Source organism: Schistocerca gregaria, chromosome 3 (assembly GCF_023897955.1).
Source record: "Schistocerca gregaria isolate iqSchGreg1 chromosome 3, iqSchGreg1.2, whole genome shotgun sequence".
In the NCBI taxonomy this organism is placed as follows: Eukaryota; Metazoa; Arthropoda; class Insecta; order Orthoptera; family Acrididae; genus Schistocerca; species Schistocerca gregaria.
Window position 1 is genome coordinate 759587904 of NC_064922.1, and position 72089 is coordinate 759659992.

Genomic DNA, 72089 nt, shown 5'->3' on the forward strand with positions numbered 1-72089 from the left:
TCAGAATCCTCTTTTTCAGAAATGTTTTCCTCGCTATTGGCAGTCTGTATTTTGTATCCTCTCTACTTCGGCTATTTTAAGATGTTTTGCTACCAAATAACAAAACTCATCTGCTATGGCATTTTTAGTGTCTCGTGTTGTAATCAGATCACTTCGACATCGCTTGATATTTTTATTCGACTATATTCTTTTGTTCTTGTTTCGCTTTTGTTGATGATATTCATCTTATAATCTCTGTTCAAGACATTTTACATCATGTTTAGTTGCTCTTCCAAGTCCTTTGCTGTCTCTGAGAGAATTAAAGAGTCATCGGCAAACTTCAAATATATTATTTCTTCTCCTTGAACTTTAATTACACTTCCAAATTTCACCTTGGTATCCATCACAACTTGCTCAATGTACATTTTGAATAACATCAGTTATAGGCTACAACCCTCTCGCATTTCCTTCTGAACTACTGCTCCCCTTTTATGTTTCATCACTTAAACTACAGTCTGGTTTCTGTACAAATTCTTAATCACATTTCGCTTCCAGTATATTATTTCTAACATATTCCGTTATGTGGACGACATGTTCGTTATCTGGCCACATGGTATGGATAAACTCCTTGACTTCCTTACACATCTAAACTCCATACATTCCAACATCAAATTCACTAGGGAAACTGAAACGGAGGGTAAATTACCTTTCCTTGACGTCTTGGTCAATAGAAGGGCTGACAGCACCCTAGGTCATGGGGTGTATCGGAAGACAACGCACGCTGATCTGTATTTGCACGCAGACAACTGCCACTACCCTTCACAGAGGAATGGGGTACTTAAAACTCAAGTAAATAGGGCGCACACTATCTCAGTCGCAGATAGTCTATCCCAGGAATTGGAACATCTGAGAACTGTATTTCGAAAAAATGGGTACTCAGAGTGGCAGATTCAACGTGCGCTCCACCCAACCACTACAGAACAACCTGTGGAGGTGGATGAAATCACGAGGGAGGAGGTAGGCACTGCGTTTATTCCATACATAGGCGCACTCTCGGGGAAAATCGCCCGCATTCCGAAGAAACACCGGGTCGGAACTGTGTTTTGTCCTCCGAATAAAACTCGTGCACCAAAGATGACCTCGGTTTGAGGAAGGCCGGCGTGTACCAGATTCCGTGTCAATGTGGCAAGTCGTATATTGGTCAGATGATGCGTACCGTCGAGGATCGATGCCTTGAACACCAGAGGCACACTCGACTGATGTATCCGAGCTAGTCGGCGGTCGCTGAACATTGTTTGCCGGAAAATCACGCTATGGAGTATGACCGCACGAGGATTCTGGTACAGACTTCGAGATACTGGGACAGCGTTGTTAGAGAGGCCATCGAAAGTCGCACCAATGACGACCTCATGACTGTTGCAAGGCTTGGGAACCAACGATTGGGTTAATCAAGAGTAAATCGAGCAAACTTATAGTTGTGACGACCACGGCGGACAGAGCCATCACACCGACGTCATCTCAGACGCCGTCGCAATCTGTTCCACCGTGCGACCGTGGCGCGGAGGGTATTTAAATCTGCCGCCGCCGGGACCGAACCCAGTTCCCTCTGAGCAGCCTTAGCGTACGGATCTCCGTGCAGGCACGTTCACAGGAGCTCAGTCCTTCAGTTCACCTGATGATGGCGACATGTATGATCGCCGAAATATCGTGCCCGTAGGACACTGTACACCGGCAGTACACCCGTGGATATTATGATTATAGTACAAAACGTTTATTTACACTTAACCATCGATGTAACTTTAAGTCATTGTGGCTTCTGACTTTATTCAGGCTATAACCCTTGAATGTACATTTCTCAAAATGTCTGTTTTCGCCACGGCAGCGTAATATTTAAATGCACTATAATCTGCCGTACGCGTGTTTTGTAATTAAACCCGCTATTGTAAGTTTCTTTCAATAAAAGCCTTTGTGGCACCCGCATTTGCTGCGACTTGTCTTATCTGGTCTTTCAACATTAAACTGCCGCTAACATACACCTTCAAGTATATTTCGGTTGTAGCCATTTTCACTGTGGGAATGTCAATCGATCATAGCTGTTGTTTAAATTTGTCCTCTTAGTTAATAAGTTTGCCTTGTAGCTCCAGCTTCAGAGTACAATCATTTTAGTCCATAAACGTCAGCATTGGTTTTTTCCACTTGTCAAAACATTTTTGCACGTCGTTTTGCAGGAGGCGCAATAAGCTGTCTGCAGTAGTGAGCTCATGCGTGGCAAGTGAGAAGAACAACAGCCGTGTAAGTGGACAGGTTTTCTCTACCCTCTGCAGAGTATGAGAGCTGTGTGCTCAAGATGTATCTGTCAACTGTAGGTGAATTTAAAGTGTGTGTGTGTTTGTGTGTGTGTGTGTGTGTGTGTGTTTGTGTGTGTAGTGTGGTGTCGTGTTGGAGACGATGAGAGAAGAGAGAGGGTGAAACCCGGTGCACGTACATAGCCTATTACTCTTAAAGAGCGTCAAGAGGGCCGGCGAACTTAAAATACCCATTCTACGGATGTATCACCATCAACAGTGTCGCAGTGCCTCCCCTCCCTACTTCAATTGGCACTGTGGAGAGGTTTGCAGTCCAGTACCACTCCTGTCGCCTCTGCCGTAAGGGGAAAACAGCGCATGGCATACTCGGAACGTCACTCACTCAAGTACTGGCCACTCCGAATGGTGCTTAGCGTCGGTGATCTGATGAGAACCGGTGAATCTACCTCTGCACAGTAGTTGACAGCAGTCATACATTTACACGTCAGTACAAATATTTGATGAGTAGTGTAACCAGTCTAGCTTCTCTCAGTTCTTTGTTGATGTATATGTTTTATATGGAAGGGTAAGATTCTATAGGCTTCTAAGAGCGCGAAGAGTAACTTCAGACGGTTGGCAACATTGCTCATGGTGCGTCTACAGCAGTAGCTGAAGAGGCCATATTGTTAACGATCTATCCAACTTCATTTATAATTCAGAAGGTTTTATGTATTTTGATTGTATGTAACTTATAGAACTTAAAACTTCAGATTCCTGAGTGAGTTGTTGGACAATTAGGTGGTTTGCTTCATGTCAAAGTAGGTTTATTTGCAACAAAGTAATACAAGTTTCCTCAGCTGGGGTCAGTCTGCGAGTCTCTGAAATGTTACTCAGGAGGACAAGATTAAACAGCTACAAAACATGCTAAGGAGCCCCCAGCTGAATCTGCTAAACAATCGAAGGAAGCTGTATCTGGATCAGCAGACCGAAGAGCTGAAACTGACAATTCGTTAGAACGAATACAAGTTACTCCTTTGGAAACTTAGAATTAGAACACCACTAGACGGTTTATAGGTATTCTCATAACTGTTCCACTTCCTCACATCATCGTAAAGAAGTCAAGGTAAGCCGGCCGGGGTGGGCGAGCGGTTCTAGGCGCTACAGTCTGGAACCGCGCAACCGCTACGGTCGCAGATTCGAATCCTGCCTCGGGCGTGGATGTGTGTAATGTCCTTAGGTTAGTTAGGTTTAAGTAGTTCTAAGTTCTAGGAGCCTGATGACCTCAGAAGTTAAGTCCCATAGTGCTCAGAGACGTTTGAACCATTTTGAAGGCAAGGTACAAATGAGAATGGGGGCTACAGACAAGTCACAAATGATCACCTCTTCCTCAAGGAGAATAAATAAAATCGTGTAAGAAACCCGAATTACAGCAGACGAAATTTTAAAGTACCACTCCTCCACCTTTCTCCTCCCCTTTCTTCCCCCTCCCCCTTTCCTTGGTGTATTTGAATAAATTAATTACCTTTGTAACTGACACTCTGCTCTTGTTTCACTATGCAGATACGTATTTAATAAAAAATGCACTTTTAGGAAAATTCAGTATTCAATGTATGCCGTTAGGATTTAATCTTTGAAGTATTTTTGTAACACCCTTTGTATGAATACCTGATCTTTTTTATGTGTGCTGGGAGTAATACTCCATGTAAATAATCGACAACGTACTGCAATAAATATGCAGAAAAATCCAGTTGGCATTTGAAACTTATGTAACACTTGTAACCTACCCAAAATGTCTGCCTGCAGGATGTATAATGCGCGCTTACATACACACAACTATTTTACGAGTGTCCGAACGTTTATGTGTTCAGCAACAGCTATAAAGATATACACTCCTGGAAATTGAAATAAGAACACCGTGAATTCATTGTCCCACGAAGGGGAAACTTTATTGACACATTCCTGGGGTCAGATACATCACATGATCACACTGACAGAACCACAGGCACATAGACACAGGCAACAAAGCATGCACAATGTCGGCACTAGTACAGTGTATATCCACCTTTCGCAGCAATGCAGGCTGCTATTCTCCCATGAAGACGATCGTAGAGATGCTGGATGTAGTCCTGTGGAACGGCTTGCCATGCCATTTCCACCTGGCGCCTCAGTAGGACCAGCGTTCGTGCTGGACGTGCAGACCGCGTGAGACGACGCTTCATCCAGTCCCAAACATGCTCAATGGGGACAGATCCGGAGATCTTGCTGTCCAGGGTAGTTGACTTACACCTTTCTAGATCACGTTGGGTGGCACGGGATACATGCGGACGTGCATTGTCCTGTTGGAACAGCAAGTTCCCTTGCCGGTCTAGGAATGGTAGAACGATGGGTTCGATGACGGTTTGGATGTACCGTGCACTATTCAGTGTCCCCTCGACGATCACCAGAGGTGTACGGCCAGTGTAGGAGATCGCTCCCCACACCATGATGCCGGGTGTTGGCCCTGTGTGCCTCGGTCGTATGCAGTCCTGATTGTGGCGCTCACCTGCACGGCGCCAAACACGCATACGACAATCATTGGCACCAAGGCAGAAGCGACTCTCATCGCTGAAGACGACACGTCTCCATTCGTCCCTCCATTCACGCCAGTCGCGACACCACTGGAGGCGGGCTGCACGATGTTGGGGCGTGAGCGGAAGACGGCCTAACGGTGTGCGGGGCCGTAGCCCAGCTTCATGGAGACGGTTGCGAATGGTCCTCGCCGATACCCCAGGAGCAACAGTGTCCCTAATTTGCTGGTAAGTGGCGGTGCGGTCCCCTAGGGCACTGCGTAGGATCCTACGGTCTTGGCGTGCATCCGTGCGTCGCTGCGGTCCGGTCCCAGGTCGACGGGCACGTGCACCTTCCGCCGACCACTGGCGACAACATCGATGTATTGTGGAGACCTCACGCCCCACGTGTTGAGCAATTCCACCCGGCCTCCCGCATGCCCACTATACACCCTCGCTCAAAGTCCGTCAACAGCACATACGGTTCACGTCCACGCTGTCGCGGCATGCTACCAGTGTTAAAGACTGCGATGGAGCTCCGTATGCCACGGCAAACTGGCTGACACTGACGGCGGCGGTGCACAAATGCTGCGCAGCTAGCGCCATTCGACGGCCAACACCGCGGTTCCTGGTGTGTCCGCTGTGCCGTGCGTGTGATCATTGCTTGTACAGCCCTCTCGCAGTGTCCGGAGCAAGTATGGTGGGTCTGACACACCGGTGTCAATGTGTTCTTTTTTCCATTTCGAGGAGTGTATTTTAAGTATTACAGTTATTTCTGTTGTAATTTAGATAAGTGCGATTTGGTCATTAAGAGGGTAAAGGTATGAAAGACTGACGATATGTTTTAGCCAGAATGTTACAGAATCTTCATTTTTCTGTATGATAAGTATACCATAATGCAGTTCATTTGTCTGGTTACAGACGTTTGTATATCTCAGCTGAGTAATTTGTTTTCCTGTTTTGGAACGTAAAGTATATTGACTTTTGTGACACACCAGCGAAGATGTCCATGCACTCTGACTTGCCATAGTCGAGAGTCGGCCATGTTATGTTTAAAGTATGTCTTTGACACTATCGAGGTGACTGTAACTGTCAGTATACATAGTGATCGGCTACATCTTACACGTACTGTAATGTGGTAATGTAAATGTAAAAGACGTAATTAGAGGTAAAGGCTTTTGCCCTGTCTGTAACAAGATTGTCATTATGTCTTGCAGGTTTTTACAAAGTATGTACTGACAGTATGTGTTGACATTAGAACGTGTTCCACATTGGTACGTTTTAATTTAGATGCTCCATAATGACCTAAAAAGTTGAAAAAAGCCGATAGCACAATTAATAAATGATATTACAGTCTGCTACGGAGAATGATATTCTTCACAAAATTTCTAAAGACTGTGGCCCCATACAGAACCGGAATGAAAATTTACAACATTGGCATAAAGAGCCCCAAAGGAAAAAGTGTAAACATGCTGTAAAAAATTAGAGAGGGAAAGAATACAACGTGAAGAAACTAACACAGTCTGAACATTATGACCAAGAAAGTCTTAGAAGTGCTGCACGAAGGAGTACAGACGAAGATGAAGAGGACGCATCCCCCATTTGTTCGCAATGTGGGGGCATACTTTTTGAAGACACGATGCGATGTAGAGTTTAAGGAAGGAGTGGTGGCATAGGTAGAACTTCACTTGTGTTGCTAGATGGTTAGAATACACATATCGTGTAAACAGAAATCCGTGAGATCAGTAAATATACGTGGTACCTGTCCTAATGCGCTTAGGTTTGGATATCATCATTTTGTTTGCATATTGGCCTGAAGATTACGCTAATGTAGTGTCGAAACTGGCCGCTTAATTAATAGATTTTACTGAAAGTACAGCTGTTGGCGCTCTTTATATCTGCGAACGTCTGAAGGATGTGCTTGCTCTTAATCTGTTAGTAGCCAAATAGTATACAATTGACATGTTTTACTTTTGTTTTATTTACTCGAAGATGATGTCTTACAAATTAACATTCTTTCGTGGTACTGTTAACTGATAACCAAAGACAGAGCTGTGCAAGTATGAATATATCTATTATAATGGGTCATTGAACACTTCCTTAGAGTCAGCGTGACTCTGTTTTCGCCTTTCACATTGTTATACGGCCGTCGCACTTTAATGAGTTTTATTTGCTCTACGGTCTTTCGACTGTGGTTATGTGTGATTTCACATTAGCACTGTGGGTCGCTTCACCACTACCTTGTATAATTAACGAGGTTCATCGCGTGAAACGGATGGACGTCGTCAAAGTCGTCGCAGTTACCATCGACCGTTCCTGTCATTAACGTGCCAGTGAGTTTGAAATTTACACTGTAGTTACGAATTCTCAGATACCCGTAAAGCGTGAATTACGTCTGTAGAGGAGGAAGATCAGTCGATTGCGTCATTAAAGGGGCGAAGTTGATTTCTGGCACGTCTGCTGTGGGGAAGGGGACAAGAAAGCGAGACGGGGAGAGGAAGCACTTTGTGTGGGCGAATCTGACGGCTTAGAACAGAAAGAGGGGTTTGGGTCGGGGTGGGCAGTTAGGGGTGGGGGGAATCGACCGCCTCGCTATCAAAACGCCACACGATGGGGCAATTAGTCAGCGGCTACGGTGGACGAGGGGAATTATATTGTCGACTCTGGGACTGCTACCATCCATCCCCGTTCTGGAATGGCGTCAGTGGATGAAAGGGACATTTCTCCTAAACATGGAAGCCGTCACCGGCGTGGCGGATGAATACAGCGTCTCTGATCAGCTCAGCGGGCGAGCGGCGGGGATGGAGAGGCAAGAAGAGGGCTATTGGTGGCCAGGTTTAGAAGGAACTGCAAAGGTGGAGGAGGTGGAGGAGCGGTGATACAGAAGGGCAGGGGAGGGGAAGGGTGGTTGCCGGCAGAAGCTGAATGCGACGCCGATGTGAAAAGACCGGCTCGCAACTTTTCCCCTAAAAGGGAGCGACGTGACGGGGATGGCAACAGTTTACGGGGAGTGGGTCATGAATACCCTAGCGGCCTCAGTCTGGCTCTCTAAGTGCCCTGTCATCCGAGCTGGGTCTCGGCCGCGAAATGGCCAGGCGTTCGACAGTCCCACGAGACGGAGGTTTGACAAAGGAGCAAACAGACGTGTGTCCGGCTCTCTTCGACAGGAAATGCCGGGGCAAAACGTACCTTGAAGAAACTGAAAACGGCAATTGCTACTGTTTTACACTCCTGCAAACGCAGCGATAACATTTTTTGTTTGTGAGACTCTGCCTGATGAGCACATTGTTTTCTTGATTTGGCAGATTTGTTTATATTTCAAATGTGTAGATGGATGGTCTTCCGGACGCCAAAATCGTCAGTCATCCTAAGAGAGAGAACTACTCTGTCTACAAGTCTGCAAGTCGAGTTAAATTTGTTCTCTGTATCATCATATGTGAAATGTTTGTGCGTAGTTTTTTAGGCAATTTCACTATTTCGTCGCCAGAAGGAGCTTTAAGTGTTGCGCCTTTCTGTCTGCTCGTAACTCTGTGATGTAAACTAACCTGTGTATAGGTTGGCTCAGTTTCCCCTATCTACGGGCTTAATGCAACCCACAGTGCCTTAAAAAACTATGCACAATATTTTAAAATTCTCTCACTCGCTACACGCGACTTTCGAGTGGCACAGTAGGATACCTTTCCTTTGGTGGCCATGGTTTTGGAGTTAGTCAAGAGAAAAACGTTTGAAGGCCACATTTGTAAGTTTTTCTTGAATAATTCGAGAATGCGGCCTCTTCCGAGAACGTATCTCAATAAAAAGGTTAACTACATTAAATTTTCTACAAAAAGTTCTTGTTAATTATTTTCTTTACAGGTAATAGTTGGCGTGTATCAAGCAAAATCACATCATATTTGAAAGCATTGTGGACTGCATAAAACGCATAGGCAGGGCAGCTGAATAAAAAAAAAAGGTGATTGAAATGGCTCTGAGCACTATGGGACTTAACATCTGTGGTCATCAGTCCCCTAGAACTTAGAACTACTTAAACCTAACTAACCTAAGGACATCACAAACATCCATGCCCGAGGCAGGATGCGAACCTGCGACCGTAGCGGTCACGCGGTTCCAGACTGAAGCGCCTATAACCGCACGGCCACAACGGCCGGCGCAGCTGAATCCTTACTTCCCTGTTTTGCAAGTCTACCTGCTGTGCATTAAACTACTGCAGCGTTTAAGTAATGCAGGAAATCCTTGATCCAGCAGCTCTGGAGCTAGACAGCGGACTGTACAGCTTCTCACCAAGAGCCCTGGGCACAGTGATGAACGTAACGTCTCATCTGGAGTAGCAACTGCTGCAGCAACAATAGGACGAGCAGCTGTGATGTGACATCTTGCGTACCACTTTTACTTCTTAATTGTAGAAGGAGACTAAATAAATAGTCTTTCAGAAATATTTTAAGGAAGTTACGCTGCCCTTCTCTCAATAGTAAGTTTGAACACCACAGTATTTCACTAAGATTGGTGATGGATTAATAGGAGTCATTCTGAAGCATCGAGGGATCACCAGTTTAGTACTGGAGGGCAATGTGGGTGGTAAAAATCATAAATGGAAATCGAGAGATGAATACAGTAAGCAGATTCAGAAGGATGAAGTTGCAGTAGCTGTTTGGAGATGAAGAGCCTTGCACAGTGTCGAGAAACATAGAGGGCTGCGTCCAACCACTCTTCGGATTGAAGACCACAACAACAATGGTGCATGATGTTATTGCAGATGGTGTTATCAGTAACTTCTGCCGATCTGAGAACGATCTCACCCAGTCAAGGGATTGACAAAGAGATTATTTCCACGATCTCTTTGCTTCAAGTTCCCCTAATTCTTTGCATCGAAACCACGATTTCAAATATTATGTTCTGCAGCAATAAACACCAATGAGTTCCAATGCATTTCCCTGGGACACACCTGTATGTATGATGGTGAGTCTCCGAAGTTTTCGTTCTGTTCTGATTGCGGGTTAGGGCATTGCACGTCGTGAATATTTCTCGTTCGTCTTTTTTCCCGCTTCGCTGACGTAAGTTGCAACCGCCTGCCGCTAGAGGGCCCCGAATCGTAGCGTGCAACGTGAATGTGTGTAACGGAATTAAGTTAGTGCCTGAGAGACATTCAAGAAATTGAAAGCACTAACTGAAAGGCTACGCTCACAATTGGAGCACCCCTGCCTTCAGTATTACAATGTCAGACCACACATGAGTGCTGCGGCCTCCGTAACAATCCGATGCCTTGTGTTCACTGTCATCGTTCATCCTACATGCAGTCCCGGCTTGGCAGTGTTCCGTCTGTTTTCAAAACTTAAGTAACTCCTTCAAGGGTTTCACTTTGATAGTAATGAAGCAGTGCAAGTAGAGATGAGGTTGTGGCAACATTCTTATAGCGACGGTATACTGAAAATGGTCTCCCGTTTGGAGAAACGTGTTCGTTGCCCAGGTGACTATATTGAGAAATAAACATATAGACTCGAAGAATAAATATGTAGAATGTTAATAAAGTTCGTTTTATTTGAAATTTTTTAAGTTTTCACATAAAAACAGTTCAGAGGCAGCACTTTTCAGCACATCCTCGTACTTTCGTCGATGACTCTCCATCCGGGACCATTTACTGTATCCTCCCTACATAATTTTCAGAAGTCGAGAAATATTGTACACACTATACTACATTGTTCCACTGCTTTCAGGATATTACGTGAGCGCTTGGTGTTAGATGACTGCAACCCTACGAGTCTGAAATTTATAAAAGTAACAGTTCAAAATGGAACCGGAAGTATGAACTAGCATGTGTGACATAACTTTTCAGCAACCAAGATTTTGATATTAACTTACGCATACAACAACCATGTGCAGTTACGTACTAATCTTGACGTGTATAGTAATCTGTAAATGTTTGTTATTCTTCGACTAGTCAAAATAAAATGTTGTCATGGCCCTAATGTTATTTCTCACCTGCGCAACAAACATAACGAAGCTTAACTCTGCTCTGTCATTCGGCTAGTGACGTAGAATTTTGCTGCAAGATCCATGACAGAAGCCACACGGTTTTAACTAAAAGCACTTACGTAAGACTAGCGATGTTCAGTGCGGGTGAAGATGTTAGAGAACGATGAAACAGTGCACTGAGTGTGAGCACCTTAGTACTCAGCAGGTTTTGAGTGGTCAACCATAAATATAATGACCCGACACTAAGTAAGACACTAAGTAAAGCAAAAACCTATTTTTTAGCCGCAGTGTAAATGAATTAGGCTCTGCGACTCTGCGATTCTATTAGTAAGAACGGACCATACACACAATGAGACAGCTACACTGCGTGCCAAAATCTCCTCTAGATGTGCAGTCGGCTGACGGGAGAACGGCAAGAGATCGGAAGCCCTTAAGTTGTCTTGATAAAGTGCACTGGGTTGTGCCCGACGTCCTTCGGTATACCCGGTGGTTTTGTTAGCTCTGGAAAGTCCTTCAATAGCGCGGCGTACACATCGTCAGTGGTGGTAATTAGCGGCACCGGAAACGGGCAGCCGTCAGAGCAGTCGTCTGGTCTAAAAGGCGGGTGTTAGTCATATCTGTCAAAAGGTTACAGTACGCCAAGAAATCCGCTCCTTTCATTGGTTCTGCCACATCCGACACTTTGAAACTCCAAAGGAACACGCGGCAGAGTCCAAGATGACGTATGTTGCAATAGGCGACTTATTCGCGGCTGGCTCTGATGTAGCATCGTACGTGGGTAAACACGTAAGTCGGAGCCAGTATTTTTCGTTGGCTTTCTTTGCTTTGTTTTATTATTGCTCGCGTAACAACTAATATAAGAGATAAAATATGTTGCTACGAAAAGAGCCCCGAAATACCTTTTAGTGATACTGTGCTGTGACTTTCTTTGGATCATTAATTTTCAACAAAACAAAATATATTATGTTCTTATTATTCTGGATCTGGCTATCTATTAGAGGAACATTTTTTCGTCACTGTGACTCACCATAAAGTTCAACAAAAAAATGGTTCAAATTCCTCTGAGCACTATGAGACTCAACGTCTGAGGTCATTAGTCCCGTAGAACTTAGAACTAGTTAAACCTAACTAACCTAAGGACATCACGCACATCCATGCCCAAGGTAGGATACGAACCTGCTACCGTAGCGGCCTCGTGGCTCCAGACTGCAGCGCCTAGAGCCGCACGGCCACTTCGGCCTGCTAAACTTCAACATATCTTCCTTACTTTACAGTTATTGAAAAGGTTAATGAAAATTATTGCGTTACCAATATTGATGTTACAGTACACAATGATTGTGCAACATCAAAATTTTGCAGTGGATTTTTGTTAACAGTAAAACACCAATAAGTATCACGACTAACAAGAGAACTTGAGACTATTATCATAGAAAAATATGTTTTTACTATAAGGTTTGCCAGACCGGAACTACCCACAGCAAGATTTCTTTTATGTTACGAAGGTAAATTATCTTTTTGCACTGCTAATAATATATCATCAGCAGCCCACGTCAACCTGTAAAACACATCATAAAATCTGCTGCTCTGCTCTGCAATTCCGAAAGCTGAAAGAAATAATTTTAGTTTACTATTACCTCTCCGCTTCTTTGCGGTATGATTGGTTTCATTTAATGTAGTTTGAATGCGCCGCGGCAGCGGCTCGTTCGTTCATAGCGCAGCTCTGCACCACGAATAATACACTCCTGGAAATGGAAAAAAGAACACATTGACACCGGTGTGTCAGACCCACCATACTTGCTCCGGACACTGCGAGAGGGCTGTACAATCAATGATCACACGCACGCCACAGCGGACATACCAGGAACCGCGGTGTTGGTCGTCGAATGGCGATAGCTGCGCAGCATTTGTGCACCGCCGCCGTCAGTGTCAGCCAGTTTGCCGTGGCATACGGAGCTCCATCGCAGTCTTTAACACTGGTAGCATGCCGCGACAGCGTGGACGTGAACCGTATGTGCAGTTGACGGACTTTGAGCGAGGGCGTATAGTGGGCATGCGGGTGGACGTACCGCCGAATTGCTCAACACGTGGGGCGTGAGGTCTCCACAGTACATCGATGTTGTCGCCAGTGGTCGGCGGAAGGTGCACGTGCCCGTCGACCTGGGACCGGACCGCAGCGACGCACGGATGCACGCCAAGACCGTAGGATCCTACGCAGTGCCGTAGGGGACCGCACCGCCACTTCCCAGCAAATTAGGGACACTGTTGCTCCTGGGGTATCGGCGAGGACCATTCGCAACCGTCTCCATGAAGCTGGGCTACAGTCCCGCACACCGTTAGGCCGTCTTCCGCTCACGCCCCAACATCGTGGAGCCCGCCTCCAGAGGTGTCGCGACAGGCGTGAATGGAGTGACGAATGGAGACGTGTCGTCTTCAGCGATGAGAGTCGCTTCTGCCTTGGTGCCAATGATGGTCGTATGCGTGTTTGGCGCCGTGCAGGTGAGCGCCACAATCAGGACTGCATACGACCGAGGCACACAAGGCCAACACCCGGCATCATGGTGTGGGGAGCGATCTCCTACACTGGCTGTACACCTCTGGTGATCGTCGAGGGGACACTGAATAGTGCACGGTACATCCAAACCGTCATCGAACCCATCGTTCTACCATTCCTAGACCGGCAAGGGAACTTGCTGTTCCAACAGGACAATGCACGTCCGCATGTATCCCGTGCCACCCAACGTGCTCTAGAAGGTGTAAGTCAACTACCCTGGCCAGCAAGATCTCCGGATGTGTCCCCCATTGAGCATGTTTGGGACTGGATGAAGCGTCGTCTCACGCGGTCTGCACGTCCAGCATGAACGCTGGTCCAACTGAGGCGCCAGGTGGAAATGGCATGGCAAGCCGTTCCACAGGACTACATCCAGCATCTCTACGATCGTCTCCATGGGAGAATAGCAGCCTGCATTGCTGCGAAAGGTGGATATACACTGTACTAGTGCCGACATTGTGCATGCTCTGTTGCCTGTGTCTATGTGCCTGTGGTTCTGTCAGTGTGATCATGTGATGTATCCGACCCCAGGAATGTGTCAATAAAGTTTTCCCTTCCTGGGACAATGAATTCACGGTGTTCTTATTTCAATTTCCAGGAGTGTATTTAAATAACTGAAAATGTCTTAAGCGGATGGGTTAAAATACCAGGCAAGCTTACTACAAATCATAATGCAAGTTTTTACTAAGTAACTCAATTCGAAACATTTAAACAGATTAAATTATTACAGACCTTTACAATGAGGCGTAATGGCGTACGTCTCTCAATCTTGACAAAAGAATGCTACGCAAGCGTACAATATAACGTCACAGGCTCTTCCTACTCACGTAACTCCAAGAAGACGACAGAGAAATCAATGTTCGGTCACTACTATTTATATTTGTCACATATTCTCATCTTTGTTTGATATTTAATAAGTATCGTCTGTGGCGGTTTCAGTACTCGCCGACACAGATATTATCTTTAAAAAAAATCAGTACATAATTCTATGCAAGAACAAAACATGACACATAATTCTTTCACGTTATTACATAAAGTTCACACAATCGTTGTTCACGCAATTACAATCATCCAGTTGAATTATTCTTTTCTTCTTTTTTTTTTACCACATGTAATATGTGTTTTGCTAAGAGACGTTACATATTAATCAAGTACTTACAGCCGATATATCGATCGCTGGTGAATAGGCGCTGTGGTGTTGGTCGACAATCGGATGAAGCGCCTACGTTCAACTGCCGATGGCATTTCGGAACTAGCACGGTTTGGTGCAGCTTTGCGCACGTTCCCCGATAAGCCGGTGGTACCGGCACACGTCCTTTTGAATGACAGGTGACGGCGTAGGAGAGAAGGATGCGGCGCTGTTGCCGGAGCGTCTCCCGTATCTTGGCCGGCTGCGAGCTCCATCGACGCTGCAACACGCTACCATCTGGCTAATCTGTTGAGTCAGTTGATCGACCTTTGCCACTAATGCCTCGTACTCAACTCGCGCTACCGTGGTGGCTGTTTTCGGGCACTGCGCGGCTGATACCGTAACACGCAAGGATGTTGTTGACCACTTCTGCCACGGCGTCTAACGACATCTCCGACTGCGTCGCGATAGTCACTTTGATAGCTGGAGGTAAGCCACTGCTCCAGATTGTACGCAGCAAATGATCGGGTACGGTACCAGCGTCAATTTTACTTCGAGGATGTCCCAGATACTCTGACGGTCTTCGGTCTCCAATATCTTCTCGAGTTAGTACCTGACGGATGCGCTCTTCTTATGATGCAGATATACGGCGGATCATTTCCGTGTCCAACCGTTCGTATGCATTCCCTTCAGGTGGTGCAACGATGATATCTGGCACTTCTGCCGCATATTGCTGCTCCAATTGGCTCAACACCAGTGTAAACACCTGAATAAAAAAAAGCTTGTCTCTACCTCGTCAAAATCACAGCACCGCATTTTGTGGCCAGAACGGCGGTAGCCTCACGGCTAATTTAGATACTGCCGGGTTAACAGCTGCTGGATCCTCATTCATTATTTCCTGTTGTTACGTACGCGCAGGCAGGTCAGATCACGTGGGGGTCAACAATTTAGCCGCAATGTAAATGAATTGGGTCCTGCGACTCTGCCACGTCGTTAGTAAAAATGTAGCTGTAGACGCACACACACACATACACACACATACAATGAGCCAGCTACACTGCGAGCCAAAATTTCTTAGAGAAAGCACAGATTGTTAAAAGATCATTACATGCAGATGTGAACGTTGTTAAACTAACACTCTCTTCGAGTCGAGCATGGAAACGTAAAACCTTGTTGGTAAATAAAAAAATTTTTGATCAGTTTCTGAATTAACTGCACTGAAAAAAAGTGCGATGTCTGATGTTCAAGGGTCACTCCAAAAGAAATGCGCACTATTTTTGTAAAAACAGAGTTTTCATTCTGCATGTGTGAAAGTTTTGCAGTGTGTAGATACACCCTTCCCGCTTGTTTTCAAATGTTAGTTCAACCTGTTCCCGTGAGTGGCGCCGTCACAGCATGTCTTCAAGGTGGCTGCTACACTTAGCGTTCGTCAGAAGCAACGTGCTGTCATAGAATTGCTGTTCTGTGAAAATGAGACAGTGGGAAACATCCACAAGTGGTTGAAACAAGTGTATGGAGATGTTGCTGTCGATCGCAGTACAGATAGTCGGTGGGCAAGCAGGTTACGCGATGAAAGCGGGCACGGCAATATTGAGGATTGTCCTATCAGCGGCAGGCCTCTTACTGCACACACTCCAGACAATGTGCAGAGAGTTCACGAATTGGTAACTGCTGACAGACGCATCACAGTGAACGTTATGATAGGGGCAGGAAGTGTTTGCAGAATACTGAAAGTGTTAAAATTATAAAAGGTTTGTACCAGGTGGGTTCCCAGGATGTTGACAGTGGCTTACAAAGAAACAAGGAAAACGGTATGCAGCGAACTGTTGGAACAGTACGAGAATGGTGGAGATGAATTGCTTGGAAGAGCTGTGGAAAGCGATGAAACATGACGCCATCATTTTTCACCAGAGACGAAGAGGCAACCAATGGAGTGGCATCATGCAACTTCACCCAAGAAAAAATAATTCAAAACCACACCTTCAGTTGGAAAAGTTATGGTTACAGTGTATTTCGATTCCGAAGGACTACTGCTTGTGGACATCATGCCAAGTGGAACCACCATAAATTCTGATTCATATTGATGACAATGAAGAAACTTCAAGCTCAACTGAGTCGTGTTTTACCACATTGGCAAACGCAGGATGTTTTGGGTTGCACGACTATGCAAGGCCACACGTCAATCAAAAAACCATGGAAGTATCAAAAAACTCGGATGGACAACACTGAATCACCCGCCTTACAGTCCTGACTTGGCTCCATGTGACTATCATCTCTTTAGGAAACTGAAAGACTCTCTTCGTGGAATTTCGTTTGAAGATGACGACTCCCTTGTGCACGTTGCCAAACAGTGGCTCTAACAGGTTGGTCCAGAATTTTACCGTGCGGGTATACAGGTGCTGCTTCCAAGATGGTGTAAGGCAGTTGAGAGAGATGGAAATTATGTAGAGAAATGAAAATAATGTTCCTAAAGGATGTGTATACACACTGTAAAACTTTCAAACATGTAGAATAAAAGATGGATTTTCTACAAAAAAAATGTGCATTTCGTTAGGAGTCATCCTCGTAATTATTTCATGAGCCTACGCATAGTAATCGTGAAATAACTATCCAAACAATATTCTGACAACCATGAACGGAATTAGCGAAATGGTAAACCTTCTAAAGCCCTATTTCTCAAACATTTGTGATCACTGCATATGCAAATGCATTTGCGGACGTTGTCTTGTTCGTTGTACCAGTAAGTGGACAGAACGCCATTCCGCCATTCTGAACGCAAATGTCCACAGCATCACTTGAGTAGTACAAACCAGAGCAAGGGCGCATACTCGACTAGAAGGAAGACAGCCAGTAGTCTGTCATCTGCCTGAAACAACTTTAACTCTCGTAGCTCCAACATATCTACTCCGTATGTGTACTAAGAAAGCAAAGGTATGTAGAAACTGCCAAGTCTTCCTTACACACTGTCTGAATCAATCCTTCACATATTACCAGAGAACTTCCAAGAGTTAGCTTGATAAATTGTGAAAATGAAGGAGGTCAGCAAGGTCTGAAAAGGAGAGAGACATGAGATCACCGGAAGTGAGAAACGGTGAACATTCATACGTATAATTACATTCTGCCTGCAGATGAACTGAGTGACGAATAGAATTAATGACACTTTGTTCGGTCATGTTGTGCGAATATTTTGTCTAGTTCCTCAATACGCGTAGTTCAGAAACCTAAGGCAGTTCTGTCACATGCATGAACGTGGCTACAGTTGCAGGCATATTTCACGTTGCCTGATCAATTTGGACTAGAACCGAAACATTCCTGTCCTTCTTAGGGGTGGACATAAGAAGTGACATTGAACGGATTAGCAACGAACCTTTTGAAGAAACTAGACGACTTAAGATATTCAGCTTTTGCTTTGTCGTAACCAACTACCCTTTCGTTTACAACACTTAGACGGTTCTTGCCGGCAGGAGGCTCTTGTCTTAGGTCACCTCCAGCGGAACGAAGTTGACAAGCCGGCAAAGGAAGCCGTCAGATAATTCGAACAATACTCGCCACGGTATTAGCACCATTTTTTTTCTCATCTCTCTTTTGTGCCAAACTTTTCATCTTAGAGTAGTACTTGCAACCTATTTCCTCAGTTATATTCTGGACGTATCCCAGTCTCCATCTTAGGTTATACTTTTTATCCTCTACAGCTCCCTCTAGTGCCATGGAAGTTGCAAGTGATGCTAAATATTATCTTTACATAAGGAAAATTATGCCCTACTCAACAATTTTCAAATCGTGAGCTCAATCGCAAAGGCAGCAAGAAGGCGGAAAGTGGGTGGAGAAAGAGAGTCTGCTGTAATATGAACTTTACTGCAAGCGGTGGGACGATCGTAAAACTATATGGTTTCTCATGTTAGAAGCTGGGGTGATATAATGAGTGTGGCTGTTGCACGTGTATAGTGAAGGCAAGATTGTGACTCGCCTGATAGTAGGAAGTCTCAGGGTTCTTTTAGCGAGCTGAAAAAGCATATATTTCACAGGAACGACAGGCTGGGAAGCTTAACAGCCTCCTTACAGAAATTGGAAGTGGTCTCTTCATAAATGAGGGACTGCTGTCCGATGTAGGCAGACTTTGCCAAAACATGTCCATACTTACCGTGAGAACGAGCCTCCGTAGTCTGAAATCTTCTTTTGTCAGACAAGAGAGATTTTGAGTTGCTGATTGGCTCCCCTCAAGATATACAAAGCAGAGGCTCCCTCACCTGGGAACCACAGTGCCGCGTCTGGATTGGCTTCAAGGCCAGCAGGACAGTCTCTCAGAGATTCAGTGAGTGGAGAATAGTTCGATTGGTTTTTACGACGTGGTGGAGGGTTTTTTCTGCTAATTCGGCTCCTGTGCGAGGTCTGGTGGAATTTGATTGTGATTCTTTGCTTTTTTCGTTTTCTGATCCTCCCCTGGTGGAGAACGTCAGGTCTTTCCCTATTGAATGAGAATTGAGGTATGCATATTGTGGTGAACTAAGAGCCCGACCGGAATCAAAGTGAAAGCGTAAAGTACTGCTTCACGGGCTTAGGGTTTTTAAATGATATTCACAGACCCCTGTCCTCCGTAAACCATAGTTTGTGGTGTACTTGGTCCTAGATGATTCCAACTGAATAGAATTTGGCTCTACAGTGGATTCATGTAAACGAAGTCTGATTGCCTTGTAAAAGGGATTAATTCAGGAGAGAACTTGTATAATTTCCACCCCAATTAATGCTTTGCCCATCAAACAGCATTCTTTTCTTGATTTATGTTTGTCATTTTTTAAGGTTATCAGCTCGATTGTAGTTATAAAATGAATAAAAACTTATCATTGTTTCTGTAAACTTAAATACACCACTGCTGTCGTTCATACTCCTTCAGCCATTAGCTGTTTTTATTTATTGTGATGATACTTGGTTCCACAAGCAAATCAGAATGCAGTCGTACTAAATTGGTTAATTTGATGAGTAATTTGAGTTCTGAAAGTGACTGCAAACAGAGGCAACAATAGCGCCACGAGTAAATTCACTAATTTCATATATAAAAATTGAGAATGTAGCTCACGATTTAAAGACTGTTGAGTAGATAATAATTTTCATTATGTAAAGCTAATAATATTTAGCATCACTTAACATAGGTATGATAAAGCAAGCTACTAATTGCAACTACATTGGGACTAGAGGGAGCTGGAGAGGATAAAAACTATAGTGTGAGATGGAGACTGGGATACATCCAGCATATAATTGAGGAAACAGGTTGCAAGTACTACTCTAGATGAAACGTTTGGCACAGAAGACTGACGAGAAAAAAAAAATAGGGCTTATACCGCGGGGAGTGTTGTCCGAATTATCCGACGGCTTCCTTCGCCGACTTGTCAACTTCATTCCACTGGAGGTGACATAAACAAGAGCCTCTACCCGCAACAACCGTCGCAGTTCTGGAAACTGAAGGGTAGTTGGTAACAGCAAAGAAAAAGCTGATTATTTTAAGTCCGCCAGTTTCTTTAAAAGGGTCGTTGCTGATAAATTCAATCTCACTTCTTGTGCCCGCCATAAGAAAGACAGGAATGCCCCGGCTCTAGTCCAAATTGATCAGGCAACGTGAAATACGTCTGCATTAGCAGTCACGCTGATGCAGGTAATGGAACTGCCTTAGGTTTCTCTAGTACAGTTATCGTGAAATAGGTCCAGGTAAAATGTTTTGCGAACCAACTCCCTCGTGCTCTGACTCTTCAGTGAAAAAGAGTTGAGCGCCAGGGCCTGAGGTCCCTCTGCAGGTACAATTCACAGAACGCTTCCTCCCCAAATCACTCTCACAGCCAGACCACTGGACACAACATTTATGTCCGACAATTAATCATTCTACCAGTTCTCTGTCGCCTCCACTATGGCCCCTCGCGTACAAGTTGTTTACTGGCTACACACGCAGTTATAAGAGCATTCGGCTTGCAATTTCGTCATCTAAAAAGTCATCAGCCACCCACACCAAATGCTGTATCGAGAACCATGGATATCGTGACCCAAAATACGAATACAAATCTGTGTTACTTTGCTGCCTACATAGCAGAGTTCCTTAACTTCATTTACTTCGTGATCACCAATTATGATACTGAATTTGTTACTGTTCTCGTGTATGCTATTTCTCATTACTTTTATCTTTCTCTGATTTACTCCATGTACAGTATTCATTATATTCAACAGATCCTGTAATTGTTCTTCATTTACCCTGATCTCCACTTACATTGACGATGGCAATGTCATCAGCGAAGCTTAACACTGATATCCTCACACCTTCAATTTTAATCACATTCTTGAACTTCTTCCTTATTTCCACCATTGCTTCTTCGACATATAGACTGAAGTACTTGGGGTGAAAGATTATGCTGTGTCTTACACACTTATGGTCCGAGCACATCGTTCTTGGTCATCTACTCGTTTTTCCCTCTTTGTTCTTGTACAGATTGCATATTACCTGTCTTTTGCTATAGCTTATCCCCATTTTTCACAGTATTTTGGACACTTTGTGACATATTACTTTGCCAAATGCTTCTTACAAGTCAACAACTTTTCAGAATGTATTTTTATTTTTCTTCAGTCTTGCTTCAATGATCAACCACAACGAGAAATGCCGCTCTGATGCCTTTATCTTTTTCGTTTCTTCACATTTTTCGTGTGCCTATTTCGCTTTAGCTTGAGAGATTGCAGGGCACTCTCAATACTAATATGGTATTATGTGGCGTAATGTTCTTAGGGAAGTTAATCTTTGTTACTTGGTTCCTTTACCTGGAAACGACCTGACTTCATACATCATGATGAAATGGTTGGCAATGGTTAACGCTCTTGGTTGTGTGCTCTAGTGAAGGGATAATGGAAAGCTTTACCAGCATTCAAGGGAATAGGGTGGCGATTTAAACGATTACAGTAAAAGCGCATGGCAGCTGAAGGCTGAGGGGGGCGTTTATTCTGTGGAACCTGGGTGAAAACATTAGCAGACCGCCGAGTTCTATGGCCTCATTGTGCAGACACGTTGGATGGTGCCAGTCGGTCAGCGGCCGCATCCAGGTAGGCTGACTATCGCCGAGAAGTTGCTGCCGCAATATGAACAGCATCGAAAACCGGCAATAAAGCAGAGGATGGGCTCTTGTTAGGCAGCAAGCCGACGAGACAACTGTAAGCTTTCTGCGAATTTCCATGGGACAGGTCACTGGTGCCCAGACGTCCAGACTCTGTTAGAAAAGATATTTGTGAAGGCACGGGGCTTTCAGCGAATTTATGGTTTTTCTAAGGAAAGTTCGAAATGAACGCAACAGGGGAGATAACGATCATTTTAATGGAGGGCTGTGGTTCCATTCAGGTATGTTGTTAGCAAACGTGTGGGAAAGAGACCACGAAGCTGAATCTTTCTTTCCTTTTCTCTCAATTAACTTTAAAGTCGGTGTTTGGTCAAATCTGTGTATGCAAAGCAAGGGGCAGTCTCCCACCTTTGAATGTGACACTCTAGCTAATGATTGGCTTGTGCTAAAATGGGGGTAGTTTAAGATGCAAATGTGCCTAGCTTTGCTACCGAGCTGGCGGGGAAAGTTGAGAGAAAGAGGGGAGGTCAATCTTCTGCTGGCACTTCGCTAGTAAAGAAATGTAGGTATTTACGTAAATGGTGAGACTTGTGTCCTTTGCAAGTGCGCCACTTGGAGCCTGTACCAGTCACCATCTGAACTGTCAGAGGTACTGCCTCGAGCATCATGTACACAATGAGTGATGCGTGGGTGTACTTCTTTGTTTTGAGTCAGCTGTCTAAACATCTGACATATTCTCTCAAGCCTAGTCATGGGACTGAGTCAGATTGGTTTGGCAGACTAGCACACAGGTCCACCTGCATACTGGAATCCACTGGGGTTTCAGAGGCTCATAGGGAAATACCTGCAACATTACCTTGCCAGTTTTATTAAAGTCCGGCTTACAAAAGAAAGTAGCAACTTTGCAAGCTCCCCAGCACCACCTGTTAGTTTCATTCCTAAGTGACTTGCATTTCTTTATTCCTCAATTTCCCTGAACGATTTGTTCTCCCTTCCTTCTTAGCATTGGGGCAAAGAGAGTGCTGAGCTATTTAGTTTCTGCATGTAGCATACATTCAGGGGCAGGTGTAAATTCAGAGGTGAACTACACCCTCCACAGAACCTATTGTTTTGCTAACGATTTGTGACCCACAGGGGGGTTGGTTTTCGACCCCCTAGGGACAATCGGACTTTCTGAGAAATCCTCATCCCTCCTCTCCTTCCCTCCCACTTTGGGAAAGACCCAACCCTCCCTCATGCCTCTAGTTGATACAAGAACACTTTTGACATAAAGTTAATTGACTAATTAGATTTATAAATTAATTATGTCCTTCTCCTCTGGCAAATCCCCCAACTCTCCCCTCCCCTCCCCTCCCCTCCCCTCCCCCACTCTCTAGTTCCCATCTGCAACTTAACAGGAAATTGACTCAGACTATGCTGGAGAAGAAGGCTGTCATGACACGAAATTCAAACGAGTGTCAATAATATATTGTTCAATTCAGTTTGAATAGTCTTTACTTGATTAGTTTGTGGAAAACATGCTCCCCCCCTCTACCCCCACTTCACATGACGTAATAACTGTAAGCACCGATGAATGGGATGAAGTTCAGTATATTAGCCATCATTTTGGGTCATCTGGGCCCAGCCACAGAAATCGAAAACCTCCCAGTGACGTGTTCAGATCATTGGAGTATTAACAGTGTTGCTTTCCATGTGACCAATATATCAGAAACCACAATGATTTATCGTTACAGTATTTTTAAGTGGAGAACTGCGTAGCCTTAGGTGTGTGTGTTTACATTCTAATATCATTTCCCACTTTCCAACACCTTTCTGGCATGGATTCCAATCACTACAACAAATCTACTGGGTGATCAAAACGTCAGTATAAATTTGAAAACTGAATAAATCACGGAATAATGTACATAGAGAGGCACAAATTGACATACATGCTTGGAATGACATGGGGTTTATTAGAACAAAAAAAATACAAAAGTTCAATAAATGTTTGACAGATGGCCCTTCATCTGATCAGAATAGCAATAATTAGCATAACACTGTAAGACAAAGCAAAGATGATGTTCTTTACAGGAAATGCTCAATATGTCCACCATCACTCCTCAACAATAGCTGTAATCGAGGAATAATGTTGTGAACAATACTGTAAAGCAAGTCCGGAGTTATGGTGAGGCACTGGCGTCGGATGTTGTCTTTCAGCATCCCTAGAGATGTTGGCCTCCCCCCATGAACCATGGACCTTGCCGTTGGTGGGGAGGCTTGCGTGCCTCAGCGATACAGATGGCCGTATCGTAGGTGCAATCACAACGGAGGGGTATCTGTTGAGAGGCCAGACAAACGTGTGGTTCCTGAAGAGGGGCAGCAGCCTTTTCAGTAGTTGCAGGGGCAACAGTCTGGATGATTGACTGATCTGGCCTTGCAACATTAACCAAAACGGCCTTGCTGTGCTGGTACTGCGAACGGCTGAAAGCAAGGGGAAACTACAGCCGTAATTTTTCCCGAGGACATGCAGCTTTACTGTATGATTAAATGATGATGGCATCCTCTTGGGTAAAATATTCCGGAGGTAAAATAGTCCCCCATTCGGATCTCCGGGCGGGGACTACTCAGGAGGATGTCGTTATCAGGAGAAAGAAAACTGGCGTTCTACGGAATGTCAGATCCCTTAATCGGGCAGGTAGGTTAGAAAATTTAAAAAGGGAAATGGATAGGTTACAGTTAGATATAGTGGGAAATAGTGAAGTTCGGTGGCAGGAGGAACAAGACTTCTGGTCAGGTGACTACAGGGTTATAAACACAAAATCAAATAGGGGTAATGCAGGAGTAGGTTTAATAATGAATAGGAAAATAGGAATGCGGGTAAGCTACTACAAACAGCATAGTGAACGCATTATTGTGGCCAAGATAGATACGAAGCCCACACCTACTACAGTAGTACAAGTTTATATGCCAACTAGCTCTGCAGATGATGAAGAAATTGAAGAAATGTACGATGAAATAAAAGAAATTATTCAGATAGTGAAGGGAGACGAAAATTTAATAGTAATGGGTGACTGGAATTCGAGTGTAGGAAAAGGGAGAGAAGGAAACATAGTAGGTGAATAGGGATCGGGGCAAAGAAATGAAAGAGGAAGCCGCCTAGTAGAATTTTGCACAGAGCACAACTTAATCATAGCTAACACTTGGTTTCAGAATCATGAAAGAAGGTTGTATACGTGGAAGAACCCTGGAGATACTAAAAGGTATCAGATAGATTATATAATGGTAAGACAGAGATTTAGGAACCAGGCTTTAAGTTGTAAGACATTTCCAGGGGCAGATGTGGACTCTGACCACAATTTATTGGTTATGACCTGTAGATTAAAACTGAAGAAACTGCAAAAATGTGGGAAATTAAGGAGATGGGACCTGGATAAACTGAAAGAACCAGAGGTTGTACAGAGTTTCAGAGAGAGCATAAGGGAACAATTGACAGGAATAGGGGAAAGAAATGCAGTAGAAGAAGAATGGGTATCTCTGAGGGATGTAGTAGTGAAGGCAGCAGAGGATAAAGTAGGTACAAAGACGAGGGCTGCTAGAAATCCTTGGGTAACAGAAGAAATATTGAATTTAATTGATGAAAGGAGAAAATATAAAAATGCAGTAAATGAAGCAGGCAAAAAGGAATACAAACGTCTCAAAAATGAGATCGACAGGAAGTGCAAAATGGCTAAACAGGGATGGCTAGAGGACAAATGTAAGGATGTAGAAGCTTATCTCACTAGGGGTAAGATAGATACTGCCTACAGGAAAATTAAAGAGACCTTTGGAGACAAGGGAACCACGTGTATGAATATCAAGAGCTCAGATGGCAGCCCAGTTCTAAGCAAAGAAGGGAAGGCAGAAAGGTGGAAGGAGTATATAGAAGGTTTATACAAGGGCGATGTACTTGAGGACAATATTATGGAAATAGAAGAGGATGTAGATGAAGACGAAATGGGAGATGCGATACTGTGTGAAGAGTTTGACAGAGCACTGAAAAACCTGAATCAAAACAAGGCCCCCGGAGTAGACAACATTCCATTAGAACTGCTGACGGCCTTGGGAGAGCCAGTCATGACAAAACTGCTGGTGAGCAAGATGTATGAGACAGGCGAAATACCCTCAGACTTCAAGAAGAATATAATAATTCCAATCCCAAAGAAATCAGGTGCTGACGGATGTGAAAATTACCGAACTATCAGTTTAATAAGCCACGGCTGCAAAATACTAACGCGAATTCTTTACAGACGAATGGAAGAACTGGTAGATGCGGACCTCGGGGAGGATCAGTTTGGATTCCGTCGAAATGTTGGAACACGTGAGGCAATACTGACCTTACGACTTATCTTAGAAGAAAGATTGACAAAAGGCAAACCTACATTTCTAGCATTTGTAGACGTAGAGAAAGCTTTTGACAATGTTGACTGGAATACTCTTTTTCAAATTCTAAAGGTGGCAGGGGTAAAATACAGGGAGCGAAAGGCTATTTATGATTTGTACAGAAACCAGATGGCAGTAATAAGAGTCGAGGGGCATGAAAGGGAAGCAGTGGTTGGGAAAGGAGTGAGACAGGGTTGTAGCCTCTCCCCGATGTTATTCAATCTGTATATTGAGCAAGCAGTAAAGGAAACAAAAGAAAAATTTGGAGTAGGTATTAAAATTCATGGAGACGAAGTAAAAACTTTGAGGTTCGCCGATGACATTGTAATTCTGTCAGAGACGGCAAAGGACTTGGAAGAGCAGTTGAACGGAATGGACAGTGTCTTGAAAGGAGGATATAAGATGAACATTAACAAAAGCTAAACGAGGATAATGGAATGTAGTCAAATTAAATCGGGTGATGCTGAGGGAATTAGATTAGGAAATGAGACACTTAAAGTAGTAAAGGAGTTTTGCTATTTAGGAAGTAAAATAACTGATGATGGTCGAAGTAGAGAGGATATAAAATGTAGATTGGCAATGGCAAGGAAAGCGTTTCTGAAGAAGAGAAATTTGTTAACATCGAATATAGATTTATGTATCAGGAAGTCGTTTCTGAAAGTATTTGTTTGGAGTGTAGCCATGTATGGAAGTGAAACATGGACGATAACTAGTTTGGACAAGAAGAGAATAGAAGCTTTCGAAATGTGGTGCTACAGAAGAATACTGAAGGCAAGGTGGATAGATCACGTAACTAATGAGGAGGTATTGAATAGGATTGGGGAGAAGAGAAGTTTGTGGCACATCTTGACTAGAAGAAGGGATCGGTTGGTAGGACATGTTTTGAGGCATCAAGGGATCACAAATTTAGCATTGGAGGGCAGCGTGGAGGGTAAAAATCGTAGAGGGAGACCGAGAGATGAGTACACTAAGCAGATTCAGAAGGATGTAGGTTGCAGTAGGTACTGGGAGATGAAGCAGCTTGCACAGGATAGAGTAGCATGGAGAGCTGCATCAAACCAGTCTCAGGACTGAAGACAACAACAACAACAGAGATGTTGGTCGATCACGATACACTTGCGACTTCAGGTAACCCCAAAGCTAATAATCGCACGGACTGAGATCTGGTGACCTGGGAGGCCAAGCATGACGAAAGTGCCGGCTGAGCATACGATCATCACCAAAAGACGTGCGCAAGAGATATTTCACGCGTCCAGCAATATGGGGTGGAGTGCCATCCTGCATAAACATCGTACATTCCAGCAGGTTTTTATCAGCCAGGCTGGGGATGTTGCGATTCTGTAACATATCGGCGTACCTCTCACCGGTCACTGTAGCAGTTTCGCTGTCCAGCGCCTCTGTCGTACATTTGTAAACTTTGTTTTTCGGTTCTAATACAACTTTATGCCATTCCAAGCTTGTGTGTCAATTTTTACCTCTCTATCTACATTATTCAGTGGCTTATTAAGTTTTCAAATTTATACTGACTTTTTGATCACCCGGTCCATAGCTGACTGCACAGGTGATTTGCAATTAACGTTCCAAAATCCTTCCATTTGGAGCTCCAACTTCCATAACACACATGATCTTCTCCTTAACCATGTGTTATATATATCACCATAAATCTTCAAATGTATCAGTCTCGCATGTATCGTACACCAAGGAGGACTGCCAACCTCGTCAACATGCACTCATCTCTACAGATTGTGTATAATTCGATGAAATCGTGAATAAGATTGGTACGGAACAGTCTTTGCAGAAGAGTAGGCAGTGATGGCAAATCATTTTGCAATGAGAATACCGGTACGTCACTAGTATCGTTTGGCTGTTCAAGTTTGAAACACACGTTATGTTCTTTCCAAAGCAAAACACTGAAGTGTGAAACGCCCTGCTAAACCTGCAGGACAGGACAGGTAGTTAAAATTTTTGAAAGGGGACAAAATAAGCGGCTGTCAGTTACACTCCAACATAAAACTTTATTTATTTGACCAAACATTTAAAAGAGCCAAGAAAATTAAAAAAAAACACACAGGAGTAATTTTTGGAACTTAATTACTGGCCGAATGCACCGTACGATCTCACTTTAATTTAAAATCGGAAGAAAGCCAATAACTTAAGACTCAAACCGAAATCAGAAATTTAAAAGGCAGAAGGCCTTATCGTAAAACAGTTCGTCCAATTAGGCTGAAGGCCCAAACAATCTGACGCCTTAAGAGCAAAACAACTTTAATTTTAAAAAATCGCCTGAAGGCCCATCTCTTAAGAGTCAAACCAAAATAAATTTTTGAAAGGCCAAAGGCCTTACCTTAAAACAGTTCTTTAAATTAGGCTGAAGGTCCAAATAATCTTACGCTTTAAGGGCAAGACAACCTTAATTTAAAAATCGACTAGAAGCCATACAAATACATACAACAAGAACAAATAAGAAAAGGCACTGCACCCAACGGCAATCAGAAGTTTCCGAGGGTCGGCCTGGAATTCAAACACTAACGCTCACTTAGGTGAGACAGGCAGTCGGCCCAACCACTCTCGATCCGACGACAACCCAGCCGACAGACAGTCAACGGACCCACCGATAACTTCCACGCCACCTGACCAGCACACAACACGGAGTTCAATGGAACAATGTAGAACATATTGGTGCCCACAACCAATTATACATTGAGCTGTCAAACTACACACCATGCTGGACAGCAACAAAATTATGAGGAAAATACACTGCATCAACAGCTAGGTCCGGTAACTGGAACGTTAAAGGCCACAAAGCAAAATATTCCACTGGTGCACTTCAAATCAAAATAACCAAGTACAGTTAATCTCCGCTGGAGGGGGACTACAATTTGCCAACTTGAAAACACACATTGTTGCTCGCCGGAATGTCCCAACAGCCGACAACGAAATCCAAATGCCACAATGTGAACAGTCGTGACTTCCTGGCAGATTAAGTCAAAACTCAACTTTCGTGTCCATGATCGGTGAGCCTCGGATCTCGCAGCAATGGGAACAGCCCCACACACTCCGACCACACGCGGACGCCGCCATCGGCCTCAGGCAAGCTACGCGGCGATGAGAATTCCTGGGTGCTCCACGCCAACCGACCAACTGTCCAGGGTGGGAAATGGTGAAGGACTAAATACACGTCTGCCAATGAGACGACCAACCAACGGTCGTCCTGCTCCAATCTCCCTCCATCGGTCAGTGCATGTGGGTCTCCAGCGATCGGCTTGCACTGGCTGTCGGCGCCTCACCAGCGCTCCGTCCCCGACTTCACTGTTACTGATTCCCGACTGCACTGCTGGTCCATCTCAAACCGACTGACAGACACACGACTACCCGAAATACTATCGGTCGCTCCAGAGATGGTATGACAGTGCACTTATCGATATTCACTGCTGCTGCCGCTCACGGGCAAATAAAGCAGGAAGGTAGTGACGCGAGTAAATGGAATAAGAAAACGAGGCAGCAGTATCGTAATAGAAGATGACAAACAATAAATGGGATAAATACGAGCCGAGCACGGCTGAAAGTGGTTTGGTTAGGTAGAACTCGTCTCGTTCTGTTCCCTTATGAGACGTCGAATGTAGCCGGTATAGTGGCCTCCGAACTTCTGGCCAGTTCCAAATTAAATCGGCCACAATGTTGCAGGGAAGGTTAGTTAAAGACGGAGGAATAGTTACAAGTTGCATAGAGTTCTGCTGAGGACCCGTAGCCGCTATGTTCAACGAAGTGTCAGCTCATTCCGAAATAGAGGGCAGCATGCATCTATGGGTATGATTCGTTTGTTCAGGTGGTAATCCTCAAAGGTTTTCGTGAGACCTTTCAATTTCCGACTTTATCTGACGAATGTGAGAATACTTTGTGACTCCCATCCACATAGGCGGTGATGGCAAATCGTAATAAAATCTTACACAATTTATAAAGTGTTTCAGTTAAGGAAAGTATTTTTCGCACCTCCCCTCTCCTAATGGTTATTTCCTAGACTAAGAAACTGCGTTCGTGTCACCTAATGTGTACCAGGGTTCATGATCTATGTGGTACTCACAAAGTAATAGAGGGGAGTACTGATACAGAAACTGAGAATCATTCTTAAATTCCTTTGGGTGCTAGCAGCACAAGATCGACGTGATGAAACGCTTTGTTAACGTGACAATTCGTTGAGAATGGTAGTTTGGACCTCGAGTAACTGGGTAAAATTCATTGAAATTATGCAAAACCTGGTAAAATTACGAAAATTGACGGAAAATATGTAAAAATGATAAAATAGGACAAAAAGTTAAGAGCAATGAGGGCACTTACAAACTCGCCTGAGGGACTGACAAATGAGCTGCGTACTATCTGTGCTCTGTGGGTTTAAGTCCTGCAGATCACCCCTTTGTTCCACATGCTTTGTCAGCCATAAAAATGAAACACACCATGTTCAAAGATTTGTCATGATGACCACCAATGAAGACAGTGGAACAGTGATCAAATAACTGGGGGCAATATGCACTGTAAATATAGGGAATCAATGCTCTTGGTCTCTTCGAAAATGGAACACTAAGACATCTGCCACCCCTTCACTGTGGAAGATGAGACTAATCCATTGAGCAGGCGTTTAGAAACGCTTCAAATTGCTGAAAACTCGTCCAGATTCCATATGTTGCGATATCTTCCATATTTTTGTCTATAAGAAACACCACATATATTTTATTTCAGTAATCCTGTGTGTTGTGGATTACTTTACACCATGCAGCGTTAAGCTTTCTGTGAGGCACAGAGGATTTTAACGTGTTAATAGCAGCTTAGCACCTGACTCAGACCTCTATATCATGGCAGTCAAAACAAAATGTATGGCAGTGTACAAAGCCGTAGTCATACACTGCTTCGATGTGTTACAGAAAAAAAGTATCAAATTCCAGAATGAGATTTTCAGTCTGCAGCGGAGTGTGCGCTTATATGAAACTTCCTGGCAGATTAAAACTGTGTGCCCGACCGAGACTCGAACTCGGGACCTTTGCATTTCGCGGGCAAGTGCTCTACCAACTTTTTTTTTGTGAACTCATTTTGTTCGTTATAGTTCGTTTCAATTGTTCGTGGCGGACGTCACCCGACGCCCGTTGAAGTTCGTTATTGATCGATTCACTCAGTTTTTTTATTACATAGGGCAACTAATCATCTGACCGAACACGCTGAGCTACCGTGCCGGCGTCCAACTGAGCTACCGAAGCACGACTCACGCCCGGTACTCTCAGCTTTACTTCTGCCAGTACCTCGTCTCCTACCTTCCAAACTTTACAGAAGCCCTCCTGCGAACCTTGCAGAACTAGCACTCCTGAAAGAAAGGATATTGCGGAGACATGGCTTAGCCACATCCTGGAGTGATAGTTCTGCAAGGTTCGCAGGAGAGCTTCTGTAAAAATTTGGAAAATTTGGAAAGGTAGGAGACGAGGTACTGGCAGAAGTAAAGCTGTGAGTACCGGGCGTGAGTCGTGCTTCGGGAGCTCAGTTGGTAGAGCACTTGCCCGCGAAAGGCAAAGGTCCCGAGTTCGAGTCTCGGTCGGGCACACAGTTTTAATCTGCCAGGAAGTTTCAAGTATCAAATTGTTTATGAAACATCATCGCAAAAAGCCTCTTGTGATTGAGTCTTTGTGATACGGTCTTCCTACAGTAATGGCAACAAAACCTTACACAGATCTGTGGAAGTGACTTCGATCACTGGCCACCTGCTCCAATGGACCAGTTACCTTTGTATTTAATGAGACCACCATGTACGGTCGATTTCGACAAGCAGATGGCACTTTTTATCTATAAATCGGAAGCGAGAGACCCTGTAACAACAGAAGAGAGAGAAGGAGAGAGAGAGAGAGAGAGAGAGGGGGGGGGGGGGGGGGAGAAACTGTCAAGGAAACCTCTGACACTATTACATTTCGTATTTCTAATGAAGTAATCATTGGAATATGATAAAGGAGATTAGGACATGTACAGGAGGTGTTTATAGATAAACTGTAGGTGATAGAGTCCGTGTATGCTCTGCATATTTATGAATTACGTGCTGTACTCTAGTGTGCAATTTTTCTCATTGTGATTCCTGTCTATCTAATCAGTGATGCATGGAGGACTACACAGTCTTCTAACTAAGGCTAACTGAACAAAGCTGTTGTAATGTTATGGACTTTCGAGAAATTACCAGGCGTCTGCAGCTTGGCGGGAGACATCTCTTACTCGTCAAAATGAAGTGGATTCAAATGCTAGAAGACTGGAGGATTCGTGAGAATAGGACCGGTAAGATAAGAGAGACTCTGATGGGAGTTGAGAGGAGAGCTCTGCACCATTTCTTCACATATCAGTTTTCAATAGTGTTTCTTGAAAAGAAATCGCCTTCTCTCCGGGGATTCCTTGAATTCCTTGGAGAGTCTAATCCGATTTCAGCAAAAAATTACTCACTACGGAGAGAACTTAGTCAATTAGTTTGATATCAAAGAGATGTCGCCGGATGTGTGAAAACAAAAGTAAGAATTCTGTAGATATGGTTCGCGAGTTGGAGTGGTAATCAGACGCTTTTTCGTAGCAGCGGGATCTTTTAACGAGATTTCTATCTCCCACTTACGTAGGGAGAAACGGCCATTGTAATAAAATCATCAATATTGCCGAATTTATATGTAGTATTAACTTGATAGTACAGCATACTTTTAGCTCTTCGTCATGGGCCAAAAATGAGTTAAATATTCTAATCTTATGTTGCAGGTTGTAACAGGTACGCCGTACTGTTGTAGTGTATTTTTACAACAAATAACGATACTGTACAGATGTGGAAACGTGTATATGGTACTACTTTGTATGTCTTTGAAAATGTATTTGAAAATAACTCATACAAAATGAGGAATATACGTTTTGCATGAGAAATCCGAGGTGTATGCACAACAACGTCCCAGTTTCGGTTGTGTATGAACAGCAACATCCCAGTTTCGCATTGGCCAATGTAGATTTTTTAAACTGAAGAATCTGTTAAACTTCCTGGCAAATTAAAACTATGTGCCGGACCAAGACACGAACTCGGGACCTTTGCTTTTAGCGGGCAAGTGCTCTACCAACTAAGGTACCCAAGCACGACTCAAGCCCCCCCCCCCCCCCCCTCCACCTCACAGCTTTACTTCTGCCAGTGCCTCGTCTCCTAGAAGAGGGCGTGAGTCGTGCTTGGGTAGCTCACATGGTGGAGCACTTGCCTTCGAAAGGCAATGGTCCCGAGTTCGAGTTTCGGTCCGGCACACAGTTTTAATCTGCCAGGAAGTTTCATATCAGCGCACACTCCGCTGCAGTGTTCGAGTTTCGGTCCGGCACACAGTTTTAATCTGCCAGGAAGATTCATATCAGCGCACACTCCGCTGCAGAGTGAAAATCTCATTCTGAAGAATCTGTTGGAACGGAATTGTAGTTAGAACTACACATCCAGATCACGCCTGCTTGTCTCATAGTGCCTGTGGCTAGCAGCTGACTGGAGGTGGCGCCTTAGTCTTGCATGAGCGGCAGATACAAAGAATGCTGTGACCTGTCGGCTCTTGCCTGGAGCCACAGGGAAAAGTCTGGTCGTCAGAACGTTGCAGCACCCTCTGCATGGCTGAACAGTGAATTATGCTGATAGAGCGGCGACATAAGCGGACGTGTGTGTACCGCAAGAAGATTCTACATGGCGAGTGTATGTGCTGGATGATTATTACCTGTCAGCTAAATTGATCTGTTGATGGCCGAGCTGGCACAGTGGCAGCGTCTCTGGTCGTAGAGCATCGGCTGTGGCTGGCATGTGGATAGTTGGAAATGGGCTCCCAACTGTCGCCGTGGCTGGCCCAGCCAGATAAAAGGCTTTTTCGCCAGACAAATTTAATGTAAGGTGGAAACATTGTGATGGAGAAGGGTGATTGTGTTCTCAAATGACGGTGCTTACAAGACACTTTGACACATTTAGTGCTATGATCTATTTGTGGTGGAAATGTATTTACTTGATTTGTAAAATGTTTATATATGATTCTCAAACATAGAAAATACCTTTTATTATGAAGGAGAAGCTTCGTAAGATGGTGGTGAGTGTTTTAAGTGATATAATTGACTCCTGTAAATTTTTAAGCAGTTAATTGGATAGAGTGGTGAAAATGGAATATTTCCCACGATTTTTGATATCGCAGTTGCACCAGCTCTCCCTTTGCCGTTGGCTGATTCAAGTATTCACACAAACAGGAATTAGCGACTTGAGAGTGACAGAGACAGGAAGGAAGTCTTAAATTTCATGATCAAAGGAATGCTACAACCTGATGCATTTTCCAGGGGTCGCAAGAACAGAAGTGGGTCCCTCAGGTGGGTAGGTAAATCACATTGGTCTACATGTTTGAGGCGCAGCTGTTGCAACAGGAGGTAGCCACATGTGACGTGGTTTCCTTGGTATAGAATATCAAAGGACGCCATTTCCTCTCTGTGTTCTGTGGTGTTTAGTACTCTGTTCTGTAATTAGTTAATTATGTGGTTTTCTGTCTCTGTAGCCGTGACGAAACAACAGACACAAAGGTAGACGACCCAAAATGGGTGCTAATATACCACACTTCATCCCATTTGTTAATTCTTAGAGTTATTATATCTTGGGAAGTGGGGTAATGGCGAGGGCAAAAGTGGAAGGGTTGGGCATTTCCCAAAGGGGTAGGAGAGGAGCTGGAGGGGTGGGGGTTTCTCAGAAGAACTGGTTGTCCTCAGGGCTTCATAGGTTTATAAATCAGCCCGCAGGAGGTCATAAATCAATTAGCATAACTGTAGGATAAGGGGAGGTTGTAGTTTACCCTGAACATATATTTGAGCCTGACTAAATGCAATCTGCACAAACAAAATGGCTCAGAAATTTCTTTGCCCCAATACTCACTGTATCTATGTTGAGCTTTAGAGTTTCTTTTTTCAGTTTTTCTAGTGTCCTTACCGTGTTCAAAACTCTGACTTTTCATGGCCAGACTCATAGAACACTTTTGTATGTCCATCCTTGTGCCAGGAGGTCCGAAGGACTTGGCCATTCACTATTGTAAGAAAATGGAACATGCAGCTTTCCGTGTGATGTCATTTAATGTGTTGTCTCTCCATCCATGAAGAGACGACATCACAGTTTAAGGTAGTCTGTGTGAACCAGTTGTTGGCCCGTGATACAGCGTACACATGGATTGTGACAACACTTGAAGCGTCAGCCAAGGTCTGAAGATTGTGTACTGAAGCGTCGAAACTGGTAGCTGCACAATAAATGATAACATATGGATGGCAGTAGGTATTCTTTCTCTTACAATCGTGGAACGTTGTTCTTCCATTGGTTATCAATCTTTTTTCTCATGGTCACCTCCCTCTTAGTAGTTCCTCCCAGATATCTGAATGTTGGACTAGGCAGGAATCTTTTGCCGATGGAAACAACATCTTGACACTTTTTTTTTTAAATTATGGGCCACAACTCCTGTGGATACACATTACGTATCTTTGATGTAGCAGTTTTCATTGCCTTCTGTGTCCTCATGCCGTTGATCGTTGCTGATACTTCCTCCTTCTAGGGGAAATTCCTTGTCACAGTCCTCACTCATTGACAACTACCATGAAACCGTTCTGAGTTTGGCTTCCTTTGGCTTCCCTAAATTGTGGCAAATGTTAGAAAACTTCCTTAGGCCAGTCTTTGTCGCGTCGTCGACGGGAAGTTACAGTTTGCCCATATTGTGTCTCATTCCGTGCGTTAGGATACATAACTAGTGACATGTAGCGCCAGAATTTGCCTCATGACAGTACTGAGATTGGCCTGATGAGTGTCAAATGTTCGAACAACTCACTCGACGGCGTCTTTTGGCTACACATACAATTATCCCTATCTCCTCGGAACTTTCCTCCGATATAATTCTAGAGGGATTGATTTGCTGAAGATTCCTTTTGTGTTTGGGAAAGCTGGCCTAATATTCTGTATACTCGTATTCTGTTTATTATGTGACACTACGTATCGAGCGCCTTTCGGACAATACATCGTTATTATTAGGCATAAACCTTCTGGTGTAAAATAACATCGGACCATCCTGAGGCTTATAGCCGATGATATTGTCGATGCAGAGGAGTCGCAGCGCTAGAAAATTGTGGCGACATGCAGGGATACCTACAGAGGAACGGCACTTGGTGCAAGGATTGGCAGTTGACCCTAGACATAAACAAAGTTTCACTTCAATAGGTAAAAATACACATTATTGTGTGATTGTGCCATTGTAAATAATCACTAGTAGTAGTCACATTGATTAAGTATCTTGGAATGAGGTGGAATGAGGGTACGGAGATATTCAAAGGAGAACAACAACATAGAACCAGTCGCATGTAGAGCTGATGCCAGACTGTGATTATTTGGAAGAATCTTCGAGAAGCATGGGTTTCGAAAAAGACGGTCGTGTGAAACCCAGCTCGCGCTATTCGTCCACGAGACTCAGAGGACCTTAGACAAGGGTTCACAGGTAGATGCCGTGTTTCTTAATTTCCGCAAGGCGTTTGACACAGTTCCCCACAGTCGTTTAATGAACAAAGTAAGAGCATACGGACTATCAGATCAATTGTGTGATTTGATTGAGGAGTTCCTAGATAACAGAACGCAGCATGTCATTCTCAATTGAGAGAAGTCTTCCGAAGTAAGAGTGATTTCAGGTGTGCCGCAGGCGAGTGTCATAGGACCGTTGTTATTCACAATACACATAAATGACCTGGTGGATGACATCGGAAGTTCACTGAGGCTTTTTGCAGATGATGCTGTGGTGTATCGAGAGGTTGCAGCAATGGAAAATTGTACTGAAATGCAGGAGGATCTGCAGCGAATTGACGCATGGTGCACGGAATGGCAATTGAATCTCAATGTAGACAAGCGTAATGTGATGCGAATACATAGAAAGATAGGTCCCTTATCATTTAGCTACAAAACAGCAGGTCAGCAACTGGAAGCAGTTAATTCCATAAATTATCTGGGAGTACGCGGTATGAATGATTTAAAACGGAATGATCATATAAAGTTGATCGTCGGTAAAGCAGATGCCAGACTGAGATTCGTTGGAAGAATCCTAAAGAAATGCAATCCGACAACAAAGGAAGTAGGTTACAGTACCGTTGTTCGCCCACTGCTTGAATACTGCTCAGCAGTGTGGGATCCGCACCATATAGGGTTGATAAAAGAGATAGAGAAGATCCAACGGAGAGCAGCGTGCTTCATTACAGGATCATTTAGTAATCGCGAAAGCGTTACGGAGATGATAGATAAACTCCAGTGGAAGACTCTGCAGGAGAGACGCTCAGTAGCTCGGTACGGGCTTTTGTTAAAGTTTCGAGAACATACCTTCACCGAAGAGTCAAGCGGTATATTGCTCCCTCCTACGTATATCTCGCGAAGAGACCATGAGGATAAAATCAGAGTGATTAGAGCCCACACAGAAGCATACCGACAATCCTTCTTTCCACGTACAATACGACACTGGAATAGAAGGGAGAACCGATAGAGGTACTCAGGGTACCCTCCGCCACACACCGTCAGTGGGCTTGCGGAATATGGATGTAGATGTAGATGTAGATGAAGCAGCTTACAAGACCCAAGTTCACCCAATACTTGAATATTGTCCGTCATCCTGGTTGGGAGCCGTATCATGATGACTAGAAGAGGTAAGGAAGGTCCGAAGAATAGCAGCACCTTTCGCTGTAGGTTCGATTTAGTAAGCGCGAAAGCGTTACTGGATGATCAGCCAACTCCAGAGGCAATCGCTGGAAGAGAGGGGTCCTTCCCCGCGGTGTGGTTTACGAAGCAACCAAGTGTCAGTGTCCACACCTTTATGTGTCTTTTAGATGAGCAGACCACGAGGTGTTTCACATGATTTTTTTATCGAATTATCGTTCATTCTCACAGAGTACATTTTCAGTCTCCAAAAAGATTATAATGAACTAAACTCCTCCCGCACAGACCATGAAGACATAAGGTAGTGACTGGCCGACGTGTCATCCTCAGCCCTTAGGTGTCAATGAATGCGGATATAGAGGGGCATGAGGTGAGCACACCGCTCTCCCGGCCGTGTCAGTTCCCGAGATCGGAGCCGCTACATCTCAATCAAGTAGCTCTTCTGTTTGCATCTGAGTGCAACCCGCTTGCGAACAGCGCTTAGGAGACCGGATGGTCGCCCATCCAAGTGCTAGCCCAGCCCGACAGTGCTTATCTTCGGTGATCTGACGGGAACCGGCGTTACCACAGCGGGTAGGCCGTTGGCAGAAGGATCATAATATGCTGACCTAAAATATGTTCCACATTTTTCAACAGACTGACCCTCTTGGTAACGAGAAATAAACAATGACATTAAACTACGAAAACAAAGAAGTATTTCTTCAGAACACAATCCAAATGGATAGCCTTTGCTTGTGTGTAACTGGCCCCGACTTGGATCAGTCAACGTCAGGCGCCCTGTACGTCTTCCACTGAACGCATCAAGCTGCATCAGGTTGTGTGGTTCGGTTGGTACCTGTCATGCATTCGAGTGCTACGTGCCGGTTACTGCAAATGCATCCTACGCTTCTAGTGGGCTGGTGTGAAGACCGTGGCATAGCGCTGAGCGGGATGGAGTTCGTCTCCCGTCGGGCAGTCCTCCCGGCGCCAATCGATCTGAAAGCCACGCCGTGGTTGCGCCGCGCTCCCGGCTCTGCTCCCGTGACGTCACAGCTGCTCCTGCTGGTGTTGCTGCTGCAGCTGCCGCTCCAGATCTGACGTCACTGGACGTCCAGGCCCGCGCCCAGGGCCCGTGCGGAAGAGCTGTGCGGCGTGCTGCCTGGTTCAGCGGCTCCTGCTTCCGGTAATTCCTACCGCAGGGCTATCTGTGGCAGTGATTAACACGCTATCCTCACAACCAGGAAGGGGTTCAAATCACTGTCACGCAAGGGAGTTTTACAATGTCGCTCTTCAGCAAACCTCATTCGTAGTCATATAACAAACAATTTTACATTAATAGACAGTTTCACTGTCAACATATACATACATCAGCAAACCACCAAACGGTGCTTGGCAGAGGTTATTTTGAACCACTGCTAGTCATTCTCTTGCCCACTCTACTCTCAAATGAAGCGACGGAAAAACGAGCCTGATTTCACTTATCTGGTCTTCGCCTTACAAGAGATGAATATTACTCTTGGTGGGATCGATCTATAGTCGGTCGCAAAGCTGATTTTGAATAATGTCTCGCGAAGAGAACGTCGTACTTCCTTGAAGGTATTCTCAGTTGAATACGTGGAGAATTTCCTTAATTCTTACACGTTGATGTAACTTACCGATAACAAATCTAGGAACACGCTTCTGAACTGCTTCGACATCCTCCTTTACTCCTACCGCTGAAGATCCCAAATATTCGAGCAGTACTCAAGAACATATAAATGTTATGTACCGCACCCCTTTATAGATTATGGTAAGTTGAAAAAAATAGAGTAATAGAGAGGGAGATATATACGAGCGTACGATAGACCCCTCGACACCTTCTCTCTTTCATACCTCCTCAGTGGTGTTCAAATGGTTCAAATGGCTCTGAGCACTATGTGACTTGACTTCTGAGGTCATCAGTCCCCTAGAACTTAGAACTACTTAAACCTAACTAACCTAAGGACATCACACACGTCCATGCCCGAGGCAGGATTCGAACCAGCGACCGTAGCGGTCTCGCCGTTACAGACTGTAGCGCCTAGAACCGCTCGGCCACTCCGACCGGCCTCTGTGGTGTCACTGATCTCAGTTGAACTAATACTGCAGTACACTCGAGGAACGTACTTGCTTCCACCGCCTTGAGTGGAATGTGTCAGTTCTAATTAAAGTTCACCAACGTGCTGTCTTTTATAGTTGTTGTCCCCTGCACAGAAAACAGCACGTGGGTCGTGTATCCGTTATCTTGAGGCTGTAATAAACTCTTACCGAAGAGCTGATATTTTTTAAATAACTAACTCACCATTAGTTTTTTTATGCGGGATGCCACTCTCTTTTTATTAGCAGAATACCAGAAACTATTTCCGTAATTACTATCACGCTGTTCTCAACTATATATCCAAATAATCAGAGTTTCCTAATAAAGTCTTGTTACAGACGGCGACAGACAGAAAGTCTGTCCTCCGAGCTACCCAACCAGCTCTGATCTTACAGCCGAACCAGTTCGCCCGCCATACAAGTTAGGAGCGATCCCAATGCACAGAAGTGCTTCGTCTGTCTTTTCATTTAAAAGTTGTTTATTATTCTACTGGTTATTGATACTTGTTGAAATGGTTAAAATGGTTCTGAGCACTGTGGGACTTAACATCTGAGGTCATCAGTCCCCTAGAACTTAGAACTACTTAAACCTAACTAACCTAAGGTAGTCAAACACATCCATGCCCGAGGTAGGATTCGGATCTGCGACCGCAGCAGTCGCGCGGTTCCGGATTGAATGGATTAGATCCGCTCGGCCACCGCGGCCGGCTATTGATACTTGTGAAATATTGGAATGATAGCACGCTATTTAGAGATGGTTCAATATTAAATGCAGGCAAATGCACTGTTTAGTTTTACTAATATCAAAAACCGAAGATTATCATCTTTACGCGCAGCTTCCAAACGTAGCAGCTAATCGCGGAGAATGACCTCAATTTAGGCTGTCTTTCTCACGATACTCGTATCGAAGAAACCATCTGTCATTGGTACCGCACACCACATTACGTCAACTTTGCTGCTGCCGCCTTCTCAGCTGCTCTAAGAAGAGCCTTGTCAAAGAGGGCGGAGGAGCGGATAGAGGTTCAGGGCACTCTCTTGTCCTAGGGGTGGGAAATTGCCCCTAAAGGCGGAAGAATCAGCAATGATCAACGACATGAGGACGCGGAAGGCAATGGAAACTACTGCATTAAAGACACGTAACGTGTATCCACAGGACATGCGGCCTGTAGTTGAAGAAGAGACATGATGATCTCTCTATTAGCAAAAGAATCCGGAATAGTCCCCCATTCGGATCTCCGGGAGCGGACTACCAAGGGGGAGGTTACCATGAGAAAAAGATTGAATAATCAACGAAAGGATAATGTTCTACGAGTCGGGGCGTGGAATGTCACAAGCTTGAACGTGGTAGGAAAACTAGAAAATCTGAAAAGGAAAATGCAAAGGCTCAATCTAGATATAGTAGAGGTCAGTGAAGTGAAGTGGAAGGAAGACAAGGATTTCTTGTCAAATGAGTATCGGGTAATATCAACAGCAGCAGAAAATGGTATAATAGGTGTAGGATTCGTTATGAATAGGAAGGAAGGGCAGAGAGTGTGTTCCTGTGAACAGTTCAGTGACCGGGTTATTCTAATCAGAATCGACAGCAGACCAACACCGACAACGATAGTTCAGGTATACATGCCGACGTCGCAAGCTGAAGATGAACAGATAGAGAAGGTGTATGAGGATATTGAAAGGGTAATGCAGTATGTAAAGGGGGACGAAAATCTAATAGTCATGGGCGACTGGAATGCAGTTGTAGGGGAAGGAGTAGAAGAAAAGGTTACAGGAGAATGTGGGCTTGGGACAAGGAATGAAAGAGGAGAAAGACTAATTGAGTTCTGTAACAAGTTTCAGCTAGTAATAGCGAATACCCTGTTCAAGATTCACAAGAGGAGGAGATACACTTGGAAAAGGCCGGGAGATACAGGAAGATTTCAATTAGATTACATCATGGTCAGACAGAGATTCCGAAATCAGATGCTGGATTGTAAGGCGTACCCAGTAGCAGATATAGACTCAGATCACAATATAGTAGTGATGAAGAGTAGGCTGAAGTTCAAGACATTAGTTAGGAAGAATCAATTCGCAAAGAAGTGGGATACAGAAGTTCCAAGGAATGACGAGAGACGTTTGAAGTTCTCTAACGCTATAGATACAGCAATAAAGAATAGCACAGTAGGCAGCACAGTTGAAGAGGAATGGACATCTCTAAAAAAGGCCATCACAAAAGCTGGGAAGGAAAACATAGGTACAAAGAAGGTAGCTGAGAAGAAACCATGGATAACAGAAGAAATACTTCAGTTGATTGATGAAAGGAGGAAGTACAAACATGTTCCGGGAAAATCAGGAATACAGAAATACAAGTCGCTGAGGAATGAAATAAATAGGAAGTGCAGGGAAGCTAAGACGAAATGGCTGCAGGAAAAATGTGAAGACATCGAAAAAGATATGATTGTCGGAAGGACAACCTCAGCATACAGGAAAGTCAAAACAACCTTTGGTGACATTAAAAGCAACGGAGGTAACATTAAGCTTGCAACGGGAATTCCACTGTTAAATGCAGAGGAGAGAGCAGATAGGTGGAAAGAATACATTCAAAGCCTCTATGAGGATGAAGATTTGTCTGATGTGATAGAAGAAGAAACAGGAGTCGATTTAGAAGAGATAGGGGATACAGTATTAGAATCGGAATTTAAAAGAGCTTTGGAGGACTTACGGTCAAATAAGGCAGAAGGGATAGATAACATTCCATCATAATTTCTAAAATTGTGGGAAGTGGCAACAAAACGCATATTCACGTTGGTGTGTAGAATATATGAGTCTGGCGACATACCATCTGACTTTCGGAAAAGCATCATCCACACAATTCCGAAGACGGCAAGAGCTGACAAGTGCGAGAATTATCGCACAGTCAGCTTAACAGCTCATGCATCGAAGCTGCTTACAAGAATAACATACAGAAGAATGGCAAAGAAAATTGAGAATGCGCTAGGTGACGATCACTTTGGCTTTAGGAAAAGTAAAGGCACGAGAGAGGCAATTCTGACGTTACGGCTAATAATGGAAGCAAGGCTAAAGAAAAATCAAGACACATTCATAGGATTTGTCGACCTGGAAAAAGCGTTCACAATATAAAATAGTGCAAGCTGTTCAAGATACTGAAAAAAGTAGGGGTAAGCTATAGGGAGAGACGGGTCATATACAATATTTATAACAACCAAGAGGGAATAATGAGAGTGGACGATCAAGAACGAAGTGCTCGTATTAAGAAGGGTGTAAGACAAGGCTGTAGCCTCTTGCCCCTACTCTTCAATCTGTACATCGAGGAAGCAATGATGGAAATAAAAGAAAGGTTCAGGAGTGGAATTAAAATACAAGGTGAAAGGATATCAATGATACGATTCGCTGATGACATTGCTATCCTGAGTGAAAGTGAAGAAGAATTAAATGATCTGCTGAACGAAATGAACAGTCTAATGAGTACACAGTATGGTTTGTGAGAAAAATCGGAGAAAGGCGAAGGTAATGAGAACAGCGATAAACTTAACATCAGGATTGATGGTCACGAAGTCAATGAAGTTAAGGAATTCTGCTACCTAGGCAGTAAAATAACCAATGACGGAAGGAGCAAGGAAGACATCAAAAGCAGATTCGCTATGGCAAAAAAGGCATTTCTGGCCAAGAGCAGTCTACTAATATCAAATACCGGCCTTATTTGGAGGAAGAAATTTCTGAGGATGTACGTCTGGAGTACAGCATTGTATGGTAGTGAAACATGGACTGTGGGAAAACCGGAACAGAAGAGAATCGAAGCATTTGAGTTATGGTGCTATAGACGAATGTTGAAAATTAGGTGCTCTGATAAGGTAAGGAATGAGGAGGTTCTACGCAGAATCAAAAAGCTAAGGAAAATGTGAAAAACACTGATAAGGAGAAGGGACAGGATGATAGGGCATCTGCTAAGACATGAGGGAATGACTTCCATGGTACTAGAGGGAGTTGTAGAGGGCAAAAACTGTAGAGGGAGACAGATTGGAATACGTCAAGCAAATAATTGAGGACGTAGGTTGCAAGTGCTACTCTGAGATGAAGAGGTTAGCACAGGAAAGAAATTCGTGGCGGGCCGCATCAAACCAGTCAGTAGACTGATGACAAAAAATAAAAAAAATAAAAAAATACGGTTGTGCGAAACTTAAGGATGTAACAACTTACGCATGATGTGTCTCTATCAACTAACATAGCTCGATGAAACGGGCAGTACATGGGAAGAAATGCTGCAGTGTTGTACAGAAGGCAACTCTAAGAATAGCCGATGAGACGAACAGAAACGACACTTTTATTCGAAGACAATAATTATACTGAAGCACCGCCATTGACAATGGTTCACCGGACTTTAGAAAAGGAGAATCCTGTTTCTCAACAGAGTGTGTGGTCACCACTGCTCTGCAGCATAGTCTCATGCTGGCCACAAAGTCGTTAAGGTGTTTTTGTGGTAGGGCGCTGCATTCCTCCATCAGCGCAATTGACATTTGGTGGATGGTCATTGCCCATGCGAACGATCGGCAATATCTCTCCTCAATGTATAACATACGCGCTCGAGGACACTTAACAGGAAAGTTCATTTGCCAAAAGTCCACTCTTTCCACAAGCTCCTTCACCTGCTCAGTTCGATGTGTCGTGCCCAATTACCCAAACATATGTAGTGAGGGTGATATGTACACCAAAAACGACGCATTTGGGAAACGACCTGAATACATTTTTGTGGCTGACATAGCGCGACTGTATCGAAAAGCACAAGTAAAAGAGCTCTTGGAACGATAGATAGTCGGCGTGTGGAACAGCCTGAACGTTTCCCGTTGTAAAATTCATCGGCTTGTGTAGAGATACATTGTGAGGAGGGGGACGCATTGCAGCATGACCAAATGCACCAATGACCTCCTAACAGTTGCCAGCCGCGCTGGAAGGGGAGTGGAGAACCCTACCACAAGAACTTCTGGTCAGCCTCAAGGCCAGCAAGAGAAGACGTTGCAGAGCGTGCATTGCAGTCAGTGGTGATCGCATACCCTGTTAGGAAGCATGTCCCGCAAATTGTAATATTTGATGGACCATCATAAGCCACCGTGAATTCAATGTAATTATTGTCTTTGAATAAAAGTGTTATTTCTGTTCCTGTCACTGCGCATCTCTTTGTGTTGAGTCCTGTACTGCACTCTTGTACCCCTCTCTATATGTGGTCCAAGTTTCATCGACATATGTTACTTGTTGGTAACACATCATGCGAAAGTTACTTTCTTCCATAAGCTTTGCACTCCAGAGTTTTAAACGACATGACTGTGTCAAGCAGCGTACCATTAATACCACATACGAATGCAGTAGGATTGTTTTTTCCAATCATCTGCATTAACATATATTTTTCCACAGTTATATCAAGCACACCACATAGAAGTTCTGTACATTTCATCCCCCGAAGTCACCTTTCGAAGAACTTTCTCCTACAGTACAGAATCATCAGCACACGCAGATTGCTGCTCTATCCGTGGGATGGTTTATGTACGAGACGATTACAAAAAGTAAGTTATCATTATGGTACGTTAAGTAGCTTCTGTTGAATGTTACGTTACACTTCAGAGTGACTCAGATACAAGGCACTACGACGGTCGTAGTGGCCGAGTGGTTTTAGGTGCTACAGTCTGGAAACGCGCGACTGCTACGCTCGCAGGTTCGAATCCTGGCTCGGGTATGGATGTGTGTGATGTCCTTAGGTTAGTTAGGTTTAAGTAGTTCTAAGTTCTAGGGGACTGATGACCTCAGAAGTTATGTCCCATAATGCTCAGAGCCATTTTAACCATTTGAACAAGGCACTACTTTTCAACATTGTCACCAAGTCTCTGAAAACAAAGATCAGAACGTTCTACCAATCGTTCACTTCCACCTAGCACACGGAGCCATTCGGAATCCACTGCGTGAACATACTCGTCGTCAGAAAGTCTGCGATAGATGCGAATGTGTTCCTAGGCTGTTGGAAATTTTCGGCTGTCCTCGTTATCGATGGCTTTCCTTCCCTATCAGCATCACGCTCTTGTGTTTCCTTGGTAGGCACTATTTCACTGCGACTGATGTTAGACTGCATTTGGTCCATATACAACCAGAATTTCAATGTAAATCTGTGTGAAACCCACAAGATTCAGACTTTCCCAAGTACTTCACTTTAGATTATGTTTTCAGTAGCCTCACCATTTCACTTCCATATTTTGATACACCTGTATCGTACAGCAACAGAGACTGCAGAAAACCCAAAACATATACTCTCTTCTGACGAAGTGCCACTCTTGTTGAGCAATGGTCTTAGTGTAGCACGACATGCGTAACTCTTTTATTGAAGTCTTCTCCTATGTTGAGAATATGAGCGATCCTACAGTATTTGTCTGGGGTACTTTTTGTGATACCTTTCATTCCAATGATTACTCACCGTCCAGTTCATAGTATTGGCTGTTATTTTTTAAAAAAGCATTCGAGTCACTCAAATACTCTGAAGGAAAAAAAAAAAACAAAAAAGTAAAAATTAATGAAGGCAGAGGAATAAAATGCCGGGAACACATTTGTCCAGCTAACATTTGTCATTAACATCATAGGTTACAGGATAATGTAAGCGCGAAATATGTCATTCCAAATTTGAAATTTTAGTTCGTTAATAACCGGTGTAACCGCCAGAATGTGTTGTTCAGGTGCCGGATGTTAGTTTGTTGGATGGAATTCCGTGCCTGTTGCACCTCGTCGGTCAATAGAGGGACTGTTCATGCTCGTTGTGGATGACTGTAGAGTTGTCGTTCGATGATTTTTCCATTTGTGCTAGGCCGGAGACAACTGGTTATCGAATAGGCAAAGACAACATGTCGACACTCTGTAGAGCATGTTGAGTTGCAATAACAGTATGCGGGCGAGCGTTATCCTGTTGGAAAAATACCCCCTGGAATGTAGTTCATGAGTTGCAGCACAGCAGGTAAATCAGCAGACTGATGTACAAATTTGCAGTCAGGGTGCCTGGGAGAACCACACGAGTGCTCTTGCTGTCGTATAAAATCGTACCCCATAACTCCAGACGTAGGTTTAGTGCCTCTAGCACGCAGGTTCAAAATGGTTCAAATGGCTCTGAGCACTATGGGACTTAACATCTGTGGTCATCAGTCCCCTAGAACTTAGAACTACTTAAACCTAACTAACCTAAGGACTTCACACACATCCATGCCCAAGGCAGGATTCGAACCTGCGACCGTAGCAGTCGCGCGGTTCCAGACTGAGTGCCTAGAACCGCTCGGCCACTGCGGCCGGTGGCAGGTTGGTTGCAGGCCCTCAGCTTGCTTCCTTCTAACCAACACATGGCCATCACTGACACCGAGGCAGAACGATCTTTCACCATTAAAGCACAACATACTTGACCCTGCCCTCCAATGGCCTCATGCTTGGCACCGCTTAGGTCGAAAATGGCAGTGGTTTGGGGTCAGTGGAATTCTAGTTACAGGAGGTATTCTTGAACTATCCGATTTGTAACAGTTCGTTATGTCACCGTGGTGCCAATCGGTGCTCAAATTGCTGTTGCAGATGAGGTATGATTCATCAGAGGCATACACCAAATACTATGGTCTTCCCTCACGGTAACGTCACGTGGCCGTTAGGAGCTCGGTCATCTTGTGACCGTACTTTGACCAATGCTGCTAGCAATCACGTACAGGGGCTACATTCCTGTCAAGTCTTTCTACAGTATGTCTTTCTGCAGTATCGCAACAGAAATATACAGTTTTTTGTAGCCCTATTACACGACCTCGTTCAAGCTCAGTGAGGTGCAAATAATGGCATCTTTGTCGCCTCAAAGGTATACTTTACTAACGTCAACTCATCACGTTTAGTCTCGAAAGAAACTAATGCCCACGACCGTTACAGAGTGTATTTAGAACAAACTTGATTTGCACCCTCATAATTGTGCTACAGCTTCAATTTAATGCGACTGGCTCAAAATTTTAATAGACATCACCTTTCAGATTGTAACAGAAAAAGTGCAGACAAAATACTTTTTGCACCTCCAAAATTTCTCACTGTTTAATATTCGACGATAACTGGCACTATACTGCTAATTCCGAATCTGTAAGCTGTGTTACAGAAACTATAGTTAACATGTAATGGATGTAATAGTGTATTTATTTCTGACTGTATATAATTGATTGAATTTATAACTTAAATATCGTAAATTGCTGACTAATAGCCAAGGGAACTTTATTTAAATATACCGATAGCAACGACAAAACGGCAGTTGCTGTACCGTTGTTCGTCTTTGCGTATGGAGAGTCTCTGTCACACTGCTAGCAGAGAGGAAGCAGAACAGCTTGAGTCATGAAAGATTGCGGGGGTGTTTGTAGGGTGCTCCCGCAGACACAGAGTACAGCTATCATCGTGAAATTGTAGGTGCACCTACCTCGTTAACCCGATAGTATTGAGAGCACTGTAGAAGTGAACAGGCAGAGGAAAGTTACAGTTCTATCGTCTATCGTCGTTTCATAATAATTCGTGGCTCTGGAGACGACTCGTGGTTCTCAACCAGCTTCAGCAGTACCTGCAGCTGAGCGTTATCGTCGGCTACATTCTTCGTCGTCTGCACAGCTACAACATCGTAAGACTGTTAACTGGCAGATATAACTGATATTGCAGACGAATTACCCAGTGCCATTTCTTTCACTGTTTTAGACTAACTTTAATGAATAATAATCTGCAGTAGTTAAAAATTGTAGGGCACCTGTGTTGCCTTTGTCCTCAGTCATTATTACCATGCAGGGTCCCTTTCGTTTCCATGCAATCACCGAGTGTCGTAAAAATATGAAAGTTGATCATATACTTACTGCCAGTTTTGTTTGTTTGCTAATACCAGTTTGGTAATTTGTGGTAAGGACCAAACTGCTGAGGTCATCAGTCCCTAAGCTTACACACTATTTACTCTAACTTAAACTAATATACACTAAGGACGACAATACACCCAGGATTCGAAGCCCCGATGGGGGAAGCAGTAATTACCAGTTTCTGTCTAAATTTTGCTGCCCCAGTAACTTCATTCTTGTATTTCATAACAAAGGCTTAACTAATTTTCAGTTTTGAGTATTACCTTTAATCACTTAAAATAACGTAAGATTTTGTTGGAAAAACTAATAACAAAGGATCTAGCACAAATTAAGAATGTACAATTTCATACAATGTAGGCTTTTTTTTTACGTAACAAAGTTTCAGTTACAGTCATTTATTTATTTAACTTGCAGCTTCGTTTAACTTTGCATTCAAAATTTAGCATTTCAGATGAAGTAACTGAAAACTCATTGCTTTCTGATTCATTTATGTTCTTGTGGACTTTTGTGTTGTGGAAAAGCGTGACAACCTTCTGTTGTCACGCCACTGATTATTTGCTTAATTTTCTCTACGATTTCCTTTCTTAGAATTTTAGTTATTCATCGCTCTACTAGGGTGCTAGCCGCTCAGTTATCCTTTTTTTGCTTATCAGTATTTCTATTGTATTAAGTGTTACGTCGTACTGTTTTACCCCTGTGTGGTTGGTGAGCGACTGCACTAAATTTCCACTCATTTCAAAATTAGCACTAGTATTTAGATTAGGTTTAGAATAGATTCTTCCTTCAGAAGGGTCTGTTGTACACTTTCCTCTTGCTAACTGGTATTATTTTCCTTCGATAACGATAGCCTTACTCGCTGTAAAATTCCATTAGACATATGCGATAAAGGTTAATTATATAGCATTCCAGTAGGCCGGTTAAGAAAAGGGAGCTTACAATATGTAGAAACACGCCTAGCAACTACCGCTTGTATTACACAACTTCTTCCATATTTTTCGTCGTAGTATTTGAGAACCTATTACAGTAGCTCTGACTGTTGAAAATCTGAAGAACTGCAATGTATCAAACGCTATTCGGAAGTCAAAAAATATGAAATCCAAGTGTAGCCGTCTATCCACGTTTCGCAGGTTACTGTGCGAGAAAAGGGCGAGTCGTGTTTAGTACGAACGATGTTTGCTAATTCTGTGTCGATTTATAGGTACATATTCCTGATCAGTGTATCCAGAGAGCCGTAAGTAGTGTGAAACTGGCCACTAGGTGTCACGAGAAACAGACCCATCAGTTATACAAGAAGGCAGGGAGTGTTGTGTTGTTAGTAGAGAAGCAACAAGAGTAGAATGGATTAGGAGAGCTCAGTTACATCCAACGTGGACTAGTCATTGCATGTTACCTGAGCAACAAATACTACAAGGACATTTCAACCCTTGTAAAGATGCCCAAGTCGACTGTTGCTGATGCGACTATGAAGTAGAAACTCGAATGAACAGCCTTTACTGAACCAAGATCAGGTAGACCTCATGCTCTGTCAGACAGGAACCGTCAAACATTCCGCAGTCAATACTGAGCGAGGCTTGAGGTGTTGTAAATAGCGATACAACTGGACAGCAGATGATTAAAGGTAAATGGTATGGAGTGATGAATCTCCCTCTACCTTGTGTTAATCCGACAGAAGAGTCTAGTTTGGCGAATGCCTGGAGTACGTTACTTGCTACGTTACCTGCCATCGTGTGGTGTGTCAGCAGTGAAGTTCTAAGGATGTGGTGTTATTGTATGGAGATGTCTTTCTTAGTTAGCTCGTGATTCCCTTATTTTTCTTACGAAAACGCTTTATGCGGAGGGAAATGTACACATTTTAGAGCACTGAGTACTGCGTGCAATAGGTGAACCGCCAGAGATGATAGTGTACGCTGATATAAAGCAGTGTATTTGAGACAGTTGTTTGTGGACGAAAACATTTGTCAGATGGAGTGGTCTGCCGATATGCCCGACCTGACACCTGTGGGATGAGGTTCGATCGAGATCCCAGCGTAGAACAATGCTACCTTGAAACTTCCTGCCAGGTTAAAGCTGTTTTCCGGACCGGAACACAAACTGGGGACCTTTGCCTATAGCGGACACGTGTTCTACCAACTGAGCGACCTAAGCACGACTCCCGACCCGTTCTGAGAGCCTTACTTCCGCCAGTGCTCGTCTCCTACCTTCCAAACTTCACAGAAGCTTTCTTCCAGGAGTGCTAGTTTGGCAATTTTCGCAGGAGACCTTCTGTGCAGTTTGGGAGATAGGAGACGAGATGCTGACGGAATTAGGCTTGTGGGGAGGGCTCGTGATTCGTGCTTGGGTAGCTCAGTTGGGAGAGCACTTGCCTGCGAAAGGCAAAGATTCCGAGTTCGAGTCGCGGTATGGCATACAGTTTGAATCTGCCGGGAAATTTGATTCTGGGAACATTACCTTCTGTGGTTTCGACTGTAGAAGAAGAATGTCCTGCCATACCTCCACAGTGCGTTATAGAGACGAAGGATGGACTCACACCCCATACAACTGTCCCCATACAACTGATCAGATAGAATCTATGACAGTGTCTCTGTAATAGAGATTACTATGTGCCTAAGAATGCCTCCTGAAGACGAATGACAGTGCGTGAAACAGGTATTATTCAAATAAAAAACAGTGATCGACACTTATTCATATTTTTCTCAGTTTTCCTAAATGGCAGTGATGATCATTCACTTTTACGGATAAACCTTGGAAGCCACTATACAGAATATGAGGGATGGCATTTTATAACCAGTGTTAGTAACGTTCTCTCCCACAACACTCACGTATTCAGACTGAGTAAAATTGCTGTATGGCTCTAAAGACTGTCTAGTGTCTATAATCTTACACCCCAAGTGAGTTATACGGTGGTGTCAGCGTAATTGTATTACATCAAACGAAAGTTACCGAATTTCGTCTGTAATTCTCTGCATCCATACTTTTGTCCGATTCTGTTAACTTAAGCACCTGCGTTCTTCTGCAGCTACGCTGGACTATCCGCTGCGTGAGAGATTCCCGGTAAATTTGAAGTAGGCAAGGGTAGAACTCCACAATGTATTCCCTGTAAAATCTAACTGCAATTCCATTGACCCCTGGCAATTAGATCGCTCTGAGTAGCTGTAGTCGGTTTTCGCCAACAGTGAATTTATATCAATATCTGTCATTAGCATGTCTGAACGGAGGTCAAAATCTGATGTAACATATTCGTGCTTGAACACATTTTTAAATTAAGAATTTAATGCTTTGACTTTTTGTCTGTAGCCTTCAGTTTCAGTACCTAACTTGTCTTAGAGAGATCGGAAGGAAGGTTTGGATTCGTTCGTTCGCTTTCCATGTGAGAACAAGTTGTTATGTTTTTCTGATACATTTGTCGCCGGGCTCTGACCGTGGATGTTACTGGCAGTTTATGGACAGCCCTCCTTAAGAATTCCTATTGAGATCACTCTACAGAAATTACTTTATCGACACTGTAGTGGTCCCTGTTTTGGTGACGTTATTCGAATGGTGTCACTAAAGGAGTACCATTTACTACGTTTCATATGTGTATATATAGAACGCGGTTTATGACGCCTTTGTGAATTTAACTACACTTGTTCTAAGCTTGTCGCACTTGAAGTGAATGTACCCAGACCCTATCAGTTACAAAAAATGGTTCAAATGATTCCGAGCACTATGGGACTTAACATCTGAGGTTATCAGTCATCTAGACTTAGAACTAAGTAAACCTAACTAACCTAAGGACATCACACACGTCCATGCCCGAGGCCGGATTCGAACCTGCGACCGTAGTAGCAGCACGGTTCCAGACTGAAGCTCCTAGAACCTACCGGCCACAGCTGACGGCCGCATCACTTAAACCAAACAGAAATACCTTCTTAGGCTCCTTTATTATATTCTAGTCTCAGGTGACAACCATTTCTGAGGTTAGATAACGGCCGCTAGTCCAATTCGAGCAGATTGCGTCTGCTAGTAACGTCGGAGTATAAAATACGAAAGCCTGTTCAGGAGGCTGCTAACCGCATTGCAATGGGCGCTCACTGTAAAATACGGCTGTCAGATGCCATTATGCAGCGCAGGGGAAGTACAAACTGCGTGCTGTCTTCAAGAGGAAGGACCGTGTGTTATGTCTACTGTACCCTTAGACGCAATCGTATATACTCGTACTTACTGACTTGTTTTGGAAGTGAAGGTGGTTATTTGTAAATTCACGAAAGGCAATAATATGGCTGGCTTAGGACTTCCAAAGCGAAGGTCAGACGCGTAAACATCACCTTGGCTGGTTCAAATGGCTCTGAGCGCTATGGGACTTGACATCTGTGGTCATCAGTCCCCTAGAACTTAGAACTACTTAAACCTAACTAACCTAAGGACATGACACACATCCATGCCCGTGGCAGGATTCTAACCTGCGACCGTAGCGGTCGTGCGGTTCCTTACAGTAGCGCCTAGAACCGCTCGGCCATCCCGGCCGGCAAACATCACATTACAAGACATCAGTGCATGACAGCTATCTGCAGTCATAGCTTGTAGACCTGGAGTGTTAGAGGACGGTGCGTGATAAATTGCGTAATGAAACGTGTTGTAGACTCGTACAAAAGCTTTCCTCATTATAAATTTTCACGACGTCACAAATTTTCATCTATAGTTACTTCGATCTTTGGACTAAAATTCTTCTGCGAGCAACATTTTTCTGCAGTAAAGAGAACGAAATACAGGGTGTTCCAGAAGTGATGGTCAATATTCAGGTATATGACAGGAATGACCATTTTAAACAAGAAAGTCATATAAACATGGGTCTAAAACACGTACTTTAAGAGCTATTTGCAATTATTGATCTCTGATACTATGAAACAAAGCTCTTCTGCTGCAAGCTCTTTGCTTTCTATCTTTTGGGAAGTGGTAGCATGCACCAAAACAAGAAAAAATGCGTAGTTAAGAGCTATGAGCACTTTTTCATCTTCGCTCCTTTGAAACATAACTCTTCTAATGAACAAATGCTCATAACTTTTAAAGTGTGCATTGTAGAGCAAATGTTTACTGGATATTTTTTTGTGGTTTGGTCCATATATTCCATAAACTGCCTTGAATACTCTAAATTGTTGAAATAAACAATATTCTGCACACAGCAATCGGTTTCCCTCAAAATGACCGATCAACAGAGTCTTTTCCCCGCCAATTTCCGGGAGGTAGGGTGGCAGGGGAGGGAGGATTACCAGAGGAGGAGAGGCTAATTAATTGATCAGTTTAATTAAGTTTTCAATAAAATTGAACAGAGTAAGAGAGGGGCCTATTCCAAAAGCTCAGACCTGGAAGTGTAACTGCAGCAGCGAGAGCGGAGGGTGTTTGGGGAGGGGGAGGGTGTGTGTGGAACAATAGGTTAAGTACCTGTCAATCAACGGACAACAATAAGTTTGCCCCTAGTGCAAACCTGCCCCTGATATAGGCAACCCACACTAAGAAAATGCACTGGTGCCTCTCTTGCCACATTACTCTTAGAAGAATAAGAAGGACTACTTTGGCTTCTACAGTGGTTCAAACTACCCATCCATGCATCCAAGCTAAAAGGTCAGTGTGGGAAAAGGAAAGCCAACATGGGCAGCTGATGGAGACTACTAAATATAAAAATAAAGTGAAAGTACCTTGCTCCATTCCTCTGTCTAGTTTCATTATGCTGTCGACACTAAAAAATTCAACAGAATATCAGCCATGCTACTGTTGTGTTAGTAATGACTAGTAAAGTAATGAAAGAACTGCAAGGTAGATGCATGTCTTTCAAAGTATACCGAAAAATATGCTTGCCTGTACATTTTAGAAACCGATTCTTAGGAAACTTTGATGTAAGAAAGACAAGAAACATTCTTTACCGTTAAAAGTTTCACCAAATTCTACATAATCCTTAATATCATATGTAGTGCTGGGAAAAAACTACTTGTTGTTCAACATTTTTCACTTCAGTAAACAATTATCTCTTCAATCAGATTTTCCGCGATTAGCGTTTGTTAACAGCAGTGGTGCCCCACTGCACAGTAATTCGTGTAGCTGCACTTCAGTTCTGTAGTATATCAATAAGTTTAAACCTCATAGAAAGTTCCTGCTAGAATCACACATTGTCTTCAATTAAAATTTTTCCCATACCTGGACACATTTATTTTACATAGGTAGCGTACGTCGCTGGAATAGACTAATATTTCTTAAAATAAATGGTATAAATTCTACGGTAAGACTTCCTAACGGTACAAGGTGTCACTGAACTGTCGCCATTGACGCCGTACTGAGTGTATCCAAAAGAGTATCTCTGTCGTTCCTAATGTGAAGTCACTGTCAGTTTTAAAGAATTGCTGCAAGTCTTTAGTTCTACTGCAGAATGTAGACACTTTTACTGGGTCGTGTAGATACTTATTTTCAAGGTAAGACCAAAATTTTTACATTATTTTTAGGAAATTCTAGACCCTGAAGATATCACTGGTATCATGTTCTGTAATCTTGAAACTCTAACGAGACGTCCATGCAGAGATGTTTATGTTCCTCGATATGGATAGTTTATTATCTTCATCGCACTGTAACACTCTGCATGTTAAGAACAGAACGTTCTTTGTCATGTGGAACAGGGTCAATAGCGAAGCTTGTTTGTGGTACACAACTCTTGGTTTTTTTCTTCATGAAGGCTCCTTGTTTATAAAGAGAACTACACGGTGGCAATAGTCTTTATTACGTTTTAAATTAGGAAAGTATTCAATAGACTTCACCTAACTAAATAATTTGTATGGTAAAGGAGGATTTATGTTAATACAGACTGACAGCAGGTTTTAGATGTAAACTTTAAGTCATAGACGCCTTTTTTGTCTTAAAATTGAAGGTGAAATGATGATATCGAATTAAATGATGCGGCTGTTGGTTTAGTGTACAAAAATATCCTGCTCAGTTAGGAACAAACTTGTAAAAATGAAGATCATCTGTAGGACATAGAAACATAGACTAATAATTGACCTATTTTGGCTATTAGTTGGAAGCGAAATATGAAACCTAATGTAAGCCCATTGGAGAACGCTCGTTGAATTTCATCATCCACATTGGCATCTTCTGGGAATACTGTGAGATCTAGGAAAATAAAACATAAAATATTTTTTACTTCACGGCAGAGCTCGACAAAATTTTGATTTTGAATCGCTGTTTTTTTTATGAATTTCTTAGCAAACTAAACACTCTGATAGGACCCTGGTAACTCGTCATTAACAGATTAAGAAGTGACAATTTCTACCACACCATAGATTTCTTCACGCGTAAATGTGATTCATTTATGGGCTGCTGTTGAAGCAGCAATATTGAAAATATCTACTACGGAATTAAGCTTTAAACTGGAGACTATTTCACACTCACATTTCGCATAACTGTAAAAAAAAAAAGCACGTTATAACTAATATACCCACAATTACAATTTTTTAATATTTGTTATGATTAATCTACGATTCTCAGAAATGATGTTAGGTAAATTAGTTGGAGATCATTATCGTTACCTACTGTAGATTTGTCCTAGTTCAGATTCGAAACAATAACTTTCCGATTACCTCAGTGATTTTAATAAGGCCTTTTTATAGTGAAATGAAAAGGCAGTGAAGTGTCATTACATGTCGGTACCTGCTGTTTATAGCTAATGACATATTTGTATCTAATTTATAGGTAGCAGGAAGAGCATTTTAATGGAATACGCACTGTGTGGCAGATATGATACACGAGTTGGGACGGAAGTCATTACAGCATAGACGTTTTTCGTCGCGGCGAGACCTTTTTACGAAATTTCAGTCACCAACTTTCTCTTCCGAATGCGAAAATATTTTGTTGAGCCCAACCTACATATGTAGCAATGATCATCAAAATAAAATAAGAGAAATCAGAGCTCGAACAGAAAGGTTTAGGTGTTAGTTTTTCCCGCTCGCTGTTCGGGAGTGGAATAGTAGAGAGATAGTATGATTGTGGTTCGATGAACCCTCTGCCAAGCACTTAAATGTGAATTGCAGAGTAGTCATGTAGGTGTAGATGTAGATGTAGATGTGTAGAAAACAGGGTAAGGATGAATATCGACAAAGGTAACACATGACGAAAGGAATGTAACTGAATTATATGAGATGAATCTCAAGGAATTCGATCAGGGAATGAGACACTGAAAGTAGGTTGTAGGTCTTGCTGTTTTGGCAGCAAAATAACAGATAATGGCCGAAGATGGAGGTATAAATTGCGTGAAAAGAATGAAACGCATCAATCGAGTTTCATACATCGATACTATCACACCAATATGCACTACTGACCATTAAAATTGCTACACCAAGAAGAAATGCAGATGATAAACGGGTTTTCATTGGCCAAATATATTATACTAGGACATGTTATTACATTTTCACGCAATTTGGGTGCATAGATCCTGAGAAATCAGTACCCAAAACAACCACCTCTGGCTGTAATAACGGCCTTGATACGCCTGGACATTGAGTCAAACAGAGCTCGTCTGGCGTGTACAGGTACAGCAGCCCATGCAGCTTCAACACGATACCACAGTTCATCAGGAGTAGTGACTGGCGTATTGTGACGAGCCAGTTTCTCGGCCACCATTGACCAGAAGTTTTCATATGGTGAGAGATCTGGAGAATGTGCTGGCCACGACAGCAGTCAAACATTTTCTGTATCCAGAAAGGCCCGTACATGACCTGCAAATGCTGTCGTGCAGTATCCTGCTGAAATGTAGGGTTTCGCAGGGATCGAATGAAGGGTAGAGCCACGGGTCGTAACACATCTGAAATGTAACGTTCACTGTTCAAAGTGCAGTCACTGCGAACAAGAAGTGACCGCGACGTGTAACCAATGGCACGCCATACCATGGCGCCGGGTGATACGCCAGTATGGCGATGACGAATACACGCTTCCAATGTGCGTTCACCGTGATGTTTCCAAACACCGATGCGATCATCATGATGCTGTAAACAGAAGTGTAATTGTTTGCATCGATTGTAGCATTGTCCGGAAGTGAATTGTGGGTGACAAGCAGTGCACAGAATGAGAGAATAGCAGTATGGTGGAAGAGAAGGATGCTTAGATCGAGTAACTAATGAGGAGGTACTGAAACGAATCGGGTAAAAAGAAATTTATTCTCCTCTCGTTTTGGTTAGTTATCGTCTCCGTTTCATGTCTACACAAGGCTGCACTCTATACAGACACAGAAAAGACGTCCTAACACTTAAACTGAAATTAGACATTCATCAATTCCTCTGGCTCAGAAATGCTTTTCTCTCTATTATCAGGCTCCATTTTATATCCTCCTCCTACTTTGGCCATTACCAGTTATCTTGTTGCCCTAAGAACAGGCTCCTTCTACTACGTTTTAAGTCTCATTTCCTAATCTCAGTATCCAATGATTTTATTCGACTCCTCCCATGAACCATGGACTTTGCCGTTGGTGGGGAGGGGTACCTGTAGACAAACGTGTGGTTCCTCAAGAGGGCAGCAGCCTTTTCAGTAGTTGCAGGTGCAACAGTCTGAATGATTGACTGATCTGGCCTTGTAACATTAACCAAAACGGCCTTGCTGTGCTGGTACTGCGAACGGCTGAAAGCAAGGGGAAACTACGGCTGTAATTTTTCCCGAGGGCATTCAGCTTTACTGTATGATTAAATGATGATGGCGTCCTCTTGGGTAAAATATTCCGGAGGTAAAATAGTCCCCCATTCGGATTTCCGGGAGGGGACTACTCAAGAGGACATTGTTATCAGGAGCAAGAAAACTGGTGTTCTACGGATCGGAGCGTGGAATGTCAGATCCTTTAATCGGGCAGGTAGATTAGAAAATTTACAAATGGGAATGGATAAGTTAAAGTTAGATTTAGTGGGAATTAGTGAAGTTCGGTGGCAGGAGGAACAATACTTTTGGTCAAGTGAATACAGGGTTATAAATACAATGTCAAATAGGGGTAATGCAGGAGTAGGTTTAATAATGAATGTAAATATAGGAGTGCGGGTAAGCTACTACAAACAGCATAGTGAACGCATTATTGTGGCCAAGATAGACACGAAGCCCAAGCCTACTTCAGTAGTGCAAGTTTATATGTCAACTAGCTCTGCAGATGACGAAGAAATAGATGAAATGTATGATGAGATAAAAGAAATTATTCAGGTAGTGAAAGGTGACGAAAATTGAATAGTCATGGGTGACTGGAATTCAAGAGTAGGAAAAGGGAGAGAAGGAAACATAATAAGTGAATATGGATTGGGGCGAAGAAATGAAAGAGGAAGCCGCCTAGTACAATTTTGCGCAGAGCATAACTTGGTTTAAGAGTCATGAAAGAAGGTTGTATACATGGAAGAACCCTGGAGATACTGAAAGGGATCAGATAGATTATATAATGGTAAGACAGAGGTTTATGAACCAGGTTTCAAATTGTTAGACATTTCTAGGGGCAGATGTGGACTCTGAACACAATCTATTTTGTATGAACTGTGGACTAAATCTGAAGAAACAGCAAAAAGGTGGGAAATTAAGGAGATGGGACCTAGATAAACTGAAGGAACCAGAGGTTGTATAGAGTTTCAGGGGGAGCATAAGGGAACAATTGACAGGAATGGGTGGAAGAAATACAGTAGAACAAGAATGGGTAGCTTTGAGCGATGAAATAGTGAAGGCAGCAGAGGATCAAATAGGTAAAAAGACGAGGGCTAGTAAAAATACTTGGGTAACAGAAGATATATTGAATTTAATTGATAAAAGGAGAAAATATAAAAATGCAATAAATGAAGCAAGCAAAAAGGAATAAAAACGTCTCAAAAATGAGATCGACTTGAAGTGCAAAATGGCTAAGCAGGGATGACTAGAGGACAAATGTAAGGATATAGAAGCTTATCTCACTAGGGGTAAAATGGACACTGCCTACAGGAAAATTAAAGAGACCGTTGGAGAAAAGAGAACCACTTGTATGAATATCAAGAGCTCAAATGGAAACCCAGTTCTAAGCAAAGAAGGGAAAGCAGAAAGGTGGAAGGAGTATATAGAGGGTCTATACAAGGGCAATGTGCTTGGGGACAATATTATGGAAATGGAAGAGGATGTAGATGAAGATGAAATGGGAAATACGATACTGTGTGAAGAGTTCGACTGAGCACTGAAAGACCTGAGTCGCGACAAAGCCCCCGGAGTAGACAACATTCCATTAGAACTACTGATGACCTTGGGAGAGCCAGTCCTGACAAAACTCTCCCAACCGGTGAGCAAGATGTACGAGACAGGCGAAATACCCTCAGACTTCAAGAAGAATATAATAATTTCAATCCCAAACAAAGCAGGTGTTGACAGATGTGGAAATTACCGAACTATCAGCTTAATAAGTCACACCTGCAAAATACTAACGCGAATTCTTTACAGACGAATGGAAAAACTGGTAGAAGCTGACCTTGGGGAAGATCAGTTTGAATTCCATAGAAATGTGGGAACACGTGAGGCAATAATGACCCTACGACTTATCTTAGAAGAAAGATTAAGAAAAGGCAAACCTACATTTCTAGCATTTGTAGACTCAGAGAAAACTTCTGACAATGTTGACTGGAATACTTTCTTTCAAATTCTGAAGGTGGCAGGGGTAAAATACAGGGAGCGAAAGGCTATTTACAATTTGTACAGAAATCAGATGGCAGTTATAAGAGTCGAGGGGTATGAAAGGGAAGCAGTGGTTGGGAAGGGAGTGAGACAGGGTGGTAGCCTCTTCCCGATGTTGTTCAATCTGTATATTGAGCAAGCAATGAAGGAAACAAAAGGAAGGTCGGAGTGGGTATTAAAATCCATGGAGAAGAAATAAAAACTTTGAGGTTCGCCGATGACATTGTAATTCTATCAGAGACAGCAAAGGACTTGGAAGAGCAGTTGAACGGAATGGACAGTGTCCTGAAAGGAGGGTATAAGATGAACATCAACAAAAGCAAAACGAGGATCATGGTATGTAGGCGAATTAAGTCGGGTGATGCTGATGGAATTAGATTAGGAAATGAGACACATAAAATAGTAAATGAGGTTTGCTATTTGGGGAGCAAAATAGCTGATGATGGTCGAAGTGGAGAGGATATAAAATGTAGACTGGCAAAGGCAAGGAAAGCGTTTCTGAAGAAGAAAAATTTGATAACATCGATCTTTGACACTTGACCTTGACCCTGATCGAAATGACTATGAAAGTCATGCATAATGTCATCAGTGTCCTTGAACTCATGACGTCATGAGTGATGTCATCAGACTTATCGGTGGGAAGCCACACCTCTCCACCTTTCTCTTGCCGATTAAAAATCCACGATGGCACAAATAGTCCACACGTGTTAGCGCGAAATTTAAAAACTTGTCCCCTGTCCCCTATCTCCAACCAGGCACAGGTCAGTACTCCTTATCTGTAGTCCATCAGTGCGAAAAACCCAAGATAGCGACAATAGCGAAATGGTGTTAATAGAAGAGCTAAAACCTCCTCTCCTTATATGGAAACAGACCAGTTGTGAACTTTATACCACGTCTCCTCCTCTTTTTCCAACCAATCAGAGCTAAACTTACAAAATAACTCGATACATAAAGAGAAAATTACGTAACCTCACCTTGAAGGTCTCATTAGTTCCTAGAAAGTCAGAGACGTACGTTATTTCTGGCATAAAAATTACGTCATGGCACGTTACTTACGTCACTTACGTCACTGTCAGAGTTATCCATTTTTTACTTGCGCAAACGTACTTCTGGATTAATTCTGAAATGACTCCAAGTTCAAAGATATGCTTTTCATACATATACACTGAACAGCCAAAGAAACTGGTGTAGTAGGCGTACTCAAATACGGAGACATGTAAAAGGCAGAATTCGGCACTGCGGTCAGCAGCACATATATAAAACAGCTAGTGTCTGCGCAGGTGTTAGATCGACTAGTGCTGCTACAATTACAGGTTATCAACATTTAAGTGAGTCTGAACATGGTGTTATAGTCGGCGAGCACCAGTTCACGAGTGTATCGTAAATATGAGGAAGCCGGTAAAACAAATCTCCGAGATCGCTGCGGCCGGAAAAAGATTCTGCAAGTACGAAACCAACGGCGACTGAAGAGAACCATTCAAGGTGACAGAAATGCAAACCATCTACAGATTTCTGCATATTTCAATGCCGGTCCATCAACAAGTGTCAGCGAGCGAACCATTGAACGAAACATCATAGATATGGGCTTGCGGAGCCGAAGGCCCTCTTGTGTAATCTTTATAACGCATTGCCTGGGCCCGTCAACATCGACATTAGACTGTTGATGACTAGAAACAAGTTGCCTGGTCTGACGAGTCTCGTCTCAAATTGTATCGAGCAGATGGACGTGTACGGGTATGGAGCCAACCTCGTGAATACACGAAACCTGCTTGTCAGCAGCGAAATGTTGAAGCTGGTGGAGGCTCTGTAATGGAGCGTGGCGTGTGCAGTTGGAGTGACATGGGACCCCTGATACGTCTAGATACGACTCAGACAGGTGACAAGTGCCTAAGCATCCTGCCTGATCACCTACATCCATTCATGTCCATTGTGCACTTCGGCAATTCCAGTAGGACAATGCAATACCCCACGCGTCCATAATTGCTACAGGGTAGCTCTTCTGAGTTTAAATATTTTCGCTGGCCACCAAAATCCCCAGACATTAACATTATTGAGCATAACTGGGATGCCTTGCCTATTCAGGGAAGAGATCTCCACCCTCTCGTACTCTTACGGATTTATGGACAGCCTTCCAGGATTCATGAATTCAATAATTGTCACTGTTGACAATACGTATTCCATTCGACGCACTTTCTTACTATTACACTTGGTATATTATAAATGTTGTTGTCAGGGTACCAAATATCTGGCTGAATTACTTAGCCTCTATGTAGGTAAATGCCCTCACCATATTCGTAATTCCCTTGATTTCGTGAAACGTCTCGACAACTTCAGACTGAAAGACACTGATATCCTAGTGAGCTTCGACGTGGTTTCACTACCCATCAGGGTGCCTGTACGAGAGTCAGTCTAGCTTATGGGGCAGAAATTTGACGAGAAGATCACCTAACTCTTTAGGCATGTCTTGACCTCAACGTATTTTCTGTTTAATGGGGAATACTACGAGCAAACGGATGGAGTCGCAATGGGCAGCCCACTCTCGCCGGTGGTCACGAATTTGTACATGGAGTACTTCGAGGAAGAAGCCTTGGCGTCATCCAATTGGAAAGCTACTTGTTTCTTCCGTTATGTCGCTGACACTTTCGTTATCTGGCCCCATGGAAGGGACAAGCTCCTGTATTTCCTTACACACCCAAACTCCATACATCCAAACATCAAATTCCCTATGTAGACCGAAGCAGAAGGAAGATTACCATTCCTGGAGGTCATGGTCAAGAGAAAAGCTGATCGTACGCTGAGCCACGGTATGTACAGGAAGAAAACGCACACTGACATGTACGTACTTGCAGACAGCTGCCACCACCCTTCTCAGAGGAATGTAGTACTAAAAACATTAGAACCCAGGGCACGCAGCATCTCAGACGCAGAGGATCTGCCCCAGGAATTGGAACTCCTGAAAATTGTGTTCCGAAAAAAATGGGTACTCGGAATGGCAGATCAGACGCGCTCTCCGTCCCAGCACCACAGCACAACCTGTGGAGCCGGATGAAGTCACGGAAGAAGAGGTAGCCACTGCCTTTATTCCGTACAATGGAGCACTAAGGGAAAAAATCGGCCATATAGTAAAGAAACACCGAGTTAAACCCGTCTTTTACCCGCCCAATCAAACACGGGCATTACTGGAAAGTGTGAAAGATGACCTCGGTTTGAGGAAGGCCGACATATACCAAATTCCCTGTGAATGTGGGAAGACTTATATCGGACAAACAGTACGCACCATCGAAGATCGTTGCCAAGAACATCAAAGGCACACTCGACTGAAATATCTAAATAAGTCGGCGGTAGCAGAGCACTGTTTGTCCGAGAAACACGAGATGGATTATGAGCGTACCAAGATCCTGGCTCAGACCTCTAAATATTGGGACAGCATTATAAGGGAGGCTATCGAAATCCGCAACAGGGAAGATCTTATGCAGCTAAAATATCAGCAAGGCTTGGGACCCGGCGTTGAATGTAATTAAGAAGACTCTCATCAAGAATTACGACCTGGCGACCAGGGCGGACGTAGCAAGCACATCGACGCTACGACAGATACAGACGCCCACGTCTTCGCGACCGCCGGCTCGCGAGCGGGCGAACGGACGACGAAGAGAGGGGCCCGTGGGGGGAAGGGATTTAAATCGGCCGCCCGCCTTCAGAAGCTCAGTTCGTCAGCGCACCTGACGATGGCATGTATGATCGCCGAAGTATTGTGCCCATTGGACACTATGAACTGGCAGTATACCCGTGGACTCTTCGAGCAATATCTTCTTACTTTATCATCCAGGTCGACTGATGGTGTGAAAATATGCAGTAAATTCCACGAAGAATAATTTTATTCTTATGACACTGCTTTAAATTTCTGTAACGGATTACATAATATTTCTTATTGTAAAATGCTGAAATAAGTTTCTTGGGAATGCCTGGCTTGTTGACACTAGGTAGTGGCGCAATTTTCCCCACACATAAAGGCAGATTACATCGAAGATTTTCAGTGAAATCTAGATCTACTTGTAGGACATAGCCCACATTCGAATCATTAGGTACGCTAACCACATCAATACACTCGACAGGAATTCATAAAAGCTCAAGTGTGTGCTAGGTGTTGTATCCTTACCCAGCTGTACGGACTATTAAAAACGACGTATATATCCTTCATCGTTACTTGTATCACACTCGGCCATGTACCCTGTTCTTTGCAACTACACTACTGGCCATTAAAACTGCTACACCAAGAATAAATGCAGATGATATATTATTTAGATGATAAACTGATATTCATTGTACAACTATATTATACTAGAACTGGCATGTGATTACATTTTCACGCAATTAGGGTGCATAGTTCTTGAGAAACCACCACCTCTGGCCGTAATAACGGCCTTGATACGCCTGGACATTGAGTCAAACAGAGCTTGGATGTACAGGTACGACTGTCCATGAAACTTCAACACGATACCACAGTTTTCATCAAAAGTAGTGATTCGCACATTGTGACGAGACAGTTGCTCAGCCACTATTGACCAGACGTTTTCAATTGGTGAGAGATTTGGAGAATGTGCTGGCCAGGACAGCAGTCGAATATTTTCTGTATCCAGAAAGGCCCGCACATGATCTGCATGCAACATGCGGTCGTGCATTATCCTGCTGAAATGTAGGGTTTCGCAGGGACTGAATGAGGTGTCCGAGACGTGTAACCAATGGCACCCCATACCATCACGCCTGGTGATACGCGCGTATGGCGATGACGAATACACGCTTCCAATGTGCCTACACCGCGATGTCGCCAAACACGGATGCGACCATCATGATGCCGTAAACAGAACCTGGATTCATCCGAAACACTAGGTATTTTGTGGGGAGGTTACACTTGGCGAGTGTAACCTCCCCACAAAATAAAATAATATGAATAATACTCTCATTTAGCTTAACTACCCAACAGTGAAAACATAATACGATGTGACAAACCTATAATCTTTCAATAATTGACAGTCAATTTAACCTGGTAAATTTTGGACGTCAGCAATGCTGCGTCATGGCCCTGATATATCATTCTGACTAAACTGAAAAATCTTACCTTAATTAGGTCGCTGGATAACGCAAAGAAATTTTCTTGGCGCAGCTAAGTGCAATGCTGGCCGATAGATTTGTCTTATAATAAAGGAAAGAAATGATTTTTCTTTTCAATAATCGGGATTGCCAAGGATTGGAGAAATTAGTAAATTCTTTAAATTGAGATAAATGTCAAAAGTTACTTTTTATGAGAAAGATTATTATTAACAGATTTTTTTTAAAAACATTTACATGGGACTTGATGTAACAATACTACATATGCGCGAGGCTGCTTTTACCTTATCCTACAATGCTCAGGCTTCGCCATCGCTGCACACGACCTGCCTAGCCAACACGATACACCAGACCAGACTGCTCGCTAGCAACAACCTACTCCTACTGCTACACAGTTCCTACTGCAGTCAATACTGCTCTTGGGTCTCAGATTCTCTTCTAGCTTACATATCGTAGGCAGCGCGTGAGCAATACATCGAAATTACCTCAGCTCGAGTGCGCTAGCAACAAATTCTTTAATTATGGACGTCTTACACTATCCATCCTCATACACGTAGATCATCCGTAAGTCACCAGTCACCGTACGGTACTTGGCCAAGGGAACCCCTTTCTGTTCCACTAGCAAATAGAAAGGGGGAAACGACTGTCAGCGTGCCTGTGTATCAGCCCTAATATCCCGTATCTTACCTTCGTGGTCCTTTAGCGCAATGTATGTTAGCGGCTGCAGAATCATTCAGCAGTCAGATTCAAAAGCCGTTCTCTAAATTTTGTCAATAGCGTTCATCGGAAAGATCGTCATCTTCCCTGCAGAGATTTCCATTTGAGTTTCCGAAGTATCTCCATAACACTCAAGTGTTCTTCGAATAAAGCGTTAACAAATGTAGCAGCCCACCTCTGAATTGTTTCGATGTCCTCCTTCAATCCAGTAAGGTACGGATGCCAAACACTCGAGCAGTATTGAAGAGTTGGTCGCACCAACGTCCTACATGCGGTCTCCTTTGGAGATGAACCATACTTTAGTCAAATGCTCCCAATAAATCGAAGCCGATCATTCACTTTCCCTACCACAGTTCTTCTATGCTCATTCCATTTCATATTGTTTTTTAACGTTACCACACTTTCCTCAAATTTCCCCAGTAAACCAAAGCCGATCACTTGCTTTGCCTACCACATTTCTCCTATGCTCTTTCCATTTCATATTCTTTTGTAACGTTACGCCTAGATATTTAAACGACGGGCTGTATCGAAACATTACGGGTTTCTTTTCCCTACTCATCCGCATTTACTTACATTTTCCACACTTAGTGCTGTCTGTCACTCATCTCAGCAACTATAAATTTTGTCTAAGTTATCTTGTATCTTCCTAAAGTCATTAAACTTCGACACCATACCGTACACCACGGCATCATCAGCAACCAACCACAGACTGAGCACAGACTGCTGCCCACTATGTCCGCCAAATCATTCATGTGTATAGAGAACAACAACGGTCATATCGTACTTCCCTCGAGCACTCCTGAAGATACCTGTCATTTTGATGAACATTTAACGTCCAGGACAACGTACAGGGATTCTTGTAACAAATTTAGTAGGAAATTCCCCGAAATTTATTGTGATTAACATTCTGCGCATGCGCATTTAACAGAAAATCAGGGCGAAACCTTAATTTCTATTTGAAGAATATATTAAATGTGAGGAGAATAACGAGTCCATCATGAAAAAGAGCACATACGAAAAAATGTTTTTGCCAATAATGGCAAGTGTAGATGTATATATGAGACGCAGTGTGTGAGCTACCTTTGTCAGTTGTTGTTTGATTGTTGAGCAAGTAACAGTGTAGCAGAGATCAGTTACTTCACTATTCATCATACATGGCTTCTAGTTAGTTCTTATATCTTTTGTATCACACAGTTGTTGTTAAATGAAACTAGGAATGTCCTTCGTTTCTTTATGTTTCGTGAAGGTAGCAAATGGACTGGAAGGATTTGTGAGAGGTAAAACAGACTGTTGCTCTGATTTACCGATTAGAAAGGTTGGTGGGAAAGTGGAAATACCCACTAACATAGTGTGAGACATTAGGGACTGGAAATGAATTGAAATCAAAGGTAAGCCGTAACTTGAAACACGTAGTTGTCGACTAAAACCACGTGTTAAGTGATAATCCTGTAAGAAACAATCTTTTCCATTAACTTTTTATGTGTCATATGGGTAGAAAATAGGCTGTAGAAAATCTGGGAAAGGCCAGACAGGTTTTTGCTGCTAGTATTTTGAATAGCTGGAGATCTGAAATTCTTAAAACATTTGTAGCACACTGCAAATGAGATTAAAGGGCGAAAATAAATAGGAATTGATCTGACAGTCTTTGAATGTCTCTTGAAATTTATGACGGCTGTCGAAAATATTACAGTGAAAGACTGGGATGCTACAGATGGAGACATTCCATCGATGGACAGACGTCAGTAAAAAACGTCTTTTTGCAGATTCACAAACAGTTATTCCATTTATTGATATACACTCATGCTCATAAATTACAGATAATGCTCATACATGGGGAAACAATGCTCTGGTGTGCGGTTTGCAGGTTTAAATCACCTCGAGGTATGACCATGCGGTGCATTTGACCTGCGGTCGTCGCACGGTGGCGCTGGCAACAGTCCACATAGGCAGAGGTGTGTTGGTGCATGTCAGAGTATGGTGCAGCGAAAAAGTGTGCAGTCGTTTTCAGACGTGCTAATGGTGACTGTGTGTTGAAAATGGCTCAAGGAACACATATGGATGACGTTATGACGGGTAGAATACTAGGGCGACTGGAGGCTTGTCAAACATAGCAGGTCGTGGCACGGGCCCTTCGTGTGCCATATAATACGATCTCACAATTATGGTAACGATTCCAGCAGACAGAAAACGTATCCAGGCTCTACAGTATGGGACATCTACAGTGTGCAACACCACAAGAAGACCGATATCTCACCATCAGTGCCCGCAGACGGCCACGGAGTATTGCAGGTAGCCTTACTCGGGACCTTACTGCAGCCACTGGAACAGTTTTCTCCAGACAAACAGTCTACAGGCAACTGAACGGACATGGTTTATTCGCCCGGCGACCTGCAAGGTGCATTCCATTCACCCCTGGTCGCAGCAGAGCCCGTAAAGCCTGGTGTCAAAGACACATTACATGGTCATTGGAACAGTGGTCCCAGGTTATGTTCATGGACAACTCGAGATATAGTCTGAACAGTGATTCTCGACAGGTTTTCGTCTGGCTTGAACCCGATACCAACCACTTAATGACTTAATGTCCTTGAAAGGGACCTGTATGGAGGTCGTGGTTCGATGCTGTGGGGTGAGACTATGACTGGTGCACGTACACCCCTGCATATCTTTGACAGAGAAACTGTAACAGGTCAGGTGTATCGGGACGTCATTTTGCGCCAGGATGTTCACCTTCTCAGGGCTGCAGTGGGTCCCACCTTCCTCCTGGTGGATGGTAACACACGGCCCCACCGAGCTGCCAACGTGGAGGAGTACCTTGAAACAGAAGGTATCAGGCGAATGGAGTGGCCTTCCTGTTCTCCAGACCTAAACCCTATCGTGCACGTCTGCGATGCTCTCAGTCGAGGAATTGCTGCACGCCTTCAAACCCCTAGGACAGTTCAGGAGCTTCGACAGGCACTGGTGCAAGAATGTGAGGCTATACCCCTGCAGCTGCTCGACCACCTGATCCAGAGTATGACAACCCGTTGTGCGGCCTGTGTAGGTGTGCATGGTGATCATAGCCCATATTGATGCCGGGGTACATGCGCAGAGAACAGTGGCGTATTGTAGCACATGTGTTTCGGGACGGTTTTCTCAACTTATCACCAATACCGTGGACTTACGGATCTGTGTCGTGGGTGTTCCTTTATATGCCAGTTTTTTGTAGTGCCACGTTGTGTGGTACCACATTCTGCAATTGTTCTTAATTAATGAGCATGAGTGTAGATCGAACAGCAAGCATTGGATTATGGGAACAGGTGGCGAGAGATCGTATTTTCTTCCACAGAAGAATAGAAAATATTAGTCATGTAACTGAAATTGTGTTAGGTCTACAGTGCACATTGCGAGATGAGCGAGCAAGCACAGGTAATAAGAGATCGTGCCACAGCCTTATGTCAGAACGTTACACCAACTGTAAAGAAAGTCTACATTACCATAGCACTCTACAAAATACAGAGTCCGCCAGGCTCTATCGAGATGTCGATAATGTCATTATATTTGAGTTACATGTGTGTTTGGCTCAACAGGTGTTAGTCCTTTCATCTCGGTATTGAGACAACAAGATGACTGGAGCACGCTTGGCATTCGAGCAACGAAAATGTATTACGATGTGGTTTCTCAAGTTTGGTAACGCCATTGAAATGCAACGTCGGTGGAGGCGCGAGTTTAAAACAAAACTGCGAACCCTCCTAAGAATTAAACCCATAATTGACAAGGTTGAATTGCAGGGAACGATTTGTGATATTCACAAAGGAAGGGCAGGAAGAGAGCGTACAGCCACGAGTCCTGCTCCGTCAGCTCTCGTGTTGGAAACGTTTGTTAATTCTCCAAAGAAGTCGGTTACGCAATGTGCACGTGAAGTGGGGGATTATTGGTACAAGTGTGCGAAGAATCTGAAAGCTGTTAAGTGGAAAGTTTACGTTACACGATTATTGCACGCGATTAATCTTGACGATCCTGGTCGTCGAATGCACTTTTCCGAATGTTATCAGCAAATGGTAGTGAAGGATATAACAGAGTGTACTGGGTACAGGAAAATCCGCACGTTCATGTGTGGTGTGGACTGTTATGTACGGGCTTAGTAGAGGTATTATAGAGATTACTAGAGGCTGGGAAGGGAATTGGTTAGAACGCGCACAATTGACATAACGTACACAAGACCTTCTTTGGTCCTATAACCGTAAAACTGGTTTTCTGTAAATAAAAAGCATGGCAGAGCTCCATGGCGCAATTAAAGAAGGTGAGAGGGGGGTAAAGGGCTACACAAGATTAATTCTGACATATCAAAAAATCCTATAGAACAGTTTGCAATACTGTCACTACAAAGTTTATAAAATGAAAACTTTAAATAAAATAATGAGAAAGTGTTATGAAAAAGCTACAGTAGGACTCTTGTCAAGTATTTTCAACTTGCGACATGCAGTGTCAAACGAAAAGTAACTGCTCGTGCATATTCTATCGGCCTATGAGCAATGCACGTGAATGACACTGAATGTTTAGTAAATAATTCAACATTTACTCATCTTCTGTACAAAACAAAATACAGGAGAAAGCCACACGAAGGTGCACAGCCTTGGGGACAAAATATGGAATGGTAAGGCATTTATCACAAAAACAATACTGTGTAGCGACGAACTATAGTACGTCGCCATCTATCGAGACTCCAGAATGGCGGAATAACTATAATTGCTCGGTAAATAGAATAAAAAGCAATTCTTGGTGAAAATTTTGTTTTAATATGAAAACTCTCCAATTCGTCACTCGTATTTAACAGCAGCCCCTTTGAGTAATTGTGCAGAATTTTAAGATTAGTTTGAATGTCGCCTAATGGGTGGCTGTTTCGTAAAAGGTACCTTTTTAGACATTCTTCATTGTTGACATACATTTGCTCTCTACAACTTTTTTTGGAGGACATACCAGTCTGGCCTATATAAAATTTTTCGCAATCACCACAATTAATCCTGTAAACTCCCTTACTCTCGTACTTTGCACGCCTGACCTCAGTAGAGTGCCGCAATTTGTTCCCTTATCTGCTGTTAGTTTTTACCCCAAGCTGTTAGTATGCGTTCTGAATCTGTTTACTGCACGTTCAGTGGATGTTTCGTTATATGTCGTACTGATTCTTATTTTTTGTTGTTTTATGTACAACAACAGCTTATGATTTGTGATAAAGTTTATTTCTGTAAGGTTTATCCCACTGCCCTTCAATTGCGCCATAGTGTTTTACAATGCTTGTTGTTCACAGAAAACAATTTCACTGACATAGGTACATTATTTCAGCTGTGGAAGTTTAAACGAATTTCCTTACCACCCCATAGTAAATAATCTCTATTATTTTATTTTTTATTTTTCAACTGTTTTGCCTCCAATCAAAGATTGCCGTTCTGAATAAGTTGTACCTATTCTTCTAAGAGATCTATTTGATTCATGTAGAAAAGAAAAGAATTCGGGAACACTGTAACATGCAACATAAGTAAAAATGGAATAGGGCATGTAAGGTAGCACAAATGTCATACGCCATTAGCAGTAATACACTGGTTTTCACATTACTGTTTTTTGGATGGTGTTTTAAATTGGTGCTGAGGGTTAAGGTGTTTCTGTTACGTAAGGCAATCTGGGATGGTTACCATATATTACTGCTGGAATTATCTAGAGGGTTTCAAGATTGCGCCTCCTCAAATTCTTTGGATTTCCTATATAGATATGCAATTTGCTTCGATTGGCGGAAATGACAAAGCATCGGCGCCACCTGTTGCTCATAAGTGAATGCCACGTGCCTCATGTGGTATTTCCAGACATTGTAAATTCTTATAAAAATAATATTTATGAACTTTTACTGATGCTGGTAATTTGTATGCTGTAAGTTGTCAAAAAAAAAATGTTTTTTTAAGAGACAGTCGGTTCAAGCACCGGTCAGCTCGTTCTTCCAATGTATTAGCGTCGACCACTCAAAAGATT